The sequence below is a fragment of the Phyllostomus discolor genome, chromosome 5 (assembly GCF_004126475.2).
Source record: "Phyllostomus discolor isolate MPI-MPIP mPhyDis1 chromosome 5, mPhyDis1.pri.v3, whole genome shotgun sequence".
NCBI lineage: Eukaryota > Metazoa > Chordata > Mammalia > Chiroptera > Phyllostomidae > Phyllostomus > Phyllostomus discolor.
In genome coordinates, this window is record NC_040907.2 from 133546321 (window position 1) to 133618409 (window position 72089).

The 72089-nt window shown below is 37.4% G+C and overlaps 1 protein-coding gene across 1 annotated transcript; it reads left to right on the forward strand.

The window, feature by feature from the left end:
• The first annotated feature begins 16150 nt into the window (after window positions 1-16150).
• Window positions 16151-51755, forward strand: TMEM26 (transmembrane protein 26). The gene is given in 7 exon segments (XM_028514141.2): window positions 16151-16626; window positions 29697-29775; window positions 34249-34330; window positions 34333-34361; window positions 36002-36222; window positions 45104-45180; window positions 47879-51755. Coding segments are annotated over 7 exon segments (1104 nt in total). The 5' UTR covers window positions 16151-16435; the 3' UTR covers window positions 48304-51755.
• Window positions 51756-72089: the final 20334 nt, after the last annotated feature.

A 72089-nucleotide genomic window follows, 5' to 3' on the forward strand; every position in this document is an offset into this window, starting at 1 on the left:
GAGCATATAAAGAAGAAGCCACCTGGCTGGTGTGGCTCAGTGGATTGAGTGCCAGCTTGCAAATGAAAGGGTCACCAATTCGATTCCCAGTCAGGGCACATGTCTGGGTTGCAGGCCAGCTCCCCAGCAGGGGGCACGCAAGAAGCAACCACACACTCATGTTTCTCTTTCTGTCTCCCTTTCCCTCTCTCTAACAATAAATAAATAAATAAATAAATCTTTTTTAAAAAAGAAGAAGAAGGCACATTAAGATTGGTTGGAGGAGCAGAAACAGGGAAAGGGCAGGTCCCATACCCAGGTGCGTTAGATAAAAATCAAAAGGGATATCTCATGTGCAGAGGTTCCCCCAGCCCATGGTTCTAGTGCCAGGGAGAGAAATCCCCTTAACTTCTGGATATAAACACTAGCTCAGATTATGACTGAGTGAGAGAGAAGGGTCCTAGAGTCCCAGGCATTGCTCTTAAAGGGCCTGCTCAGAAACTTACTTGGACTCACTCACTCTAAGTTCCAGCCCTGGGATACCAGGGACATCCAGAGAGGAATTGAGTAGTCTGTCATCAGGTTGAGAGCTGGAAGGGCAGCTTTCTCCCAGACAGAGCTGTTGGTAGAGGCCATTTTTCCTTCACTGGGCTTTAACCCCAAAGATCTGGTAGGTGGGTACAATATTTGAGCCTAAATCAGTCTCCATCCACCTGGCTAACACTGTTAACCCCAGCCTGGTTATTACCTAATATCCCACCTCACCAACTTGCAGGCCAAACCTAAGCCTTTACAAATGGCTTTTCCATACAAATGGTCTATATTGGCTCTTGTACTTGAGACTTTCCTAAAATCTCTTAAATAAGCAGCATCTGGCCTCTGCGTACCCCATACTTCTTACTAAGTGGCCCCAGACCCACATTAGCAGCATCTGGCTTTGGTTCTCCTGAGTATCTCCAAACCCAGCACAAGTAGAAACCATCTGCAGATTGCTTTATAGTTCATGCCAGGTGACTCCTAGCAAGGCACAGGGGGCAGCTGATTTTGGCCTGCAACTCCCAGTAGACCCCAAAGCCAGTGTACCTGGTGGACAGCTGTAGACCACATTGAAGTACCACCTGATATCCTCCACAAGGCATGCACTTAAAGGGTATACTCAGTAAGCATAAGAATCCTGCTGAAGTAAGTCCTATTCCATGGGGCCAGCCCCTGCACAGCTAATCCTTGAAGTCTATTGGACTGGGAGTAAATCCTTCCCATTGAGGTGTTAACAGCAATCAAGTATCAACTTCAATAGGACTGCCAACATGAGAGGCATACCTGTAGTGTACACAGCTAGTATAAAGGGTGTACCTGTAGTGGCCAGTTTGGATAATCAGGGAGGCTGTGCTCTGGACCCTATAGGACACCTACTATATAAAGGCACTCTACCAAGCCTGGAACCCATAGCAGCTATACCTAATATATAGAAACAAACACAGGGAAGCTACCAAAATAAGGAGACAAAAAAACACAGCCCAAATGAAAGAATATAATAAACCTCCAGGAAAAGAACTAAACTAAATGGAGATAAGTAATCTACCAGATGCAGAGTTCAAAACAGTTTATAAGGATGCTCAGTGAACTTAGGGGAAGAGTGGATGAACTTAGAACTTCAAAAAGGAGATAGAAAACATAAAAACTGAGATTAAAAAAACAGTCAAAATGAAAAATATACTAAATGAAATGAAGAACACTTCACATGGAATCAACAGTGGAGAAGATGAAGAACAGGATTAAATCAGAGACTGAAAGATAAGGAAATAGAAAACACCTAATCAGAATAGCAAAAAAGAAAAAAGAATTCTAAAAAATTAGGATAGTATAAGGAATCTCTGGGACAACTTCAAGCATATCAACATTTGCATCATGGGGGTACAGAAAGGGGAAGAGAGAGAGTAAGGAATTGAAAACCTATATGAAAAAATAATGATGGAAAATTTTCCTAATTCGGTGAGGGATATAGACACACAAGTCCAGAAAGTGCAGAGAGTCCCAAACAAGATCAACCCAAAGATGCCCACACCAGGACACATCATAATTAAAATGCCAAAGATTAAAGATAGAGAATATCAAAAGTAAAAAGAGAAATGCAGTTAGTTACCTACAAAGGAACTCCCATAAGACTGTCCACTAATTTCTCAACAGAAATGGTAGACCAGAAGGAATTGGCACAAACTCTTCAAGCAAGAACCTGTAACCAACTATCATTTAGAATTGAAGGACAGATAAAGAGCTTCACAGACAAGAAAACAGCTAAAGGAGTTTATCATCACCAAGCCAGTTTTATATGAAATGTGAAAGGGTCTTCTTTAAGAAGAAGAAGAAAAATGGTAAAAATATAAATAATAAAATGTCAATAAATACATATCTAGCAACAATTTCTTTAAACATTATATATGAAAAACCAGAGCTAATGTTGTAGTCAATGGTGAAAGGCTTAAAGCCTTTCCTCTAAAATCAGGAATAAGACAAGGTTGCCCACTAACACCATTTCTATTCAACTGGCTATTGGAAGTCCAATCCACAGCAATCAGACAATAAAAACAAATAAAACATCCAAATCTGAAAGAAAGAAGTAAAAATCTCATTATTTGTTAATGACATGATACTACATAAAGAAAACCATAAAGACTCTATCCCAAAAAAAAAAAAATAAAACCCTACTAGAACTAATAAGTGAATTCAGTAAAGTTGCAGGATACAGAATTAATATACAGGAATCTGTTCCATTTCTATACACCAGTAATGAGTAATTAGAAACAGAAATTAAGAAAACAACCCCACTTACAATTGAATCTAAAAGCATAAAGTACCTAGGACTAAATTACTCAAAGAGGTAAAAGACCTGTACTCTAAAAACTATACAACATCAAAGAAAGACATTTTAAAAGAAATAATTAAATAGAAGGATATACCTTGCTTTATGAATTGGAATGATTAATATTATTAAAATATCCTTGCTATATGCAGATTCAGTGCAATCCCTGTTAAAATACCAATAGCATTATTCTCAGAATTAGAACTAATACTAAAATTTATATGGAGCACAAAAGACCCAAATAGCAAAACAAATTTCGAGAATAAAATGGGAGGTATTTCACTCCATGATATCAAGCTATATTACAAAGCTACAATAATCAGCACACTATGGCACTGGCATAAAAACAGACATATAGATCAATGAAAAAGAATAGAGATCCCAGAAATAAATCCCCCTTGATATGGTCAATTAATCCATGACAAAGGAAGCAAGAACATACAATTGGTATAAAGACAGTATGTTTAATAAATAATGTTATAAAAACTGAGAGATACATGCAAAAAATGAAATTACACAACTTTCTTACATGGTGTACAAAAATAACCTCAAAATGATTTAAAAGGTCAAATGTAAGACCTGTAACCATAAAACTCCTAGAATAAAATAGTAAACTCTTTGACATTACTCTTAACAATATATTTTTGGATATGTCTTCTAGGGCAAAAGAAACTAAGGGAACAAAGTAAATAAGACTACACCAAGCTAAAAAGCCTTTGAAGTACAAAGGAAGCCATCAACAAAGCAAACAGACAACCTACTGAATGGGAGAACATATTTGTAAGTGATAGATCTGATAAGGAGTTAATATCCAAAGTATATAAGGAACTCAAACAACTTAACACCAAAAAAATAAACAATCCAATTCAAAATGGGCAGAGGACCTGAAGAGACATTTCTCCCCAAAAAGACAAACAGATGAGTAACAGAGATATGAAAAGATATTCAACATCATTAGTCATCAGGGAAATGTCAATTAAAAACACATTGAACTATCACCTTACCCCTGTCAGAATGTCTATCATCAATAAATTCACAAATGACAAATACCTACAAGGATCTGAAGAAAAGGGAACCCTCATGTATTGTTGGTGAGATTGCAAAATAGTGCAGCTACATGGAGACTGCTCAAAAAATTAAAAGTAAAGAGTCCCAGCTAAGATGGAGGCTTAGGTAGAAATGTTTCACTTCCTTGCACAACCAAAAGAAGGATAATAACCAATTTAAAAATAAAACAACCTAAACTGTCAGAAAATCAAAGTACATGCAACTCTGACAACCAAGGAGTTAAAGCAACATTTGTCCAACAGTGAAACCATGCTCAACATGCCTGAGCTCATCTTATTGGGAAGAAACATTGATCCAAATAGGTAGGAGGGGTGGAGATGGGCAACTATGTGGAGAGGATGCACCACAAGGCAAAGGACCACATGGGCAAGGTGGGGGCTGGCTGACTGGGAAACTAAAGACTCAAAACCTCTGGCTATAAAATCCTGTGGGGATTGTGAAGATGGAAGAAATTCCCAGTCTCACAGGAGAGTCTGTTAGAGTGGCCCATAGGATCCTAGAAAGTACGCAAATCCACCCACATGGGAATCAACACCTGAAAAGGTACAATCCACTTATGAGAAGCAAGGGAAGTGATGGAAAGTGAGGCGAGAGAGCGGAGCAAGTGGCATTGTTCCCTCTCTGACCCCTTCCCCACTTACAGCTCCACAATGGCATTGAAGAGGGTCACTTGGCCCTAGTGAATACCTAAGGCTCTGCCCCTTACAATGTAACAGGTGCACTGAGAAAAAGAATGATGGCCCAAATGAAAAAACAGGTAAAGCTCTAGAAAAAGAATGAAGCAACAAGGAGATAGACAAGCTATCAGATGTAGAGTTCAAAACACTGGTAAACAGGATGCTCAGAGAATTGATTGAGTTTGGTTGCAAAATGAAGGAAGAAATGAAGGCTATGCAAAGTGTAATAAAGGAAAATATATAGGGAACCAACAGTGAAGGGAAGGAAACCAGGACTCAAATCAACAATTTGGAACAAAAGGAAGAAATAAACATCCAACCAGAACAGAATGAAGAAACAAGAATTCAAAAAAGGAGGGGAGGCTTAGGAACCTCCAGAACAACCTTAAATGTTCCAACATCTGAATCATAGGGGTGCCAGAAGGAGAAGAGGAAGAGCAAGAAATTGAAAACTTATTTGAAAAAATGACAAAGGAGAACTCCCCAATCTGGCAAAGGAAATAGACTTCCAGGAAGTCCAGGAAGCTCAGAGAGTCCCAAAGAAATTGGACCCAAGGAAGCACACACCAAATCACATCATAAATACATTACCCAAGATTAAAGATAAGGAAAGAATCTTAGAAGCACCAAGAGGAAAGCAGAGAGTTACCTACAAATGATTTCCCATAGGACTATTGGCTGATTTCCCAAAAGAAACCTTACAGGCAAGAAGGGGCTGGAGAGATGTATTCAAAGTAATGAAAGGCAAGGACCTACACCCAAGATTACTCTCTCCAGCAAAACTATCCTTTAGAATGGAAGGGCAGATAAAGTGCTTTCCAGATAAGGTAAAGTTAAAGGAGATCATCATCACCAAGCCCTTATTAAATGAAGTGTTAAAAGGACTTATCTAAGAAATAGAAAAAGATAAAAAAAAAAACTATGAACAGTAAAATGACAACAAACTCACAACTATCAACAACTGAACCTAAAAAAAACAAAAACAAAAACTAATCAAAGAACTAGAACAGGCACAGAATCACAGAAATGGAGATCACATGGAGGGTTATAAGTGGAGAGGGAGAGAATGGGTGGAAAGGTACAGGGAATAAGAAGCAAAACTGGTAGGCATAAAATATACAGGGGGAGGTTAAGAATAGTATAGGAAATAGGGAAGCCAAAAAACTTATATGTACAACTCATGGACATGAACTAAGGGGGGAGTGAAATGCTGAAGGGTTATGGGGGGGATGCAGGGAGGAGGGGGATAAAGGGGAGAAAAAAATTGGACAAGTGTAATGGCATAATCAATAAAATATGCTTAAAAAATTAAAGATAGAGTTGCCACACAATCCAGCAATTCCATTTGTGGGTATTTATCTGAAGAAAACAAAAGCACTATTTTGAAATGATATACCCACCTTTTGTTCATTGCAGCATTACTAATAATAGTCAAGATATGGAAGCAATCTACATGACCATCAATCATCATCAATGTGTGTGTGTGTGTGTCTACACACACACACACAGCCTGTCCAGAAAAAAGTTTAACCATTGTTAATATAATGAGAAATGTTTGCATGACATCGATGTAACGTGGCAGCCAAGAAGAGTGGATTGGAATGCCATGTGTGAACAATGACAACTTCACTGTACTAGTCAGTTGGGGCAATAGATGTCATTAAGTGAGCATGTGTCCTAGGTGGCCATCACATTCAAAATGACTGAGTGATTAGAGAAATGAATCTACATCAAATTTTGTGTTAAGCTTGAATATTCTTCTGCAGAAACTATTCAGGTGATTCAGAAGGCCATAGCTATGGGCAACTGGTGATTGGCAGCTTCATCATGACAACATGCCTACTTATGTATCATGTCTTGTGCAGTTTTTTTTTTTGTAAAACATCAAATCGCCCAGGTGACTCAATCCTCCTACAGCCCAGATTTGGTGTCTTGTGACTTTTGGCTTTTCCCAAAACTGAAATCACCTTTGAAACGGAAGAGATTTTAGACTGTCGATTCAGGAAAATATGACAAAGAAGATGATGGCAATTGGGAGAACTGTGTGAGTTCCAAAGTTGCCTATTTTGAAAGGAATTGAGGCATCATTGTACTATGTACAATGTTTCTTGTACCTTGTATCTTCTCTAATAAATGTCTCTGTTTTTCATATTACATGGCTGGATACCTTCTAGATATACTTCATGTATATTGCATGTATACACACACACAATGGAATATTATTCAGTAATATAAAGAATGGAATCTTGCTCTGGTCAATGTGGCTGGTTAGAGCATTGTCCTGATACTGAAAGATTACAGATTTGATCCCCAGTCCAGGCATGTATGAGAGGCAACCAATTGATGTTTCTCTTTCACATCAACATTTTTCTCTCTCCCTTCCTCTCTCTAAAAGCAATAAAAAAATGGCTTCAGCTGAAGATTTTTTAAAAAATGAAATCTTGCCATTTGTAAAAACATGATGGACCTAGAAGTCTATTTGCTAAGTGAAAGAAGACAGAGAAAAATAAATATTTTATGCTTTCATTTATATGATGAATCTAAAAGAACAAATAAATAAACAATACAAAGGAGAAACAATCCCATAGATACAGAGAACAAGCTAATCATTGTCAAAGGGGAGAAATAAAAAAGATTTTAAATAAAGACTATAGAATTGAATGAGTGGCAAAATATTAGTTCATCTGGGATGATCACTAGTTTTGCTTCAGCCATGGGTGAAACAAGAGAGACTTAATGCGACCAACAGGAATAGAAGATTTGGAGTGGGGAGAGAAGGTGAGAGGACCATGAACAACTAGGACCAGGAGGAAGAATTCTGGGAAGATGAGATGTGGTTCCTCACTCTGTGAGCCAATTGGGTTGGGCATGTGGTAGAGAGAAGCAGGGATTATGTGGGAGGAGAAGTTACTACTTCCTAGAAAATTAGGCCACAGGAGACTGAGCAACCACACACATATACACACACACAGAACTGACCCCATCCCCCACAAAAACCTCCAAACCAACAATTGCCAGCCTTAACTGAGCTGAATGTGTTTCCTTAACACTCCATACACAAATTCCACCAGACTAACTAAAGAGACTGTCGTGTGGTTTTACATCTTATTTGTATTAAAGAGAAAGAGTATATGTACAATGCAATACACAATTTATCCTATATATGTGTACATACATATTTATAACACAAGTATACACACATATATTCATATTTTGTCTAGTCCTTTATGTGCAATAAAAAACTATCTTTTGCTTCACATTCTCAGCACTACCAAAAACTAAATAATTTGTGACTTTGGACAAATCACTTGTCCATTCTCAGCCTCAGTCTGCAAAGTGAGAAGATTGGACTGGGTAAACTCTGTGGACCCTTCAGTATTGAGACTATTTTATTGATGACAATAATAATAGACTCCATTTATGGGATACAGCAAAAAGATAATGGATGCTACTATTCTAAAAGTGTTCTCAAAATATCACATAATATTCCTTTATCTGACATTTTTAAGGTAAGTTTTTGAACTTACGAGCTGTTTCCATGTAAGATAAGACAACCAAATAAAATCTTATATTTTTATATCAATTTTATTTTGAAATAATTTTTAAATTTTATAATAGTTTTAGATTGACATACAATTTGTGAAGATAATGCAGAGAGTCCGTGCACACCCCTCATTCGGTCTCCCACTCATTAGCATCTTATGTCACCCTGTTGCATTTGTCACAACTACAGAGCCAATGTTGTTATATTACGACCAACCAAACTTCACCCTTATTTGGATTTCATTAGTTTTTCTATGAATGCCCTTTTTGTGCTTCAGGACTCCATTTAAGGCACAGCATCACACTTAGTCATCGTGTCTCCATAATTTCCTCTGGGCCGTGAGAGTTCTCAGTCTTTGCTTGTCTTCTTGACCAACTGTTTTGAGGAGTGCTGGTAGGGTATTACCCAAAATGTTCCTCAGTTTGGGTTAATCTGTTATGTTTCTCATGGTTAACCTGTGGTTATGGGTCTTGGGGAGGAAGACCACAGAGATAATGTGCCATTCTCCTCACATATATCAAAGTTACATACTGTCAACATGATTAATCACTCAAATGTTAACCTTGATCTCCATGTAATTTCACAGGGCATTTTCATATTTGTTACCTGGTGTGATTCTTTTATGGACCATGATATGCAAGGCTGGCATTGCCAGCTCCATTTTATGAAAGTAGACTCTGAGGCAGGGGCGGGGACCAAGACATTGTGACTGCCACCCCATCAATCTCTTCATAGCACCCTGACCAGCTGTTCTAAATCATAGCTAAAGAAACATTTATGAGAGCAACATCTCACAATGCTTTGCAGTATAATTCATTTTATTGCTATTGTGGTTAAAAATGGCCATGATTAAATGATAAATGGTACCTTCCTCTACAACTGTAATCCTGAGCTTTTTTGAACCAATTTAGCATGCATCAAAATGTCCAATCAAGTAATCAAAGAACAACCAACAAACTATATAAACTAAACAGCATGATTTAAATTCATGTTTGGAATAAACTTTTTTAAAACTGGGTAATTATTTGATATTTCATAGTCATAGTTTGTTTTCTTAAATATACAGGCCTTCTTATCAGACCTCAAAAATCATTTAAAAGAAAGTTTCCTTATCTGTAAAATAGGCTTGTGATTACAAAATGACACAACAGTTTGGGTATGTAATGATATTGCTCACTTTTCAATCAGATAAGGAAGGGGCTTGATACCTATCCACTTGCAGATACTAATAACAACAGCACTGATAATTATTATAATTACAGCAGTAATGACTATGGCTAATGTATTTAGCTCTTACTCTGAGGCAGGCTCTGTGATAATGATAATCTCATTTCATTCTTGGAATCTATGGTTAAGTCCTACTAATATCCTCATTCTGAAAATGAAGAAGTGAGGCTCAGGAAGATAAAGAAACTCACCCAAGTTAACACAGATGATACACTTAAAGCATTTAGTTTGTAGGGTGGCCATAACAAAATACCACAGACTTGGTGGCTTACAAAAACAGACATTTATTTTCCCATAGTCCTAGATCACAGAAAGTCCAAGATCAGGGTGCTTGCCAGTTGGGTTTCTTCTGAGGCCTCTCTCCTTCGCGTGCAGATAGCAGCCTTCTTGCTGTGTTCTTGCCTGGCCTTTCCTCTGTGCACATGCAACCCTAGTGTCTGTCACTGTGTGTGCCCATATTTCCCCTTTCCTCTTTTGGTAGGGAAACCAGTTAAACTGGATTGGGACCCACCCTAACGGCTGCACTTTAATTCAATCACCTCTTTAAAGAATTTGGGTTATGTTCTGAGATACTAGGGGTTATTACTTTAACTTATAAATTGGGAGGAATACAATTCAGCCCGTAATAGGAGCTAGGATTCATACCCATGCCATATGACTTGAAAGTCAAAATATTAATTACTCAGCTATCCCAGGAGTCTCACACTATTCAGGGTAGTAAAACCACCAGCAGTTTCAGACTTGCTTATCATCACAGCCAATCATGCAGTGTTTTCACCGATCTGTGATTTCCCTTCACATGAGAGAATGAGGCATCAAGTTCATACCAAAGACATTTACTAGCTTCATTATTTACCCCATCATTTACAAGCAGCTGGCCTTACAAGAGGACTCAGCTATGGAACAAACTGGGGAATAACACATTTCTGTTTTGGAGTGTAGTTTATTCAACATGCACTCCTATCTTCATTTATTTTTTCAACAAATATTTACTGAGTGCCTGCTATATTCCAGGCATTTTTTTGTTAGCACTTTTGAAATATCAATCAATTTAATTTTTACAACAAACATGAAGGTAATATCATTATCACTTTATAGATGAGAAATCAAGACTCAAAGCGATTAAGTAATTTGCCAGTAGTCATATCACTGAAGAGGTAGAGCCAAGGCTTGAAGGAGCAACTTGAAGAAGGCAGCCTCACTCTAGATCCTTCACCTGCGCTTCAGGGTTCTCTTCCTTGTTAGATGTTGAAGCGTCTGAAGATTGATAATTACTGCTAACATTTACTTTGTTTTCTTAGAAGAGTAATTATACAATTATTGCTAATTTAAAGCTGTTTTCCTCCATTATTATATATGATGTGATATAGTTACTGTTCCTACTTAATCCACATGTTTCAAAGCAGTAAGGAAATCTGAGTTTTTGGCCATGGGAAAGAGGAAGGGTGGGGAGTGGGTGGAGGCAGGCAAAGGGGGAGAAATGGGGACATCTGTAATAATGTCAACGATAAAAATAAAACATTAAAAAAGAAATCTTTGAGTTTTCTGATTGAAATTTGTGAACTGGAAACCAAGTCTTCTACTCTGAAATGATACAAATGGTTTTTAAAACCAAAAAAGCAGCAATAAAAGCAGTGCTAGGAAGCATGGAGGAGTAGAGCAGGATTTTGAGGAATTCCAGGAAGACAGAATACAGATAGGATTGGACCCATGGAGAAACAGGCAGGAGAAGAAAAAAAAAAACCTAAGATAGTAGGAGGTTGCACAGTTCTTTCTGTGAGAGCCCCCAACAAGCTGAAGTCATACCAGCAAATGCCAAAAGCAGTTCTGCTCGAAGTCTTTGTTCAATAATTATTTTCAGGACAGTAGAAGTGCTTGGAGATCATCTCTGCTTCCTTTCTTAGTGTCATCAATGATTTCAAGCTAAAATCTGAAAACTGTTCTTTAAAGAAGAATGGGGTGGTTGAGACTCCTACTAAAGGTATAATAAAGAAAATCAAAGCATTTTGGGGCTTGGATCTGGATCATGAAGCAGACCGTGCTGGGGGATGAGGTAGAGGAGAGAAATCAAAGTGGTTCCACCAAGAACTGAATTAGATGCACTAAGCACCAGCTTTCAAAAGAACCTTCCTTACATTCACAACACTGTCTGCTTCTGGCTGCACTCCACAGGGAGACTGACCCACAGTGTATCTTGCCCAAGCACTAAGACCATAGCCAGCTCTTCCATTTAATAGACAGATGGCCACTCAGAACACTTATACCGGCCATGTCTTTTAGCCAGCCCAGTTCTTTATTTGCAAATATGAAAGAACAAAGGATTGTTAGATCATGTGAGAATTACCAGATTATAAAATCCTGAAATGGAAGGAATTGAATAAACTGAGCAACCAACAAATGGAAACAGATATAATTCAAGACAAATTCATTAAAAAGTTATGAGTAATATTTCTAAATAATTTAAAAACATACTGCATCCATCAAACAAAAACAAGATACTGTAGGGGAAAAACAGGGTTCGATGAATTAGAAAGGCTTGTTGCAAAATAAGTTGATTAAAACAGTCATTGATAGAGTTGAACAACAGAAAAAAATCATCTGCAGGTTACGTTAGACATCTGTAAGCTAACATTTAGAAGCTCTACCAGAACATACATAAAAAAGACAAAGATAGGGAATATAAAACATTTCAGAATGAAAAACAGAAACTATAAAGAAGAAATTATCAAAGAAATAACAGAGGGTTTGACTTGTCTAAATGAAGACATGACTACTGCACCCACTAGAGTATATAAAAAAGCCTGATATCTAGAAACATTGAAATGATAAGCATTCCAAGGATAACAAAAATCTTTAAAAATTGCCAAGATTAAAAAATACTCATCCACAAAGAAAAGACAATGGGATGAACACCAGACTTCTTATCAGTAATACTTCTTATCAGTTCTAGAAAAGAATGATGGTTTTCCAAGTTTAGGGGAAGCATACATTATATCTGAAAAATACATTGAATTGGTTTTCAAGTTTTAGAATTAACCAATTGACAAAACAGTAGATTTAATGACAACTAAAAAACACAATATTGTTACTAATAAAATTTTGGTAGTAGAAATGGAGTGAGGAAGAAAGACGATGGTATTATAGGAGTATTGGACACCCCAACTTTCAAATTGAGAATTCAACATTTTTATAAGTTGGTAAATCAGTTCTTGATGGGCATATAGTTTTTTTTAAAGATATGGGTGTAAGTAAGAAAAAATAAAAGTGGAAGGTATTAATTGTGAACAATTCCTCTAGGGAATAGAATGTACTCTCTTATAGAGTATCATTTTTTCCAATAAATTATATTATATATACATATTGTGTATATGTGTATGTATGAGTGATGTCTGAATAGGATCAAAATGGAGCTAAGGTAGGAATGAACTTTATTAAGAGGCTGAGGCTTTTGAGACCAACCTGAAGCTTCAGTGGCCTCCAGACGCAGCTGTGACTTTGGATTGCATCACCATTGGTAACTATAGGTGGGCCCCTAATAGTATGCACAATGTTTAGGGCAGGGACATCTCTGGCATTATCAGTACAGGATGTGGGCATGTCACCCCAGGGATGAATGGCACTAGATGTGTTAGTCGATGTGTTAGTCAATGTGTCTGCTATGGCTTCCTCCCCCTGCTCAAACTGTGCTACCCAGAACCCCATGTGGAAGAATGAAGAAAGCACTAAATTGGTCTATATATGTGAATGGTCACTGTCAGTGGTCCACAAATTGACCTGGTATCTAGAGTTGAAGAGATTTAATTCAGTACATTTTCCCAGGAATTTGATCTTAGATTATGGAAAGATTTGGCTGAAAACTGACTGTCAGAGAGTCACTCTGAAAGGTCCACAAAATGCTACCACGTGATGCTGGAGCCGCTTAAGTCCACAACTGTCCTCTTGTTCTAGCTGCTCAAGGCCCTGCCCTACTACACCCCCTGTGCGTGGTTCCTCAGGATTCCATCTCCTTTGTTGGGTCACGTGCATCCTTTCAATAACTATTCCTTTTACTTGAGCTATCTTGAGAAAGACTTTTTTTTGGTGCAACCAAAATCACTGTAATTGAAGGGAAGTCTGAAAACTGTGTTCACTTTACCCGCCGATTTCTGTCCTCTCAGACAATGGGATGAGCTCATTCCTCCTCTGTGTTACCCCAGCCCATACCACAGGAGCCTGGTGAGGCTGACATTGCTTTTTTTTTTTTAAGTAAGAATAATTTACTCTTTTTTTTAGGAAAAAAAGAGTAGATTTTTACAAATTGCTAAGTTTCTTTTCTTTTTTTTAAAGATTATTGGGTTATTGGATTGGAGGTTCCAAGATATTTCTCAAAGCCTTCAGTCTTCTAAAATGGGCTTAGGAGAAAATTAAAAATAAATAACCTTAATATTCTCTTTAGTGACATTTTTGTTTTTCGGATCCAGAGACAGCAGAACCTATACTCAAGCTAAACCTTCAAGATAGGGTACCACAAAGATATATGGAAGATGTCAGACTGACCTCCCTCTTTCATTTAACCCTTTTCCTCAAGAGCCCTCCCAGGAGGCTGGGTAAAAGGAAAGCTACCGCTAACAGCAGGCGACTGGTCTGGGACAATCAGCTGGGCCTCGGTACCCTTCTGTTGAACACAAAAAATCCATAGAACAGCAACATCAGGCAAGGCCACTCTGGGTGTGATGGGTCAGCACAAAAAGAGGACCACCCTACAATCGTTTCTAAACACAGGCAAAACATGACTATCATCTAAGCAACAAACACCAACAACCACTCCTCTACCTCATAAGCTTTACTGAGACACTCAGTCATAGAATTAACCCCACTTCCTGATATCATCTAATAAGAGCAAAGCCCCACTTCCTTAAGCCCTCCCAAAACTCACCTAACACCAGCCCAAATCCTTTCTAATAAGTCCTTCCTAAGCTCTCTAACACCTTCCTGTTGAGATGCCCCATGGTTCTCCATGAAGCGTGTTCTTCTTCCTGAAAGAGTAAAAACCCAACTTGTTCAGCAACAGCTGTTCAGTTGGAGGGTTTTGACAGGCCTTAGGGATGCCATGTTTCTCGGCTTCACTCCTATTATTGTCTTTGGTAATCAAAGAGCTGCTTTGATTGGTCCAGGAAATAATCACCAGCATTTACCAAGCACTAACTACCTGCCAGATGCTTTATATGGATTAACTTATTTGATCCCATCAATGACCCTCTGAGTCCATAGGCTTAGCACCCTATTCACAGATGAGGAAACGGAGGCACAAAGTTTACAACACTACAAAGTAGCTAGGCCAGGAATCCAAGGCAGCCAGCTGCCCGGGTGCTATGGCTCCCATGTCCAGGCCATGCTGCTTCTGGCTGACCTGGTGGGCTGCTGTGCTCTCCTGCTGCGCACACCAGTGCATGGTCACAGGTCAGGAGGCCATCAGCCTGCACTGGAGGGCACTATAATAAGCAGCCCCAGGAAATCACTGTTGGGTTTCCTGTAACATGTGAGAGAATGCAGACCCACAGGAAAAAGAAAAATTTCTCCCTACGCACAGTACCAGAAATAAATGCTGCTTCTTCTAAGCAGCTGCATTTTTTTAAATTATCTAAGAGGATATTAGTCATCAAATTCAGAGTTTTCATCCTTATTTTAAGAAAGGTATAGCATGATCTTAAGTTGAATCAACCTAACTAAGAAAGGTTTTCCTTTGGGTTTTTCTTTCAATTTTACTAATGTGGTCAAAAAAGCATTCTGACTTGGTAGTAATGTGAATAGCATTTGTTTATCTCCCCAGAAAGAGGGATACTGAGGCACAGAGCTTTGGGAAGCAATAATATCTAGGGAGATTTCAGTAACTTAGATTCATTTTATTTATTTTTGTAATTACTTTCCATCTGTAGCCTGCTGTACTGATATTTTCCATTTACAAGTGGTATAAAGTCTCTTTTTAAAATTACTTCGGTAGAAATTTGAGTTTGTTTAAAAAAAATGTTGAGTAAATAGTGGTGCCAGTGGCCAAACAGGGAGGCCAGGAGGCCAAACAGGGAAACAAACATCATTAAGGTGTTTTGGGAAACCCTGACTTCACTTTGCTCTTTGCCCTGGATGCTGGGAAGACCAGAGTTTAATTTGCTGGTCATTGACTGTAAAGGTGCAGTTAGTTCCCTGCTCCACGAATTTCTCCTACTGTAACTCCTAGCCCTCTCCCTCAATTTCCCCTCTGCCTTCTTGTCTTGCACCTATATGCTTTCAGAAAAAAAAAATTGGGGGGATGGGGGAGGGGTCAGGGTGGCAGATGCCATAATAAAGACTGTTCCTTTTCTTTATTAACACTGTGTCCAAAGAGCAGAAGAGGCCCGGGTTTCCCCATTTAGGAGGTGCAGAGAGCTCTCAGAAAGTCCAGTGTGTCTGAGTTCTTTTATTCCTTGAAGTTTTAGTTCTTCAAACTGGGCAAGAACCTCGTTTCTAAAACTGCTTGGACAGTAGAAAACTCGGCTCTTCTCCTTCCCAGTTTAGAGCCACCATGAGAGCTTTATCTCGTAGGAAGTGTGAGTAAGTTAAAGTACTTTAGTGGAAAAGCAAGGAAAAGATGACCCAGATGCCTCCTCCTCTCCTTTTTGGCTATGCAGCACCTTGACCTGCAGTCCACTTCCCCCCTCTATCCAATCCCTTGGAGTATGGAAGTTCTTGGGGACTCCAAGGAGGTGGGGGGAGGGTTGGTACTGGTGGTGGGTGGAGGGCAGAGATGGAGACTAGCTCCGGAAACTGGGAAGGGGATGGGCAGCACTGAAGAATAACGCCCAAGAGCGGGGACTGCGCTCCCCCGACTCCTGGGAAAGCCCAGTACTCTAGACAAGCTGGACTTAGAGTCTCCAGCTCTTTGAAGAGTTCTCAGGAAGTTTGGGGGAGGGGCGAGCCGCTCTCTCCTGTTCTAATCGCAGGAGGGTGAGGAGGAACCACAGTGGCAGCAGGTCTCGGAACTGTCACATTCCTGCTCACAGACGGGTCGGGCGCTCTTGGTGGAGTCTGCTGCTCGAGTGAGCAGCCAGGGCAGAGCGCGCTGGCATGGAGGGACTAGTCCTGTTCAACGCGCTGGTCACCCGGCTGCTGTTCTTCCTGCACTCGCTGGTTGGGGTCTGGAGAGTGGCCAAGGTATATGAGGAGCCGATGTACTTGCTGCTCTCGCTGCTCACCCTCTTGCTCTTTCTGGAGACTGCGCTCACCCTCAAGTTCAAGCGAGGCAGAGGCTACAAATGGTGAGCACACCCCTGGAAAGGGAGAGCGCGGAGTCCCCGGGTACTGTCCACTATATTGCTTGCAGGTAGCCCAAGAGACCTTCTCCCCAAAGCCCGCCGACCCTTTTTCCATTCGGATCCCCTTTGTCCTGGCTTGGAGCTTAGAAGGAGCGCGAGATGCTTGGGCACGCCGGAGTGCCTCCGGGTCCCAGGGCAACACTGGGAAGGCTCGAGTCACAGTCACGCGTCACCCAGTCCCAGGTTTGGCAACTTGGAAAATTCAGGGAGAAAAAAGGGGAAGCGTTTGCCTGCTCTGCAGAAAGTGCTCCAAATCGGGGAGTATTGGAGCAAGAGGATGTCAATGTGCCCTGCTTTCTGCATTTGGTGTGTGTGGTAGTGCGCGGTTACTCTACGTGCATGCAGGTGTGCGAATGCCCTTTGCTGGGCATCAGGGACTTTAGCAAGAACTTGTGTGCAAAGAGCAGTGATGAAGGGTGAGAAGACCCAGCCGGCATTTCAGCCGCTTCTCTTCCTTCCCCAACAGGGCACTAGCTTCAAGTGTCTGGGGCTGGATGCTTGGGAACTTGGGACCGTTCAGCCCATCTTGTTTCAGATGGGCTGCCACGCTGGTGGAGGGACGAGCAGCGGGTGGTTCAGACTTAACGTCAAGTGCAAGAATTACAGGCTCAGCACGATGCTTCCTTTCCTCCCTCAAAGGCTTGAATGGCAAGAGAAGAAATGAGAAAAAGATTCTCTTGCCATTTACAAAGAGCCCCCACCTCCATCCCTCCACTTGCAGATTTCATCCCCAAACTTCTCCAAGACAGGTCTCTTCCTGTATTAATTTTTAAAAACAATGAGGCTGTGTTTTCATATATGTCAATACTTTTAAAAAACTACTTAATTCTATAAGAAAAAAAGCACTAGTCAATTCAAGAATTACACACAGTATGGAATTATAGTTAGCCACCATACTAAAAGGAAAAAAGAAACCCTCTCTATAGTTCTACATATCAAACTACAAAAGACTGTATTTCATGATAGTGCAGGGGATGGGGGTGAATGTTGTCTCTTAAAATGATGTAAATCTTGTTTAAATTTTCACTGTTGAAAATTTTCTAAAATATTTCGCTGATGTTAAAAACAATGACTAGATTTTAGGTATTGACCTAGAGGTATGTCTATGCTATGTTGTCAAGAAAATAAGGTTACGGGAGTGATATATGACAGCTCTGGGGTGGGGGTGGGGTGGATTAGAGGGGTGGAGAGACTGAGCAAAGAAGAAAAAAAAGAGGACTCACGGGTTTGGACAACAGTGTAGTGATGTGGTGATTGTGAGGAGGGGGGAAGTGGAAGAGGGCATGGGAGAAAATGGTAAGGAAAAAAATACAAGAAAAAAGGAAAAAGAGTACTTGTCCAAAAACTACCATATGTATCAGTTAAATACACTATTTACAAGTTAAGAAGGAGAAAACTTCCCATACTGAGTATCAGTCAACCAAATACTGCCTGGAAACTGCACCAAACTCTGTACACACATGAGGTACAAGTTTCTTTTCTGGAATATCAGATCCATGCACCTCCTTTAGGTTACCCTGGGCTAATTTGAACATCATTCTTTTTCCTATATTTGGCACCTGGCCCCCCAAAATGAAATCTACAGAAATCATGGAACAATAAACAGAGTTACAGAGGAAAATGTGAACACAGTTTCTTGAAATGTAGCAAACATATTACGCTTGTCCAAGGAATGTTTCTTTAGCTATCCTTTGGAAAAGAAAATGGAACTAGAGCTGCTGAGCTCAGCTGTCCAGGGACAGACAACATTACATCAACACTGAAAACTTGCCAGTTGGAGAAGTTTAACTCATTGGAATTCTATAGGATAGAGAGGATCAGCCAATGACACACCCCTTGTTAAGTGCAATAAATGTGTGCTAGTGGAATTTGTTCCATTTCATCTACTGTTGATTAATTTCACCTGCCAATTTACTTATATTTCTATAAGATAGAAATTAGAGTCATTTTGCTAGATTTTCTGTTAACTGGGCAACCATCCAATGGACATGTGAATTACCATCTAGGTAAAATCAAACAGAAGACAGTTAATATTTCAATTGCTTTTTACACAATAGTGATAAAATATTCCTCAAGACTGTGACATATTTGAACCCTGTTCACTTGAAAGTAGATAATATCTGAGTATAAATAGAAATCTAAGTTGGATTTATTCACAAAAGTACAGACTTTGAAACACTGGGCTTTCTTCATCAAAATTTGAAGAATATGAAGTAAATATAATTGAGTTAATAAAATATTTCACCTACTTGGTTACCTTTCTCCATTATCTTTCTTTCCCTCTTTATTAAGAGCAGTCAGACAACTATTCATTGAGTTGCCTAATTTGTAAGCATGATGCTGCACTAGGCACCGCACGCATGAGCAGGCTGAGGAAACAGAAAACAAGCACACTTGAGATATTAAAATAAAAGGTAGCACTTTGATTAAGTGCTCACATGTGTGGGAATAATTATGACTCTTTAGCATTTATTATTTTGTAGGTGCTTTCAATGTTTTATACAAATTATTCCATCTGATATTGATAAAAGGTACAATTATTTTGTTTCTCTGTTTTAACCCATTTTTTGATGAGAAAGCAGAGGCATGGAGCTGCTTAATCATTTTCCTTAGGATCACTTGGTAATTGGGAGAGGAGGAATATTAAGACTCCAACAATTCAGAGGAGAAAAGATGTGATGAGGAACACTGCAGTGGGGGAGCAGAGCGAGAGGGGGCTTCACAGCATTGATCTGTGGCAGGAAAAGTGGCTAAGAGACAGGAGTGCAAAGGCTGTGTATGTAAAGGACAGCCTGAAGTTGGTGAGTGTGGGGAAATGCGAACAGACTTCTCTGGAGCAAGTACAGAGCCTTGTCATTCTTCATTCGACAAAGATGTAGGAAAGAGCTAATGTGTGTTAGACATTGTTTGAATGCCAAGAATACGCAGGTGAATAACACAGGTAAAACCCTGCCCTGAAAGAACTCACGTTTTAATAAGGGGACTCAGAAAATATAGAAGTAAATAAATACGTCAGCAAATGAGTAACAATAAGCAAGTAAACAAATGAATTATCAGAACTAAGAAGGCCAAAGGGGTATGGCTTATAGGGGGACAGAGTACTAGGGGGAAGTTCCCACTAGGTGGTCAGAGAGGCCTCTCTAGGGAGAAGATATCTGAGTTGAGTCTGTTAAAGAAGAGAAGGAGCTAGACATGAGAAGAGCCAAGGAGATGAAAAATCAAGAGAGGGAAGAGCTAAATGTGCTTTGGGATGTACTCCCTGAAGACAGATAAACACTGACTTTCTTATTACTCTCCCCTATCTCTTCTCCTCCCTGAATATCCTGTATCTAAGTAAAAAATTTCTTCTAAATTTTATATTTTTCACATATCTCATTTGAAACATCATGTGTTAGAAAATGTCTGGGTGTCTACCAACTGAAAATGAAAGATAAATTAGGAATCAGAAGAGATTCTATCCTAAATTGATTTCAAATTTAAACCAATTTTGTAAAAAAAAAAAAAAAAGCTCAGTGAAATCTGTTTTGATTACTCAATTGTATTTAGATGGTTCAACAGCAGAGATGAAAAACCTCGAGTTAGAAAACATATGAAGTCTAATCTTGAACAAGCTTTGAGTAGTGTAGGAGAGCTCTGTAGGATGTATTCCATAGTATTTGAATCTGTGTATCTTCCTCCACCAAAATTATTTATAAAAATGTCAGGAAGCAAATTGGGTAGTGAAAGCACCCTTTTTTCCTGATGATATTTTTGGGTATCAGAGAGGATGAAATGGAGGGATTGGGAAGAAGTCACTGAGATTTCCATTCGGCCGACTTGAGCCCTGGAAATTCTCCCAGCAGATAGACTATTTCTCACCTTGTTCACACTTGCTGTCCATACTTCTTGAAATCTCTCCTTAGCATTTTAGTTATTCCAGTAACACTTTCCATTGAGCATTGGACTGATCCACACCACCTTCACTGTGTATCCAGAGTTCTACAATATTCGTTATCTCCACATTCCTTTGTGTGTGTGTGTTTTATCTTCTGCACCATCTTGAGCTCAACACAAAAGGGTGACTTAAATTTGTGTCCTTTTGGGAAGCACATGTGAATGTTACCAGCAAATGGCTTTATTTTTAGTGATCTGAGTCGTGGTTTTAGAGAGAATGGTCTTATGCTAACTTGAATTGACTACCATGCTCACTTCCAAGGAAAAGTCATTTTTTAGATTTCATAATGGACTTGGGATCCAAACCATAACTATGTCTGTGTAATGGGACTCCCCAGGAAACTGAACCTTTGAACAATGTCTTTGCTTTCTCCATGAGTATGTTCAACTGAGACATTTAGAACTGAAAATTAAGGTTATAATATTTTGTAACTTCTTTCCTTGACTGGGAGAAAAACAAAAAGCAAGTAAGTGTGGGAAGCTCCCACCAGCCAGTATCAATCTATCCCTACTGCTAAACTCCATGCATTTCTCCTCCGCGTGGTGGTGGCATTATTATGCCTACAGTGTCAGGACAAATCTGAGTAGTTAACTTCTTTTCTGACAACGGAAAATTCATCTTTACATCAAGCATTATTCTCCCCCGTGCATGTCCCACACTGTTCTGAAAGTGCAGGTATCAGGAGAGTTAAACCTGGGATGTATAAATCATTTTGTTAAAGAAAACCAGGGCTTTTTAAACAGTTTTGTTATATATACAGGTATCAAAATGAACTTTTTGAAACTCATAGTCAAATAATATTAACAATCTACAGCTTGTTAATATAAAATGCCAAGGTGGAAATTGTGTTTCTTTTCTCTCGATATAAGCCATAGTTGTTTAGGAAAGGAGGGTGGGTTATATTTTATCTTCCATTTGTCTGGCCTCAAAGACATAGCTGGTAGACAGCTGATTTAATGTTATTCACTTATTAGAATAGACATTAATAACACTTAGGAAAAAAGAACAAGTCTTCTCTCCTATCAGTGCTGCTGCCAGCCCCGGTCGTGTTTTGCAGTGTCCCTCTGCTTTTTTATTTCCCTGCTTGAGCCTCCTGTCCCTCACACCTGTTTGATCCACCTGAAATAGCCTCTTAATAAAGTGGTTGGGCCATTTTCTGACAGCCTGTTAATAATAGATATAAGAATATGATGAAGGTGATGGTGATAATGGAGGTGGTCACAGGTATCAATTATTGAGTACGGACAGTGCTCCCAGCCTGCTCTACATTCATTTTCTTATGCAATCCTCACAAGGACGCTATGAGTTAGTTTATACCTTTAGCACTATTTATAATGAAGACCTTATCACACAGCAAGGTTAGATTGTTTATCTGAGGTCTCAACTAGTGATAATAAATCACAAAAACAAGTCCTAGCTTCCAGTGAGCACTCAATTTTTTGAGCCAGGCATTGGCATGACAAACATAAACCCTCACTCATCCCCTACAACAGCTCTGGTGGTACTATTCTTGCTCTTACTGGCAAATGAAAAAGCCACAGCTTAGAGAAAGATTCCCCATTCCAGAACTAAATTAAATTATTAAATGTTCTCCTGCCAATAAACAGTCGGGTTTTCCCTATGCACCACACAACTACATACATTTTTAGTGTCAAGGATTCCTTATGCTAGAGAGTCACAATATTTTTTTCTTTTTCCAAATTAGGTAGGTAGATCCCAGGTGACCTGCTAATGAGCACTGGGATTATTTCACTTAGAACAAGATGTAGGAAAGTTCAGACTGCACAGGGACATGGTCAAAGACACTCTTGGATAAGCAGACATCCTTTTAAGCCAAAACGGAATGTAAAAGAAAACAGAAGGGGGGAAAATTTCTAAATTGTCTATATTTTTGTCCTAAAGTGAAAAACCAACCCTTCTACAGAACAGAATTAAATACCATTGTCTTTTATAGAATGAAATAAAATAAAGCCTTACATAAATAACACCCATAATGCATTTTACCCTCCAGAGACCATTAAAATTCCTGTAGTCACTAATGCTTATGTTCACTTATTCATTAAACAATTATTTATTGTACTAGGTGCTACTATGGTGGTCTTGAAGGCATCTAAAATACATGCAGTTATATGAGAACAACACTCCGAATACCAAAGAAGTTTCCACAATTCAAGTTCAGGAGTGCAAAAAGGCTGCAGAACAAAGATACACTCAGTATGGTAGGCTTGTTGGACAAGGACAATTTCTTTAAGTGATTTATTTACTGCCCTTTGAAGTAGCTGGTGGTTTTACAAGAGTGGAGAGAAGAGACAAGGGCTTTTCCAGTTGAGGGAGTATCATGATGGCAGTACTTAAGGTTTCAGTTGGAACCAATTCATTTACGAAGATGTCAGGATTTGCTTTGCCTCAGAAATTTTATGAGAAAAATTGTACATAGATCCTAAAATTGATGCATATTTTGGTTCCTGGAGCTAGTTTAATCATTCTGGAGTATACTATTGAGATTTGAATGTGGGGGACTTCAATTTTAATAAAGCCTGTTCTTGTTTTAGATATCCTCTTGGAAAATTTTAAGTTAAATGAAGTATGTAGTGCTACTACAACTGGCCTATAGCATAATTTGGGATTGTGGTTTTATTTTTTAAATGGGCAACAACAATGCAAATTATCATTAAGAGCCTTAATACTCACCTTCCAAAGTGGTCTTCCCTTTAACAAAATACAAATGTGGGCATTTTTAAGGGGTTTGGAAGTATAAAGAATGCTTTATACTCATTGCAGTGAGTATTCCCAACCCATTTGAAATTCCTCCTTGTCTTTTCTGTTTGGGCTATTCGACTGCTCCCCTGTAAGATTCCGACAAAGCATTTCTGTCATCTGAAGCTGGTACCTATTACAACATACACACACCATACTTAATTCTCCATTTGGGGGTAGTTCTCATGAACTTATGGCCATTTACTTGAGGCTTCCCTCCCTCCTTAGTGGGCAGACACGGACGGATCTTGGAGGGTGGTGATTGTGAGCAGCCTTCTAATTAAGAAGACAAATGGGTTAGTGGCTGGAGTCAGATTTGTGACTTAGCAAGTGTTCGAGGGTTGAGTGTTCTGCAAGAGCACGAGGTGCATGTTGGGGGACTGAAGAGGCGTGGATAACACGTTGAGGCTGTTGTACTGGCTACTCTTTGCCCCTGTAGTCACAGAAGGCCCTTGCTGAGCAGTCCAGGTAAATTGTGGATGTTAAGGCCCACTTAGAGAAAGCAGTCCCAGTGCATGTAAGGAGGACAGACAATTCTTACATTGTTAGACTGGGTGTAGGGGCCCACAAAAGGGTAAATTGACCTATTTTTTTGATTTCCATGAAAGGAGGCCTATTATTATAAAGTGCTCCATAAATTTTATTGAGGACACTCAAGGCAGCTTAATGTGAGATTTTGAAACCTAGGTCTAGTCTTCTTAAAAGTCCACTCCCCTTTGTAGAGTAGGAAATACTGTGAAATTAAAATTACAATTCACATTGAAATAATTTTTGGAACATTATTTTTGCTTCACTTAAATCTTATCTATTTTCAGTTCTATGCATATAATTATAAGACTAGAATCCTCATTGTAGAAAACAAAGCTAAACAGGCTAGTTGGTAATATCATGGTTAATTTTTCTCCGATTTGCTTCTTTTTATTGTTATATGTTTCTAAGATGAACAAATGTTACTTTTTCAATAATAAAGCAACAGTAAGTGTCATTTTTAGAATGATGAAAATGGAATCCTAATTCTAGACTAATGGTGAGTTGAAGTAAATATAATTTCATAGCAGGGCTAAATTGCTAAGTGTCATGACATAATCATTTTGTGAAAAACATTATAATTTGTTGAAATGACAACTTTTATGATAAATAATATTTTAGTTTTGGATGAAATGAACTGAAAAGAAATACAATGAGCATAGCTCTTTAAGAGCTCAGAGCAGTATCTAGCATGTAGCGAGACCTATAAACATCTTTGATTAGTAAATTCGTCCATAAACAAATAAAGAAAAAGTCCTTTAAGATGGTGCTTCTGCTGGGTATTTTAGAAAGAATTGGTATGTGGCTATGGGCCATGAAATAAAAACAAACAAAAATTTCTGTGAAGAGAAAGAATATCTTTAGGAAGGTTTTAATTTAGAAAAAATATCTGAGCAAAGGCAAAGTAATTTGCCATTAGAGTATTAATGTTGGGCACCTTCTGTTTTCTGATAAGACAGTAATTGGTATTGTAATAAATGAGTTTCTAAGGGCACATAGCTTATTAGTAATAGGGTATTCTCAATTTCATAAATATTTTCCACTTGGATGTGTCTTATTCATTCACTCACACATTTATCAGTTTTTGTTAGTCTATGAATAGTATATCTTATTTTTATAAACTAGTATCCAGAAACCTAATTTAAGTTATTTTTGATTTGGCTAGGCTCATCTGTGATATTAGTCTTCATACAAAGTGGTTGGCCCCCTACTTTTTTTAAAAAAAATATTTATTTATTTTTAAAGAAAGGGGAAGGAAGGGAGAAAGAGAGGGAGAGAAACACTGATGTGTGAGAGAAACAACCATTGTCTGCCTCTTGCATGCCCCACTGGGGACCTGGCCAGCAACCCAGGCATGGGCCCTGGCAGGTATCAAGCAACCTTCCTCTCTGCAGCCAATGCCCAACCAACTGAGCCACAGCCAGTCATGGTGGCACCTACTCACTTCTGATGTCACTAAGACATGAAAATTGAATAAAATGATTTGGTAGCTGCTGAAAGACCATCCGATTTCATTAGTTACATAGAACAAGGTAGGATGGAGCCTAGTTTTCAATTTTTAGAACTCATATTTATCTTTCGTTCCAAAAATGAATCACACTGACAATGCAGTATCAAACTTATGGCAAACCTTCAAAATAATAAGTAATGGCTAAAATGTCACCTTGAAATGTTAAGTCTTTCATAGCAGCAAAATAATATTAAATCCACACAAGAACAGAATAATTAGTTTCCTTTGGTAAACCTTCTGATAAAATCAATCCATGGTTGATTTCCAGTCAAACCAGCAGCAAAGTGGTAAGAAAGTAGGAACAGTAAATAGGAACTGTAAATCAACCATGGCCTCATCAAATCACTAAGTATTTGCAGGGAGCCCACCATGTGCTATGGCATGTGGAAGGGGATGAGGATATGATGATGAGCAGACAGACAGATGCAGCTCCTGTACTTAGAATCACTGGGAGACAGCAGTGCATAGGCATGTGTACATATACATGTACTTATGTGCATACATAATTATAAATTTTGAAAAATATAGGTTTAAAGTAAAGAGTACCAAAGGACAAGCATAACGAGCAGATCTAATTTAGATTGCAAGAGTGAGGAAAGTTTTTCTATAGAGTCCCATATAGTTAACGTGAACTATGAGGAGGAAATAATCAGTTGAAAGGTGAGAGAGAGGTATTGCAAGGGAGAGGAATATATGAGTGTAAGTGAAATCCTGAGTTAGGAAGGCACCTAGCTTTATTTCCAGAACTGAGAGAAAGGCACTGTTAGAGGAGCACAGTGAGGAAGACTGGCCAGCAACAGAGCCCAAGAGGTAGGCAGAGCCTTGATTGTGCAGCATTTTGTAGGTCATGAGGGGCAAATGGCCTGTATGAACCACGGCTATATGACTGACAGTAATTGCTTTAACAGTGAATATTAAGTTAAGGCATAATGATGTCCTCAGAAGTACAAACAACTTCCCTTGATTCAAGGAGTCTTAATAGGTTTAGTTTTGAGAATCATAGTTTAAAAGCAGGATTGATTATAAGGTATTTGTAGACAGTCTTCTAAGCGGGTATCCTCTGGGTCCTCTTTCAGCCATGAGCATATTTGCAGAGCTGAGCCTCTCTAAAGCAGCAACTCATGAACACAACACACACTGTCTCATTTAATCCTCATCATCACCCTATGAGATGGGTATTATTATCCCTATTTTATAGACAAGGGTATGTAGAGTCTCAGGGTAGTTAGTGATTTTCCAAAGACGAATGAATGGAAGAGGCAAGGTTCAAATTTGGGGTGCTGAAGTTTGTGAAATTTCTGCTGCAGTGTAATAATTCCTCAAGGGACACAACCCAAGGAGCACACTTGATACCAGACCCCCTGAAATGTGAATACAGTGTCCTTGCAAATGCCAGTGGTCTCCATCCACTTTATTTGTTTAGTTCTCCCTAATTCATAAATTTAGGGGTTTGAGCAAATAACCATTAACTTAATAAGTATTAATTAAAGATTTAGTATGATATCTGGTACTACTGAGGAGAAGAAAAGATGAAGGAAGGGGAAGAGGGTAGGTACACAAAGATTTAAGATTCAGGATCTGCCTTCAAGGAACTTAGGAAAACTACGTCTCATATACCCGTAACTACAAAACGGTGGAGAATGTGTTGGGCCACAGGAGAAATACAAGTTAAAATTAATTCCCAATATGCCTTTGAAATACCAGTTTGATGTCAGTTGGGTAGAGATGTAAAGAAAGAGCATTCCAAAGCAAGTAATTATAATTTTAAGGGACCTTTGCTATAAAGCCATTTCAGAACCTCTCTTCTCAGACTAACCAAGCTGAAGGTACATAGAGCACTTAGTTCTTGGTGGGTTCCCATGGTCAAACAAAACATATATGGCTGAAATCTATTCTTTATAGCCAAGATAAAATATGTTAATACTTCTCTAAATAATACTTTCATTTTCTCCATAAGCTTTTTTTGAGAATTTGAGTTGTACCACTGCTATATCCTCCTACTAGAGAATTAGAGAGAGAGGAAGGAGAGAAGCAAACTCCTGAAACTGATTTGCTCTTTATCACTATGTGGTACTATGTATTTCATTAGTAACTCTACCTGGAAGCCTTTTGAAATTCCAGGAACTGCTCTAAAGTGTTAGATTAAGAGGGTGGGAAATAGCCATGAGAAAGATTATGGAGTCAGACTCTCAGGAGTTGAATATGATTAATTCTTGGGCCCTCATTGTGATTCCTTCTTTCTACTCCCTTTTACTTATGTCAGAGAACTCTAATGAAGAGGGATTGATGTGAGAGCAATTTTCCAAAACATTTTGTTTTGTTTCGTTCTAAATACACAGCAAGTGGGAACTATATAGCTGGTTTCAAGTAGCTTAGCTTAGTAGGATTTGGTTAATGGATGAGGAAGAACTGGAGGCAAGACTAGATAGTGGGAACTTGGAATATTAGTTTGTAGAATTAGATTTCCTGTAGTAGGCAACACAGAAAACCTTGGATCTTGACCTTTTCTTTTCTTTTTTTTTTTAATTTTTATTAACATAACTAGATTCCTAGTTAGAGGAAATAGGTTGAAACAGGGTTGCATTTTTCCAATTATAGAAATTAATCTCATGCATAAAAAATGTTATAGGGGATTGCCTGTTTTATTTTTAACCTCTTTCAAGAGCTGTTATATTTTCAATCTATGGTTTCCCTCGATTATTACTGCAACGGTATTGTTAGGGTAGATAATCCCAAAATCAGTCCCAAGAGAGTGGGCAGAATTGCAGTGCAGCCAAGATGTGAAGTAGCCAAACAAACATTTACATATTCCAACTGTCCCTCCAACTAGAATTCCTTTCCCAGTCTCACAAAGGAAATATTCTTTCCTGATGTTTCCTTTGATATGTAAGGTCAAAAATTAATTGTGTCTTTTCTCCTCAAGAGTATGTTAAATTGGGGGCTGTTGATACCTCTCTGCAGTACAGCATCCTCCAAGTCAGATTTTAATAATGTGACCCCAAACGTTTTGTTTCAAAATTGGTTTTTGTAAGAAATCAAAAGTGGAGGAGTACCTATATTAAATATTGATTTTTTAAAAGAGCTCTCTTTCTTTTACCCTTTCTCTATTCCTCTTTCCAGAAGTTAAAAGGAGATATTTAGTGAAAGGGTTGAAAGCCTTTAAGAAGTCCATTCTAAATGTTCTCTTCCATTTAGATTTGATCACTTTTCTGTTCTGGATTATAATAGTATGTTTTCAGTAACATTAAATCTCAAATAATTCTACTTGGTGAGCAATTAACATTTCTATTTTTTCAGGTCATTTTAAACCATCACATGTATGTATTACAAGTGTTTTAATGAAATTACATTTACTTACAATTTTGACTTTGAGGTGGTCTATTAGAGTTCAATCTAAAATAAAATGCAATTTCGTGGCTATCTACAAACTAGGAAGAAAACCTTCACCAAATCTTAACCATACTAGGACCCTGATCTTGGCCTTTCAACATCCCAAACTGGGAGAAAGTGAATTTCTGTTGTCCAGCCAACCAGTCTATGGCATTGTGTATGGCAGCCTAAGGTGACTAATACCATGACTGTCCTCATTTTGTGGTCTAGGATGCAAACTGAGAGGTCAGTGGCAAAACTGGCACTAGAACCTGAGTGTGTCTGACTACAAGCCTACTTGTCTTTGGTTAGCCCTTCGAATTTTCAGCCAGAAAATAGTAAATATAGTCTTTTAAGAAAATATAAAACCTTTCCTCTGTTGTTTGTATGTATTTTTATTTTTAATAAGTTTAGCAAATACAAATAAAGCTAGTTGATTAAAACTTATTCATTATCTTATTTTTTTTGTTCTAGCAGGATGTTATTATTGGAGCTCTCAGAATTCCAGGTTAATATTGAAAAACATAATCAGTCTTCCTGATATTGCAATGTTGAAAAATCCAAGATTTACTCTTGCTGTATTTGCTTTTTACAAAATGTATTAAATACAAAATATTCAGTTTTGTGCCTGAAATTAATTGGCAGTGTTTCATTAAACCATATTAAAATTAACCTCTATTAATTGGATTAGAAATTCAGTGAGAATGACAGCTGCTAGCGCCTTTTACAGTTACTTTGTTTCTCTATAATCCATATGGCAGAAATCACATAATGCCTTTTTCCCCATTGAAATAAACACTTGAGATAAAAAGGTTTGACTTACTGTGGTCAGAGTATATGCATTTATTTTTTCTTTCTTTTTAAAGTTTTTATTTTTGGAAAAGCTAAACTATCTTTCCCCTCCCTCTTTCACAGGTTTTCACCAGCCATATTTGTATATCTAATTAACATCGTTCCATCATTGTGGATTCTTGAAGTACACCATGGGACCCAGGTACATCCTTTTGGAAATTAGGAAAGTGGAATATTCAGCAGTAAACTCCTTTCATATTCTAATCTGATTTGTGTCAGAAATGCACTTTTTCTAAGAAACTGGAGTTTATTCAAGAATTGAATAAATACGAGTTTATCAGCAAAAGGAAGTGAATTCATGATCTGTCAAAACCAATAAAAATGTTACATTAATTTAAAACTTAAGATTATATACAATTAATTAATTAACAATTTGTGTTAGAGATTTTGTTCCTAAGACTTCCCCACCCCCCAACATACTAGAGTCCACATGAGGCTGTAAAAATTCTTTTTAACCCTTGCAGCATCAATGAGTTTCTTTTCTATATTGGGCAAAGAATGGGCTTGGTTATCTAACATTCTACAAAGTGACATTTACAAAGTAACATTCTACAAAGTAACAACGAAAACAAAAAGAAAGCTCCATCACCTGTACTCTGCTATATAAATGCAATCAAACTTGGAGAGGATATTTGAAATAGTCTATTTTTTAATACATAAAAACTGTATAATTGGTTATAGTAGCATAATGAATAAGAAGCGCCATCATTTGTTATCTGAATCAAAGGATAGTATTTCAGATCTACAGTTCCACAAATATCCAAATATTTAAGTCCCATTTCATGACTTTATTGGAATGTTGAAGAAAAAAACAAACTATGGTACATTTACACAATGGAATTCTATGCTGTAGAAAGAAAGAAGGAGCTCCTACCCTTTGTGACAGCATGGATGGAACTGGAAAGCATTATGCTAAGTGAAATAAGCCAGGCATTGAAAGAAATAGACCATCTTAAAATACAGGCTTTGCAAATTATAAGAGATTCACCTCATGAACTGTTTTAATGAAACAAGGATTTTACTTTAGAGCCCCGATATAGCGCGAAGGAGAAGAGTCATGAAACCACCACCAGAAAATGTGGGCTATATGTATTAGAAGTACAGTCACCTAGAAAATAAACAATGGCTTTCAATAAGAGATCCTCATCTATATATAGAGAGAGAGGCTCTGATTTTTAAGTGAATTGCTTTTTACTTGGGCAAACCTAGGTAGTGGGCTGTAGGCTGGATTCAGTCATGTCTTCTTTTCTGTGCACCTGTACAACACCAGGAAGGTTGGTTAGTAAAGTCCATCAGGCACCGGCCTGGACTTCACATTTTCAGGGGCCAGGTTATAAGGCTTTGCTTTACAGATAAACCATAGTTATGATATAGTATTATTTTATTACCTTCACTGATACAATAGGTTAGGCAAGATCTGTGAGAATTTGCCCCTACACAGATTTCTTTGTTATAATTGGTCATTTTATAGCAAAGTGGAGCCTCCTATATATGTTTCAGATATTCAAACCTATCCAGGAAATACTTGCCCCATATTTTTAGCACACAGAGGGGAATTTAGCTCTGTGAACTATTTTTGAACAATTCCACAAGCATGTACCAACAAAACAGGCATGAAGAAAACATTTATCTATCTTAAATCTCCCATTTAAAAAATATTAAAGTGATAGGATATCTCTATCTCTGCGGAAAAAGTATTTTTGTAACAGTAGATTGGTTAATTCAAGTTATCATGACTTTTAAAAATTGTACCACAGGGAGTTAGGGGACTGTTTCAATTTCCTTATTGCTTACTACTTTCAGGGTATGGAAATAGGCTCTGGTGATTCAAACCATTTTTTCCCTTCACATCCAATTCTATGACATGGCTATCATCCACAATAACAATTCATTTCCCCAAATGCTTTTATAATATAAACATGTGGCACAGTTAATTGATACATAGGTCAAATCCTGTTACAACAAATAGCCTGCAACCAAAAGCTCTTTTTTAAACTAAAAAAAAAAAAAAAAGATTTTTGAGCCACAGGCAGTGCCTCTCTAATTTTCATACTACAAAAGAAATTGAACCTTTAGTAGTAATGGATTTGACTTGTTTTGACACAAAGAATTAAGATAAGTGCTCAAGATTGAATTGGGCAGGGTGGGCAGAGTGGGAAATAGAACAAAGGTGAGAGCGAAAGAGACAAAAAGGTAAATTTAAAAAAAAATGAGAATTAAGGAATTTTCCATTTTTAGAAGAGGACTCCAAGACTCAAAAAAGGTTAAGTAATTTTCTCAAGGCCGCACAGCTAACCAACAACGTCCTGGGACTTAAAACCTATGTCTTGTCCCCTACTCTGGTTAACCACACTGCCTTTCTCAGTATGTATTCTGTTTTACAGCAGTTAGCATCAAAATCATCTAAATTTTTCCTGATGGGAGAGTAATTTAATTTCCTTTCACTTTTCCATATACCCTAAATCCTAAATGTTCTGACCTATGAATTGTTATTAGGAAAACATGTGACCTATTCCATGCAGACACTTCTAGATGATCAATTATGTACCTTCATTCCTGAATCTGGCAAGGTCTGCACGAATGGAAACAAAAATGGCTATGACAACAATTATGACCTTAACTCTGAGGTTTATTTATGAAGTTGTACAGTTAAAGCAATGGAAACTTGGTCTTGATGGTGTCAGTCTAGTTTGACCCAAAGGAATATTTCTGAAGCTGAAAACTATTTTAAAGACATAGCCCATAAGAAAAGTGGCTTGTTGGCACCCAGGTTATACACATGAACTCACCTACAGGAGGCTGAACGTAAACAGTATTACCATAAAAACAATCAAGTCAGATTAGGTTACAGAGTCAAGCCATTTGCTCTCTGCTGTCCTAAGGCAGCTGCCACTCAAAGGAAAGGTCTCATCAATGTATTATAAATGGAATTATGAGAGCAAAAGGGGACTTGGGTTATAACATCACAATGGGATGACAGCTATTTGCTACCAAGTTACCTTATACTGCAGAGCAGGTTATTTTTCTTCAAAATAAGACACTGTCTTGGATTTTAGTGATAAAGATATAAAAACATATAAAAGGATATAAGGATATAAAATGTCACACTTTTAATATACAAACCTGCTTCAATGCCTACAAGCAAATGGTCAAAGTTTGCTTCCCACTGACCACTGGGTTCTTAGTGAGAGTAACTCTGTGGCTCTCTGCAAGGAGAATTTGTTACTTTGTTCAATATTTTATTTTTTTATTTTTATTATTTTTCCTTGGAGTCTTAGCTATACAAAAAAAAGTGTGCAAACAGCTGTTTTTTTTCCTCTTGGAGATATGGCACATGGCCAGTTTTCTTAATTATTCTTGTCATTTCACCCCTAATACTTAACAGTTTTGATGGAGGGTAGAAAAAAATAGCTTCTTGACAGACTTGCTTTTCTACTTTCTAAAATAGCTCATAGAATGATTGACAAAGCATCCAGAATAAGCAAAATGCATTTCTTACAGCTTTAGCGTTTTTAAAAAAGTAGTTTCTCTCAAAATCCACACATGTGACCATGGATGGGTGGTGGTGGTTCGTGTGACATGTTCAACAGGATGGTAGCCCTGCAGATGTATATAGAAATCTTTGATCTTATATTTTTTTACTTCTTTTTGAAATTATCACTGGTACAGCTACATCTTCAAGTGCCACCCCTTTCCTCTCTTACTTACTTTCCTCTTTCTCTGCCTCAGATCCCCAGCACCTGGCTAGATAAAAATCATGCCCAGTTACTTGCAGAAATTACCTGCAAAGTGAAGGAATGAGAAGGGAAAAGTGTCATTTATTTTAGGTCTATTATCAATTTTTTTAAAGGTTTATTTATTCATTTTTAGGGAGGGAAGTCAGGGGGAGAGAGAGAGAGAGAGAGAGAGAGAGAGAGAGAGAGACATCAATGTGCGGTTGCTGGGGGTTATGGCCTGCAACCCAGGCATGTGCCCTGGCTGGGAATCGAACCTGGGGACACTGTGGTTCCCAGCCCGCGCTCAATCCACTGAGCTACGCCAGCCAGGGCTTATCAAATTTTATATACACCTAAATGGACTTCTAAACTGGCACTAAATATATATTTTTTGTGGGCAAACGTGTTAATTTTTTGGTTGTTATAGTACTTAACAGGCGAGATTGAAAATAATTGGATCATCTACTTAAGAAAAATTGTATTTTTGATAAAGAGGCTTCTGGACAAGAAACAACTCTCAGAGTGAGTGGCTTTGACCAGGATCATACGTATTTCCATGTTGTTATTGGCTGTTGGCTTGTTTTACAATTGTTCCAATGTTCAAAATGGAATCCCATTATATAATTCAAGAGTTCTCTACAGTGATCTAGAGAGTCTACATCTTCAGAGACTTGTGGAAAAATAAGACATGTATAGTAGAGTCTCTTTTCAAACTAGTTGCAAATTGGTTTTCTATCACAAGCATATAATCTGAGTTTGGAGATGTTTATGCATACTGTTGAAATTCCACATATCTGCTCATAATTCTTAGATAATTGAAGCCACTTTAAATTCTACCTATTGTGGGGTTTGGTTTGTTGTTTTTTTTTTTGACAAATTGCCTTTTACAAAATTCTTAGTCTTACAGTAGCCAATCGGAAAGGAACGTCACAGAATACAGCAGCAAAGAAGACTTCAATCAGACGCTGATGTCGAGTGAACACCCAGTGGAGGGGATGGTCTCTTCGAGACAGTGAGTGCTTTCCCCACAGTATGTCAAAGGGTCTAGCAGATCTTGTCACTTCAAAAGGAAAATGTGCTCTACACCTTTCAGCTCATTCTTTGCTAAGGAAATTTGCAGTTGTTTGTCTGACTCAGGAATTTGCAAAATAACTATCTTTATATTTACTAAACATAGTTAACATGTGTAATAGACATGTATATGTAGATATATTTAATTTGCAGCATTGAAGAACCTTTAATACTTCAGACAATGTATGTATAAAGAGAAATACATATATTTGTGAAGGAATAATATAAGATTGGAGTCTGCCATATATATTTTTAGGTGTTCATATTGATAAAATAAGGAAGGTTCCCAGCCAAAATTGAATCACTTTTTTTGTTCTTCACATGCCTGATATTTGGCAAACTAACCACAGCCTATTAGAAAATAATATATGGGAAATACTCAAGGCCAAGGCCCTTACCAATTAACCACATTTTCAACAATAAGATAAGCTATTGATTCTATGAGGTATAATAGAACTAGCATTGAGTTCTAATTTAAGTTCCAATCACAGCTTACCAATATCACTTTGAACAAACCACTTAATGTTTCTGTATTGCCATTTTTTCATTGATAATTGAAAAATTAATGTAGCCCTTGCTAGTATGCTCCCCATAAGAATTAGATAAGATGTATGTGAAGTCTCATAGAATAATATAAAGAAGTATGTAATGAAAGGCTATTGATCTTCATCATGGTTTCAATCAGGTTAGCATCCTGACTTGTCTTTTATCCTCCCTCTACCTTTGCACTTAACATCAGCAAGCAATCTAAAGGGATGAATAGATTTGCACAAACAAAGTTAGATTACTTAATGTAAATCATTTGGAATCACTATGCAATCCACTTGAGAATTTTGTCCTCTAAATCATAACCTATAGGGTCAATGATATACTTCAAAACTTACTCAGAAGTTAAATGGGCAAGAGGTTTTATCCAGGACATATGAATGGGACTCTTAGAGTCCAAGAATAAGGGTAGAATAAAATGTGGTTGCTAGCTTATGGGTGTTTGAATAATATATTAAATATTCAGAATAAAAATAATAACTTTATAGTTATTCTCTTTATTTACATTTAGGTAATGAATAAACATTATGATATATTTTTTAATTTGATAGTGTTTTAAAGCAATAAAAAATAAGAGAGAAAATTTGTACCATGCTAAGTTATTCCCAGACTTGTAAATTCAGACTTAAAATCACTGAAAAAAATATAGGAATTAAAAAAATTTTATGACATGGGATTTAAGAATTTTTATGTGCTATAGTCTGTTCCAGAGAATAACAAAATAAAATAATGACCTTTAAAATGGCTTAACATTGGCTTTTTAAATATCATGGAGAAGAATTCCCACTAGCAAGTATAAGGTTTAACTTACTTCTAGTTAAAGGTTTGTTCGTTTTAAGGACATTAGGTTTTTTTATTTTTTCACATCATTCAGTTGAAAAGAGTTTGACTTTCTTTAGTAAGTGAAGAATCATCTTCTGAAAATAACCGTCTACAAAAGCTAACTCTTGATTGAAAGCCACGGTGAAGAAGGTCTCTCTCTCCAAGTCGGTAACTCATCCTCCATGTTGTCTGTATGATGTCCCTATCAAACAGGCCCGGGTTTTTATACAGAACTTGTCTGAAGTTCCTGAGAAAGACTGGACTTTGGCACTCCACCAGACACTCTTGTTAATGCTCATAATTGGGAGATGGCTTCTGCCTATTGGGGGCACAATCACTCGGAACCAACTCTCTGAACTTCTCCTTATGTTTGTGGGGACAGCTGCTGACATACTGGAATTCACAAGTGAGACTTTGAAAGAAAAAAATGTGAGGTAAGCAATGAAAGGCCCTACAATGAAAAGACCTTCTTTCCAAGGTCAGAGCCACACACCTGTCCCTTTGTTCCATCATTTACATACTGCATGAATAAGGATTTTTAGGATATCATATTCCCAATGGTAGAATCATAGAATTTGTTGTTGTTCAGATACATGTGGGTACTAGCATAGTGCAGATAGATACATAGGTATAGATATAGACATAGATGATAGATAGATATAGAATAGATATAGATATAGATATAAAAATACAGATTTAAATACAAAAAGAAGGTTTCTGCTAGAGAAAAGGGACGGATAATATTTCCTATGAGTGAGAAGAAAAGTCTCTGCATTTCTGCAGGACCCCAGGTTAGTTGTGCCTATGTTATCAAAAACCTTCTGGAGATGGATGACCATCACTGGCTCCTCTTTCACATTCTCCGTGCGCAGGCATGTGGTCACTCATATGAGTCTCTTCTGGAGCACAACCCAGCTACGATTCCAAGTAAGCACCTAGAAGAAACTTGGCAAAATCTCTCCCCTACCCAGTTGGAAAATTTATATTCCCTAGTGTGAATGGATAATGGGGAATATTAGTTTTATTTTACTAAATTTTATTTTAGTAAGTTTTGTTCAAAGTGCCCAAGGCTTTCTGGAGTAGGTGTCTATAAATTAAAACTTATTGAGTTGGTACTTTATTTTGCCACAAGCAATACACTCAGAATCCGTGATCACATTCTGTTCATGGAACTTATTTCTTACCATTAGGGATTTAAATCTCAGTGCCTGAATGTACTTTCAGCTTGGGTTGTTTTGCACTATGCTATAAAAATAAATTGCAATAAGGCTGGCTTTTAATGCTACAGTTTACTTTGTGCTGTGTTTCTCAAACAAAAAAAAAAACATAAAGCCTGAGCAAAATACACTGACTTACTCAGTAAACTTAATATCCCAATTATAGCACAAAGTATATCTATACCAATGGTTACCTTTACATGATCATTCTCTGTCTCACACTTATTTGTCTTACATCTCATTAAGTGGACATAGAATTTTTTAAAAGAATCCAATCTAAGTCCATCCATTATCCGCAAAATTTTGATAATTAGTTGTGTAGTGTTAATACCTCCCATTTTGTCAGTGATTTACATAATATGACAAATTTTCAGATACTTTAGGACACTTACAATGCAAAGCAGTTACAAGGAAAAACATAAATCCTTACCAAGCATATAACAACAATAATAACTAAAGGCACAATGACACAGACATGAGAATATAAAAACAATTAACTACATCTATACAGAACACATACATGCCAAATATCATAGGGGATGGGAGAGGTATTAGGTAAGAAACGAGATGTTCAAGAGGGAAATGAATGCCATGAGACATTCATTTATCAACCCAGTATTGATTGATTACCTAGCGGTGTGCCAGGCAACGTGTTGGTCAGAGACTGGGGAGCAAGCAGTGCACAGGTGATGAGCGAAGGGACATACATACAGTCCCTACCCCGACGCAGGCAATTTCAGTTCAGCAATTTCTTCTGCCACCCTACAATTAATCAGAATATTTCATAAATCTTCTTTTTCTCACTTTAAACTTGCATTAAATCCTGAGAATGGCGATCAAACAAATTATGCCATGGTTTTTATTTTTAAATTTCTTTCTAGGTTCACAGTCTCAGGTTGAAGGCATTTTGCCTTCAATATAACTGCACTGTGTCTGTGACCTTCTGTAGTCTCTACTTCACTCCTGCAGCTTCTATCACTCCTCAAAGACTCCAAAACATGGCCCAGAAAGAACCTAGGGTTTTTTCTCTCTCCTAAAACTTAACCCCCAAAATTTTTGTTTCGCCTCAGGGCCCATCTATATTGCAAGAATTGACACTGCAAATGTCCCTTTCTTCAAAGGAGAGGTTTAACCCCTTCCTACTGTGACATTGCTTTCCCCTTAGGTCTTGAAAAGACAATCATGCAGAATAAATTTAATATACATGGAAGGAATATTTACATGTAATACAAAGGGGGTTACTTCATTACAGCCTACTTAGCATTACTTATATTATTACAAAATGTTATTTTCTGTTTTATTTTATTTCATAATTTGGGCTGATTAGGAAAAAGCCTGTAATGATGTGTACATTCATAATATCTACCTCTTTCCTGCATTCTGGCTGAAACCTCAAGCCCATTTATTTTAACCTAAATCAAATTCCTTCATTATGCCTACATGAAGTTAATCTGCCTTATTCTTATAATTTACATATTGCAATTTTTTCTTAACAACTTGACTTTATACACCATAAAATTTATGTATTGTAATTCTGTGTCCAATGATATTTAGTAAATTTATAGATTTGTATAACTAAAACTAAAATCCAGATTCCTTATGGCTATTTGCAGTCAATTCTCTCTCCCACTACAAACACTTGGCAATCATCAATATGCCTTCTGTCTTTTCTAGAAATTTCATGTAAATGGAATCATGAAATACATAGTCTTTTGTGTCTGGCTTTCTCACAGCCTAATGTTTTGGGGTTCATTCACATTGTTGCATCGGTCAGTAGTTAGTTCCTTTGAAATTCTTGAATAGTATTCCATACATATACCACATTTTACTTCCCAACTTCATAGTTAATATACATGTGTATTGTTATGTTTTTGCTATGAAGAATGATATTACTATGAACATCCACTTACAAGCCTTTGGATGGAACTGCTTTCATTTCTACTGGGTAGATAAGTAGAAGTATAATGACTAGGTTTTCTCTTAAGCACATGATTAACTTTTAAGAAACTGCCAAACTTTTCCAAAGTGGATATACCTTTTTATATTCCCACCAACAATGAGAGTTCCATTTTTCCAACAACCTCACCAACACTTTCCTTTGTCTTTGATGATCTCCATTCTAATGGGTTCATAGTAGTATCATATTGTGGTTTTAATTTGCATTTTCCTGATGACTAGTGCTGTTGAGCACTGTCCCATTACTGATTAGCTATTTATATCTATCTCTTTCTTGGTGAAGTGTCTGTTCAAATTTTTGCCCACTTTTCATTGGATTGATTTTTTATTATTGAGTTGTAAGGGTTCTTTTATATCCTGGATACAAATACAAATCCTTTTACACACACACACACACACACATATATATATATATATATATATATATATGCACGTACACATACACACACACACACACAAATACACATTTTCTCCCAGCATACAGCTTGTTTTTTATTCTTTAATGTCATTTGAAGAACAATTTATAAAAAACTTTTGATATATTCCCATGTATCAATGCTTTCTTTTATTAGTACTTTAGGTGTTGTGGCTAAGAAATATTTTCTGCACCTAAAATTAGAAATACTCTCTGCAGTAATGTTTTGACTTAATTTTTTGTGTGCAGTGTGAGGTAAGAGTCTAATCTCATGTTTTGTCTTGTTTTGTTTTGGGCATTGTTCCAGTACTATTTTTTGTTTCAGCTGGGACCAATTGTCTTGGCACCACTTATTGAAGAGACTATCCATTCCCTATTCAACTGCCTTGTCATCTTTTCAAAAATCAATTGACTACATATGTAAGAGGGTTTTTTTTGGACATTCTACTTGGGTTCCATTGCTCTGTATGTCTATTTTTATGATAACACCACATTATTGTGGTTACTGGAGTTTTATGTTAATTTTTGAAACTGGATGTAAGTCCTCTAACATTGTTCTTTTTAAAAATCATTTTGGCTATTTTTGGTCCTTTGTATTTCCATAAAAGTTGTATAATCAGCTTGTCAAATTCTACAAAATATCTTGTGTGAATCTTGATAAGAATTGTATTAAATCTAAGCATCAATTTGTGAAGAAATGACATCTTAATATTTGTCTTCCAATCTGTGAACATGAACATCTCCTATTTTATTCAAATGTCCCTTAATTTATCTCAGTGATGCTTTGTAATTTTTAATGTGTGGATCTGAGACCACCTTTCCCTCTCTAATGTCCTCTAGTACGTTTCCACTGGCTCACCTGGTGCTTAAAATTCCTCCTGCCTTTTGTTTCAGTAGGGGTGAATTCAGCCTCTCTCCACTATGCAATAGTCCTGAACAAAATCTTCCCCACCTAATTACCTCTGTCTGGTGCAACTTTTCCTCGACATAGCCAAGCTGGAGGGATATGGGAACATCCCATGGGCCAGAGTGCCTCAGAATCCCACTGCTCTTACCAAAGTCTACCAAAGTTTCATGAATAAATGTTACTCAGTTTGTTATTTGCCTTTGGTTGATTTCCAGAGACTTGAAGTGTTTTTGTCTGTTTGATTTTTGTTTTTTTGACAACTTGTCCACTTTTATGTATGTCTGTCAGGGAGAGGACTCGCTGACTTTTTCCTTCTGCTACAGCCATCCTCCGTTATTTTAGCAAGTCTGAATTGCCGTATCATTGCCAGGAAGAGCTAAGTGGCTATTTGCACCTTTGGGGCTCACTCCGTGCAGTCTTTTTTTAGCTCAAATCACTTATTAAAAAGACAAAATCTGTTCCCATAGCATTACTGTTACTTTACTGTATTTGAACACACAAAGGAGAATTTCCTTATGTTTACACTGTTTCTTCTATGTAACCCTTTTTTTCTTGGTGAAACATTTTTCCAAGCTAAATTAGTATTCATTTTTTTCTTTCTTTTTCTTTCTTTCCTTTAATCCCTCCCCATCCCCTCTAAAGAGGTTTGTGTGATTCTTTTTAAAACACTAGATGAATTCTAGTCACTGATTATTTCTTATCCACAGGACTATTTACACTTCCAAAAAAAATAGTTAAGCAAATTAACAATTTATTACTTTATTTTTACTTTTCACTCAGTAGATTTAGTGCACTGACCTACCAAATTCCAATCTTTGATCCTCTCAGTTTTCCAAGTGTAGAAGTGACACTCACACCTGTAATTATACTTCTCCAGATCTCTTGTCTCTTTTTGAATAGAGTTCATTGTCTGCTTACAAGCTTCTCGGTTGACATTTATGGAGACAGATTACACATGAGAATATGGGGCAAAACAATTGCGGGAGACAGTTACACAATGCGGACAACGTTGGACAAATTCACTCCAAAATCCCTTCACGATGTTTTTTGAACGTTTGCCATTTAAATTCTGTGATTTATCTACATTCCAACCTTTAACCTTCCTGAGTAATGTTAACTGTCTGATTTAATAATACAAATTCGTCTGCTTCAAAAATTTTCTGGCCATCATTTCCAAAGTTATTTTTGATAATGTTACTAATAAGTTTCTTAACACACACACTGTCCTGAATTTTGTGTGTGCTCATATAATCCTTGCATACATAAAAGATATTCATTGTTGCAGGGTTAGAATTTGGCTTACTTGGGGTTAAAGTTAGTACATTATTTATCTCTATTTTGTAATGATGAAATTAAAACATAAATAGTTTAAGAAGTATATTCGCATAATAAAAATAGAACAACTACTATGACTAATTTATCACTTGCTGTGTTCTAAACACCATTCTAAAGGTTTTAGTCATGATAAATTTAGTCATTATAAGAATACTTTATGAGGTAAATACTACCATTACCATCATTTTAAAAAGTGAAGAGTGACAGGAAAGAGAAGGTGAGACCATCTCTTTCAAGCTCGAATAGAAATAAAATAACCAACCTGTAGTGATCTACTATACTTAGTCTGTATGGAGTGCTGTACTAAGAGCTTGATATGTTTAATGTATTTAAACAACATACCTAAGAAAATTACCATATAAAATACAGTGGCTAGTATTATCATTATCCTCATATTGTAGATGGGTACACTAAAGCATATAGATGTTAAATCAGTTGTTCATACTGGTGTAGCTAGTTAATGATCATTCTGGGACCGGAGGCTCATATCTCTCTTGGGAGGACTGGAGCTTGTATTCAAACTTGAGCAACTAGTACCAAGGCTTATGCTTTACCACCACTTTCTGCTGCCTTGAAGACAAATTGTACATGAGTTTTTGGTACAATTATTGAAGTTTTGGATTAGATGAACTTCAAAAGTGACCACCTACTGAAAAATCCATTTTATATCTATTGCAGCATCTTCACCAAAATTGTCTCAACAAATTTTTGTCCAGTCTTTCTTTGAAAATTTTCACTAATAGAGAATATACTAACCCCAGGGATAAGTCATTCTATTTTAAGTTTATATTATTAGAGAGTACTTTCCTCTATTGTGATAAAATGTTCATCCTTACAGGTGAAACTAAAATCCTTTGAACCTGAACTGGCTCCTGCAGTCACAAGAAATAAGTTTAATTCCTTTCCCACATGATGGCTCTTTAAATAAGTATAAAACAAAAATGTAAAGGAATCTTCTTTAGTTTTCAGTTTCCTGAACTGTTCCACACATAACATGGCTCTGAGTTCTCCCACCATCCTAGTCTCTTGCCTTCGGACCCAAAACTTTTTAAATGTTCCTCCTAAAACAAAACACAACATGTAATACTTCAGATATATTTTGAACATTGTAGAATGAGCAGAGATAAAACTTTCCATTTTCTCCAGAGAAGCAGTATAGCACAATGGTTAAAAGGGTGGATGCTGAAATCAACTATTTTGTTTTGATTTCTTTTCCTAACACTTTTAACCACATGACCAGTCTTTCTGGCTTTGAACAAGTTTCTTCAATTCTCTATGCCTCAGTTTCTCTATGGGTCAAGTAAGGATGATAAGTGTATGTACTTCGTAGAGTTGGTATGAGGATGAAGTGTGATCATAGAATTAAACACTTAGAAAACAAGCTGAACATAGTTCAGACACTGTAAGCGAAGTTATTTAAAAATTCCCACACTCGTGAAAGATCTACTGTAGGCAGACACTGACACTGCAAAGAGGAAAAAGTTACAGCCTGTGTTCCCTTGGCATTTCCACCTAAAAGTCTAGACCTTAGACTTCTTGTGAAGTGACCTATGATTGTATTTGATTTCGGAAAATCAGAAATCATGTCACACTGCAGACTCATTATTAATGGATAGTAAGGAAAAATCTTTGAGCCTTTTCATGGCCGTTGCTGTGAAATATTTCTTCTATCTTATTCTAGATTATCTGGTTACACCCTGTCAAGATCTTTTGGGATCCTGATTGTATTTTCCAGGATTTTGTTTTCCCATCCAATCTCTCATATGTGCCTATGAGAAGCTTCCATCAATACTGGCAACCAAGTCATTTATGAAACAGAAGTAGAACAGAATCAAAGGCAGAGCCTGTCACAACTCATTAGAGAGCCACCTTTGGGGAGTCACTGATGCAGTTAAGATCCACCTAACTCTACTCACACCCAGAACATACCTTAATCTTGTTAATAAGAGCACCATGAGAGGCTTTTTCATAAGCCTAGTATAAATCCCAATGTCCATTATTAATTTATATATCATGACTTGCCTGGTAATCCTAATTCTATGAGAGAGAGAGAGAGAGGTGGGGGAGAGAGGGAAGGGGGGGAGAGAGGGAGAGAGAGACAGAGAGAGAGAGAGAGAGAGAGAGAGAGAGAGAGAGAGAGGGAGGGAGAGAAATCATAATTGAGTGCAATTGTCCTCAGGGAACCTATGCTGATTCCTAGTCATTACTGTCTTCCCTAAGGGATCTCAGAAACCCTTTAAATAATCACATATAATCTAACTAGGGATTAATACTAAATGTGCCTTATTTAGTTTAAGATATACTTCTGTTTCATTTTGAAAGTTGGGACTTTATTTTTTTGTCGCCAACTGTGTCTCCACTATTAACTGCCAAGACAGATAATGATGGCTTAGAAATCTCATTTACAAACTCTCTCAGAGTTTTGAAATCTAATTTTTGGAGACCTCAATACTTGAAACATTTCAAGGTATTCATTCCAAACACCTCATTTAGTTTGCTTTCAATTACTCTTCCCTGATGCTTTTCTATTCCTCTCCAATCTGAAAATCCCTCTTGACAGGAAAGTTGGCAACAAAATCTGTTATTACACCACTAACCTGAAATTGATAACTTCATTTGTATTTTTGCTAAAAAATAACTTTGATACTTTTGAAATATGTTTTATATTTTTGTAACCTCTATTCTTAATGACTTTAGTCTTCAAGACCATTATTCCAGGTCTAGGACCCTTGTATGTTAGCTAAGTACTGGTCCTTCTTTTGCACATTCAACAATTCCTTCTGCAGATATCTGGAGAGAGTCTACTATTGGCCAGGCACTGTTCTAGGCACTGAGGATGCAGAGGGGAGTAAGAGAGTCATGTTCCTTGACTTACCCCTTAAAGCCTGGTATAAATCTGATAATTGGATTTATCTTCCCACTTGTTTTCCAGCTGAGGATAGCTTTCCTCCATGTGCTGTGCTTTTAATTTTTGGACATCATCTAGCTCTTTGAGATGTATTTTTAAGTTAGAGTCCTGGAATCTTAGAACAATTTTCACTTTTATCCTTGAAATTTCTTGAAATCAGCCCTCTGAATTTCCAAGTCAATGTCTGACATTTTTTTCTAGCATTCCTTCCTTTAATGTTGGTCTAATTTTGCAAAGCTAAAGACAGCAATGAGGGACTAAGGAGCTTTGTCATAATTCGCACAGATGTCGGCACATGTGGTGGTTGAACCCAACCTTTCTGATTTTTTGTTGTTTTGGAGGTGGTTTGTCCCTTTTAAAAAAAAAAAAAAACTATTTGATGATAATTATGCAAAGATTATTTATGGATTTCTTATATCACCAAGATATAACAAAAATGTATCTTTCTTATAAAATAAGGTATATGATATAATAAACCTCAAGAGGTTATTAGGGTTTACACAAATATAAGAAGAAAGATTTTTCTGCACATGACAATATTTTTTGTTGCTCATTTAAAGTTTCATCTCTGTTCTAGGAATAACCCTGGCCTCGTCTACGCCATCCTTTTTATATGGACCTGGGGCCTGCTGCAGTTTCCACTCGACCTTGCAGGTAAATGTCTAGATATTTTCTCAAAGAAACAAAAAATTGCAACTCTTGATTATAATGAAACTAAGGGAGAATTTGAGAGAATTATCATTTTTATCTTTTGCTATGTCAGTGTTAGTTCCAGTTCAGTTTAGACACAAAGTAGATTAAAAGTTAGAAAAGCCATGTGAGATTCACTCTGGTACATGATGAGTCTGAGATAGCTGAGTGCATAAGAGCACAGCTTCACCTTCACCTCACAGAGTGGTTCCATCATCTAAGTTTGTAGAGCCTCCTGCAAATTAGTTAACACATATGTATGTCAGTTCTTCATCCCCAGAATGGGAATGATCATCATAGGAGCTAGGGTTGAGGGTTCTCTTGAGGACTAAATCAGATATAGTTTGTAAAGTGCTTAGCACAGTTGCTAGTATATAAATGTTATCTCGATATTTTTAAAGGGTCATTTTCATGCCTTTGTCAGGCCTATGTATTGGAATATCACAGCAAGTAAAAGAAGCTTCAGGGCCATATGGAAAATTAAAATTTTCCTCAGTAGTGGCTCTAGAAATCCCACTGGTCTTCTTTTAATAAAGACATAAACCCCTAAGACTTGGCAAATAAATTGTTTTCTAGATATTTCATACCAGTGATGATCAAGAGCTGCATTGTCTAATGGTATCCATCAGTCAAACGTGGCTATTGAAAAATTACAATTAATTAAAATTAAATAAAACTAGAAGTACAGTTCCTCAGTCACACCAGCCACATTTCAAGTGCTCAATTGCCACATGTGTCTACAGTAATAGACAGCGCAGATACAGAACGTTTTTACTGTCCCACGTTCTATGGGACAGCACTGATATGGAGTTTTCCTGTAGCTTCCAGGAACACTGAAATCTTGATTTGGGAATTCTTCTGGATCCTACTTTACTTTGAAAATTCTAGGATTCACTGGTTACATTTTCCCTAAGTCTGTCTTATTTGGTATGACATCCTACCCCAGGATTAGAATTAACCTTAGGGCAGGAATATTTAATTTTTTAAAACCTTTTTTTGGCTCACTTTGACGGGCCCAGAGGTTTCAGAGGCCATTTTAGACTTAAACATCTACTTTTCTGAAACAAAATTACCACCAGAATAGATGAAATGAATGGCTGTAGATTTACCTAATTACTAGTAAATAATTACAAACAAATGTATGCCAATAACAGAGAGAGACAGAGAGAGAGAGGGAGAGATTTTTCATAATGTGCCCTAGAAGGTATCCTATAGCCATTGGTCAGCTGGTGTGTTCTGACAGAATATTAGGCACCAACAGTCTGGATGTGAAACGATACTCTCAGGGGGTCCTCTAGAAGTCTTTCCTGACCCTAACTTCTTTGGAAAAGCTATTGATCTTATGTTAGTTTTTCTTTTGTTATTCATTCTGTTGGTCATCACCCTCCCATATCTTGTGGTTTATAGCCTTGCTAAGAAAATTTTTATTTAAGAAAGAAATTGTGTAAACTTTCAGGGGTGATAATGTTATGCAGCTGTTTGAAAAACAAAGACCAAATGTTACTTCTGACTAAATTACTATTGTATTTTCCAGCAAGCAGGGCATGACGTTCATATCAAAGCAGCTTCATAATATTTGCTGGCTTTAGTAGACAAGGCACCCTTTGTTTGAAAACTCCAAATGAAAGGCGTCATTATTATTAAAGAATTATTTTCTGCCCTTGACCCCAAATTAAATTCACATTTTAGAAATTAAAACAAAAAGTTTCATGTGTTGATTGGACCTCCTTTTGTTCAACTGGAAAATCAGTAATTATATCCAGTTTTTCTTATAAACTGTGAACCAAAACCATGAGGAATTAGACAAAATAAAATAACAATGGCATTTGTTCGGGATTTTTTTTACCACCTTCAGAAAAATACATTCAATGTGAATGAAGTTTGAATTTGAATATAAGTGCTAGAATTTTCACAGCATGATGGACACATAGGGTCAAGTAAGTTGACCAGTGAACAGGTAGATCTCAGAGAGGTTCCAGAAGGACCGGGGGCTCGTGTACTCTGCTTCTTCTCCACACTTGGCCATCAGCAAAGTCCTTCATTATCCAGAGGGAAAGATAATGTGAGAAAGAAGAAGGGGGCCAAGGGTGTTATTTCAATGGAAATAAATGAATCAGAGAATAAGCCCCTCTCCTCACAGATATCAGTCTCCCAGTTTTCAGAGAAGGAAACTGAGGCCCAGGCAGATTCAGTAACTTGCCCAGCATCTTCCTGCTAGAAAACAAGGAAGCCAAGGAGAGGCAGGCAGGCTCCCTGACTTGAGACCTGGAGCACCGGCTGGGCTGCCTCCCAGCACCTGTAGACCCCAAGGACAGGCAGGGAGGTTTCCTCTGTTCTTTATCCTCTCTCTCTGGGTTAATTGTGCGTTTCCCAGTGTGAGGACTACAGGGCGATCTGCATGTTTTATGTGGATGTAAAGCAGAGGGCTGGCTTTCTTTGGTGTGTCTGACTGGAAACATAACATGTCAGCTGGGACTATAAAATGACCGAGGGTGTTGAATGGCAGGGTGGTTTCACCGGTTCCGACAGAATGACGCGACAGAGTCACTCCCGGTCGCGAACTAGCATAGCACCCATTGTTGAAAACTTGTTCCCATTTCATTGTGGATTACTTTTTGACATTTCAGAGAGAGACATTAATTGGTCTGTCCTGTGTTTTCAGTACAGCACGACGTGTGCCCCTCGTCTTTTAGAGCGAGGGCGCTCCCCAGCATGTTGTTTTGCCAGCATGGTGCCGACCTGTGGAACATTGGAATCACTGTCTTCATACAAGACGGCCCCTTCCTTACCGTGCGTCTCGTACTGATGACCTATTTCAACGTGATCAACCAGATGCTGGTGTTCTTTGCTGTGAAGAATTTCCTTGTGGTGGTGTTACACCTCTACCGCTTGGTTATCTTGGTCTTGGTTGTCCGTGCCTCCTTGCAAAGCCAGCCACAAGTCCTGCGAGGAGAGACCAGTGGTCCGGCTGAAGCAGCTGACAGAGGGGTCTCACGTGGGGACTGGGAGGGAGACTCCAAGGAGGGCGTGGCCATGCCTTTGCAGGGCTTGTCTGTCACCTCTGAGGATTCTTACCCCACACCATAGTTATTTATTGACAGCAGCATGCAAGTGAATTATTTGACTTGACAGTTTTTCTTACAAACAGAATCTCCTTCTTCCTTTTTTAAAAAACCTTGCCTATAATAATTTTCAAAAGAACAACATAAAAAACAATCTTAAACCGGTCAAAACAATATCAGTGGAGTCACTTTAAAATGGAGCTGGAGGTGACATCCGGGAGGAACTGCCTTGCAAGTCTGATGCCTCACACTTTGGAAGGTTACAACCACAAAACAAAACAACCTTTGGACGGGGCCTAAAGCAACGTTGTATCCCCCCCAAAAAACTATTTGCAAGGATAACAAGAAAGTAGATATTCTGACTATCGGACTTATAGCTACCTGACCAAAAATTGAAAACCTTGTTTAGCATTAGCATCAGTGTGTTATGTTACGCGCACCTATAGAAATGCCTTCCTTCTGTTGGTGTAACTGTTCTCCATCCCTTTCTCATAAATACCCTTAGTCATTGTCTCCTCATCAGAGCACTATTTGGGCTCCCCACCGAATCAGTGCTTTCCAGATAGCGATTTTTATTGATTTCAAATAAATGTTTGTTGCCTTTCACTTTGAAAGGGTTTTTAGCTTTAGGTTATCAAAACAAAGCTGAGAATTTTTTTTTTAACTGAATGGAAAGAACTTTGATTAGTGGCCATGGCTACGACTTCTGTGTGATGGTATCAGATGTTAGAGTTGTTCAATGACTAAGTGATTTGTTTGTCTTGAACAGTTTGAAAAGCTGTGGCCCAGGTTACAATGACATGCCCTCAGGAGATTCAGTGCAAACGAACTGTCCCAGCTGTTACCTGAAAACAGAGAAGCTTTGAACTTTGGCTCCATTGTCAGACTATCTCATCTGATCTTTTCTGCAATGTCCCTCTCTGACATTTAAAAAAAAAAGTACATTCTGTGAACGCAGAACAAATAAAGGATAATGTGTCTTTAAAATTACCTCAGTGTGGGCTAGAAACAGTGAAAATCTCTGCCTCGCTACCATAGCATGGAGAGCCCTCTTCATTGCTGCACAGACCTTCCCAGAAAATCATTTTTCTGGGCTGATGTGGTGTTCTGTCATGGCGCATATGCTCTTACAGAAATTTTATTGCTTTTGGCTTAGGCACTGCAAAATTCACAGCAAGCCATTTCAGTTAGAGATCTACTGGTTGCGAGGCAGAAAGTACTGGTAATGCTAGTAAAGTCACAATTTCCACTCTGAGCGTGATTTGCAGTATTTGTCAGTATTTTTCTTAACTGCACTTCACCGTTTTCTGTATAGCCAAGTCGAATTTTGGGAGTTGGTGCAAGGAAACGCTGAGTCAGTGAATAATGGGGTTTCAGGCCCTTTAAGTGTTACCATAGTTTTTGGTGTGTGCCAGCGTCACGGCAGCCCCTCTGAGCTGCCACAACAGGACACAGCCTTAGGTCTCAGGAAAGGGACTGGTGATGGAGGCTTGCATCAGCCTTACCCATGGCCCATGGCCTTCGATTAGTGATCGGGGTCAGAATACGTATGGTGCAGCGTTATGGAAATCAGGACATTTGCCTCTCTTCTCTGCGTTAAGAGTTCATTTTTCTGATATTGATATAGTCACACTTTTCTTTTATATATTGCAGTATTTTCCAGATGGAGGTGATTCAGAACCTTTTCTTTCTTATTTTTGCTTTTAAACATTTAGTGTGAAAGATACCTGGCTATATCAGATAATTGCATGAGGTAAACAGTTCCAAAACTATTCTTTTGGGGCTCAAATCATGGTTCCTTCTTATTATCCTCAGGAACTCAGAGAGGCTGAGATAACACAGCATATAACCTTAGATTAGGTGTGACTTATTGGCAATTAATTGGGACAATTTTATCTATAAATCTGTGTGACATGATATCTGTTCAAAACATTTGATAAAACATTTCATAAGCAATCTCTGTGTTTATACAGAGAAATCAGTAATTTCCAACTAATGTGTTCTTCAGTGCCTGATACCCTGTTTCTATTTCTTTTCTTCCATGTGTTTCTCATTTTAACAATACAATTGTAAAGTTACACATGAAACTAATGGGGTGCATTTATAATTTTCCATAATAATTTTACGAAAGATCAGGAAATCGTATCTATATAAAGGAAGAAACTTGACAACTTTTAAGGGCATGTTATTTAAAATGCTTCACAACTGAAAGCAAAATAATAGCTGCTATTTATAAAAATGCCTCGGCAGAGTCTGTTTTTATGTTGACTATTTTATGGTGAATGTTTTCCTCCACAACATGTATGTGCTACTTATTACTGCAGATTTGCTCATGGCATACTTTTCATGTTTTAATTTTTTTCCAGCAAAACAAACAGTGGGGCTCTAAAAATAGATCAGTATAAAGTAATACGGGCTGTTGCAAGGATATTTTTAAATGCTTTCGAATCTAAGACTTGGCACAGCTTTGTGAATGAGTTTCTAGTATTTAAGTGAACTATTTTGCAATTAACATTCCTCCAAAGGCCTGGGAAATATGAAGTTTAAAGCCTAGCTTCACTTAGAGTGCCAAGAAGGCAGAGGGCACCCAGGACCATCGCAGCAACTGATGGTGAGAAGAATAGAAACATGCTCTGGCAACATTTTCCAGGAAAATCTAGTAGGGGCGTCATTTGTTAACCTAACTGCCCATGCTCCAACTCTTTTGAAATTATTATTCTTATTGTAGAAAGAAAATCTATATTCATTTAGCTCATTTCAAAATAAAACTTAAGTGCAAGTTGTATTCCTAGCACCCCTCATGAAAAGCCAAAAATTTATTTAGTTACTTAATTATTTTTAGTAGAATGCTAAACATGGTGATATTTGAAAGCATCCAAGTGTTTGCTGTAAAGTGGCTAGAATATGCTGACATCCTGGGACTTGTGTCCCTTTAATTGGTAATAAGAGAGGTGATCCCGATCATCTGTGTGATGTAATGCAGGCCATACCTCTGAACCATTCTATGTAGCTCCCTGCCACCGAAGAAAGTAGCTTATTTGTTATCGCTGTTTTATTTTAATTTCTTGACTAAAGCTCAGTCAAATGTCCTCCCTCAAAACATGGTTCACTTGTAAGGAAACACAATGTACATGTTTTTGTGATGCTGTGTAAAAACTCACCTCATAAACATTTTGTGGGTTTTCTTCACCCTTTCTAGATTGGTTTCAGAGAACATAACTTGACATTGCAAGATTAGTAAACTGTCTCTGTCTTTGATAATGTTGTTAATTCATATTTAAGCTGAAACAGATAACATACAAAAATAAAAATTTGCATTGGCAATAACATTTTTTTTAATCTTCCCAAATGAAGATTGCTACACAAATGTATCATTTGGCTCTGTTGCTGTTTCACCAACATGCAGCAGCACTTCAGGTCTCATATCAGAAAGATAGGCTAAGAAATACCAGGACTCACCATTGTAATATTAATTGTTAATAGCAATTTTTCAAAGCATTGGAAGGCGTGCATGGTAGGTGCACATGGTTTAGGGTTTCCCAGGTTTCAGAGCTCAACACTGACTCTTACCATGTTTGGCATTTAATCTCCATGACTCTTAATCAACTCTCCTGCTAAAAGAAAGAATTGCAAGAGGCCAAGTCTGTGTCCACATTCACTCTACTCTAGTGCCAGGAAAGTGAGATACTGAAATATTACAGAGCCTTGGAGAGGTGAGTGAAAAAGCAAACAATTGAATTACAAGGAGAGATTGTTACTCTTTTTCCAATGTCAGACTTTGTGTTTTCACTTAATGGACATTCTGATCCACTCTCAGAAAGATCTGATTTGGGATTAAACTACAGCTGGAGGATGTTTATAGCTCTGAGACTTCAAATAACGTTCCATATGACAGGAGTAACTCTAAACAACATTTGAATAACAACTGCTATGGCGTTATATATTATGAGTGTCCAGCCTCTATTTTATAAGAATATTTTCTCTGAATTATTCATATTTATAATATTTTGCTATGAATGACCTTTGTATTTTGTTTTGTATATATAAAGTAGGTTTGCCTACAGCTTTATCTCAATGTCTATTTTTTGCTTGAATTTCTTGTCTTTGTTCTCTACTGTAATTCACTTCATTTAGTTTTTAAGCTCTGGTTAAAAAAAACTGATCTATTTAGAGTATGACTAAAGTGGCATTTCAAACTAGTGAGGAAAGACTGACCAATTTTATAAATGATGTTGGGAAATTTTGTGAACCATCTGGAAAAAATAAAGTTAGATTTTTATCTCACGCAATATATAGAAATAAATTCCAGATGGATTAAAGATCTAAATGTAAAACTGAAAACTATAAAATATTAGAAGAAAATATAGAAGAATGTGTCTTTAGCATTTGCAGAACGGGAACAATCTTTCAAAGCAAAACATGAACCTCAGAAGCTTTGAAAGTGGAGATTGACAGCTTTTCCTATCTAGGGGTTTAAAATTTATTAGTCACCAAAGGTATCATGAATACATTATTATTTTTTTCTTTCCTGGTATAGAAATTAGAAAGGAGAAACCAACTTTATTTTTTTTGTAGAAAATTGAGTGTTGAACAAACAAGGAAAGCATATAAAAACCAAAGAAACTATTAAGATAAGCTAAAATCCTGAAAAAAATCAATGATTTTTCTATATATAAACAAGCACCACATAGAGTACATATCTGAACAATAGACTTACATAAAACATGAACTAGAACTTAAAAATTGAAGAACAATAAACCTAGTAAATGTACAAGATCCATGTGAAGGAAAATTTGAAATGATTTTGAGGACCATCAGTGAATAATTTAACAAATGAAAAGATATATTCTGTTGGAGAGTGGTAAGGAGACATTTTAAAATGTATCAATTTATCCTAAATTAATGTATAAATTTAAAACAATCTTTTTAATAATATCAATAAGATTTAATTTTATTTACCACCCAAGCTGATTTTAAATATTTTATGATAAAACAAGCATGAAAGATTACCTGGAAAATACTAATAAGAGAAAAAAGCTGAGAGAGAGAGAGAGAGAGCTCTCTGTATATTTAAATGTATTATAGAACTACAAACCAAGATAATTTGATTTTGTCAGGCAAAAGAATAGAACAGAATAAGGTCAAGAAATAGACTAAATTACATAAGGATTTTGATATATGATAAATCATGAGGGAGTGATAGAGTATTATAAGTGGTTTAAGATTTTTAAAATATCAGACTGGACCCTTACCTCATTCCTCATCTCCAAAACATTTCAGATGGATCAAAGAATTAAATACAAAAATTAAAAAAATAGAAAACTTTGCTTTTATATTTGCAATGTTGAGAATATTTTCTAAGCAAAATACAAAAGAGATCATAGACATAGACAATTCATAAATTTCAAGTTATAAAATTAAACTTATAACATCATAAAAATGCCATAAGTGAATTCACAGATTAAACAAACTGGGTAGATATTTTTGCAACAAATGTAATAACACATTAGTTTTCTTAATGAGAAAATTAGGAAAACCAATTGAAAAAATAAAAATAAAAAATACCCATTGGGATAATGAGCAAAATATGTAAGTATATGATTCACGAAAAAAGGAATAGTTATGGAAATGCAAATCAAGCCACAATGAAATGCCATTTCTCAAATGCAAACTAAGCCACAAGATACCATTTTTGAATCATCAGATTGGCAAAGATACAAAAATATTTTAGAATGCTGTATTAGAGGGGATCAAGGGAAGCAGGCATTCTTATTCATTGCTAGTGAGGATGCAAATTGTTACAACTTCTTTGGAAGACAATTTGGCAATATGAGTCAGAATTAAAAATTCATTTATCATCTGAGCCAGCAACTCAACTTCTAAGAATGTATTCTACAGATAAATGTATGCAAAAATGTGTGTATAAGTCTGTTCAGAGCAGTATAGTATCTACCAATAGTAGTTGCTGTAGTAGCATCGATAGGGTCATTATTAAATTTTGGAACATTCATACTACATATTACCATGTAGCTTTTAAAAAGAATGAAGTAGAGCCATAAGTCCTGATAAGGAACAATCACAGATTTTTGTTTTGTTTTGTTTGGGTTTTTTTTTTTTTAGGTAAGAGTACAAACCATGATGTTACTATGTCATTCTTTTTATAAATGTTATCCATTCCTTTACAGATGGCTATTAAGTGTATGAAATGTTGTCCAAGTTTCCAATGACCATGGACATTCCCATCTTTTCCTTTTTTATTATATGTTTATGCTTTTTATAGGTTAAAAGTTTTTTAAAGATTTTATTTATTTATTTTTAGAGAGAGGGGAAGGGAGGGAGAATGAGAGGGAGAGAAACATCAATGTGTGAGAAACATCAATTAGTTACCTCTTGTACCCTCCCTGACCAGGGACCAAACCCACAACCCAGGTATGTTCCATAACTGGGAATCAAGCCAGGAATCAAGCCGTGATGTTTTGCTTTGCAGGATGGTGCCCAACAAACTGAGCCACACCAATCAGAGCCATAGTTTAAAAGTTTTAAGTGTGTGTTCTTTTTATAATTTTTAAAACAATTATTATTTTTTAAATATTTTATTTATTTATTTTTTAGAGAGGGAAGGGAGGGAGATAGAGAGAGAGAGAGAAACATCAATGTGCGGTTGCTGGGGGTTACGGCCTGCAACCTAGGAATGTACCCTGGCTGGGAATCGAACCTGGGACACTTTGGTTCCCAGCCTGCGCTCAATCCACTGAGCTATGCCAGCCAGGGCTAAAACAATTATTAATAAAAAGAAACCTCACCAACTTACAGAGCCTACTATAGTGTACAGTTACTCTGATATCATTAACAAAAACACTTCAATCACTTTCACCAAAGAAAAACAGTTAGCCATTATAACTAAGGATGATTTTCAGATGCTTTAGATAAATCAAAGGTTTAAACCATGTCAAATACTGCTTGCCCTATGAAACATCAGACCTAGGGAAATAAAATAATGACTAGATTTTTTAAAATTTAATTTTTATTGTATTTTTTCCATTACCATTTAGTCCACTTATACCCCCATCCCCCAGCAATCACCATACTGTTGTCCATGTCCATGAATCTTTTTTTGTTTTTGCTCAGTCCCTCTAGCCCCTAACTTCCCTCCCCCCACTAGCTGTCATCTGCTCTCCATCTATGAGTCTGTCTCTGTTTTGCCTATTAGTTCAATTTGTTCATTAGATTCCACCTATAACTGAAATCATATGGTATTTCTTTTTCTCTGATTGACTTATTTCACTTAGCATAATTTTCTCCAGGTCCATCCATACTGTTGCCAATGGTAAAATTTTCTTCTTTTTAATGGCTGAGTAGAATTCCAACCCTTTTGCCCTGTTGGTGGGAATGCAGACTGGTGCAGCCACTATGGAAAGCAGTGTGGAGACACCTCAAAAAATTAAAAGTGGATCTGCCTTTTGACCCAGTGATTCCACTTCTGGGAATATATATGAAGGAACCAAAAACACTAATTTGAAAGAGCATAAGCACCACCCCTATGTTCATTGCAGCATTATTTACAATTGTCAAGCTATGGAAGCAGCCCAAGTGTCCATCAGTATATGAGTGGATGAAACAACTATGGGACATTTACACAATGACTAGATCTTTAAGACCACAAAAAATCCAACTGACTAAAACACATTGGATGTTGATGAGTACCATGGAGATACTTTGGAATGACCACTCTGATGCTTTCACCCTCTCTGACATTTATGGAGAGACCAAAAAAAAAAAAAAACCATAGAAGAATTTCACATTGAATTATAGTTAAGCTGATTTCCCCTGGAGAGATGAAGAAGGGAAGAAAATCCCGAGAGAGAAAACTTCAGAAAGAAACTGTGTATCTGTTTCCAAGTTCATATTCATAGTGCGTCTAACTCGTGTGTATGTAAGCTTTTTAGATTTTTGTTAAATATTTACTGACTTTACAATTGATTGTGATAAGTGATCAAATGGATCATATGCAAATCTCATCAAATTAATGAGGGAAACAAAAATTCCTAAACCAAACATATGTCAGATATCATATAGTTTTTATATCCAAACTAAAAATTTTGGGCAAGGAAAATTGGATCTACAAGACAAAATATGTTTTCTCTGTGGATGCTGTTGTTCAGCTTCTGCCAAGCACATAGCTGGAGAACTCAGATGGTGGTGGTTCTGGGATCTTGGGGGTTGTTTCTACTTTCTGGCAAAGAATGTTCTTCCCTATTACTCACAGGTTCCCATATGACCTGAGTGACAGCTAACAGCTGGGTTGAAAGCTATAATTGTTTCATCAGTTCTCTTGGTTTCAACAAACTCCTATAACTAACAGTTTTTATCGGTATCTACTTTCAACCTTTCCTGGACTCCATGCCTGAACTTGCATCCCCTTTCCTGGATATTCTGCAAGCATCACACACTCAATATATGTAGAACACATATCTTACCACACTCTGTGCTACATATAATGCTTAGCAGCATCTCCAGCCACACGGGCACCCATGAGAAAACTGACCCTTGGCTTTTCTTTCTTATCCCTCCTACTTAAAGTAGTCTGCAAGAATTTTCAGTTCTGTTGCTTATAATTCCTTTCAGTCTTGAAGCTACTCTCTCTGTTTCAACTGCTACTATCCTAATTTAGGGTCTCATCATTTACTGCCTCAGTGACTGCCATCCTTTCCCAATTGGTCATCCAACCTCCTTGGTAATACTCTGTAATACAAGAGGAGACTCTCCCCCTCAAAAAACAGAATTTATTTATAAAAAGTTGTATATTCATTCTTACATGTTTAAACTTCAGTCACCTTCAAAGTATTCTCCATTTGATACAATACACCTATCAAGACATTTTCTCCACTGCTCAAAACAGTTTGGGAACTTGTCACTTTTGATGTCTTTTAGTGCTTCTGCCATTTTTTGTATTTTTGTTTGTTTCACCTCCTCCGGTTGGACAAAACGTTTCCCTTTGAGAACATTTTTCATCCAGAGAAACAAAATAAAGTCGCGCAGGTAAGATTGAGTGAATTGAGAGGATTGGGCATGGGGGTTGTGCTGTTTTTGGTCGAAAACTGCTGAACACTCAGTGTACTGTGGGCAGGTGTGCTCATAAATCACTCGTCATGAAATGGGCAAACGTGCTGAAAGAGTCTTCAAAGACACTTCACTGAAGCTGAGCACAGCCTCTCACAACAACACCAGCTGGTACACTGATACAGGTGGATTCCTAGAATACTCACGTAGTGTGGGAAACATGTACTACATGGGGCCTGCCCACCAGATGATTCCAGGTTTTGGAGGTTCCACCTTGTATTATTTCAAACCGCATTCAGAGCAGCTCTGAAATGCATAATTGATCATATGTCTCTTTTATTTAAGGCACACTGACAATGCCTCCATGCCAACAAGATCAAGCATAAAAAGTCCCAGGGAAATCATTGAGCACCTTTCCCAAGCTGGCTCTCACCTGACTTTTCAACTTTGTTTCCCATCACAGCACACACACACACAGACACAGCTGCCACCATAACAAACTACTCAGGCTCCCCTAAACTGGCCATTGTGTATTCTTTATATTGCTATATGTTTGTGTACGTTGCTACGTCTTTTTTCAGTGATGTCCTCCATTGCCACCACTCTGTTATTGATTCCTGTTTGGTCATCTCTCACCTCTCGTGGGCAGCCCATTTCGCCATCCAGAGTTGACAGGGGAGGAGGAGATTGTTCTGTACCCCATGGGAGCCACAAGGGAGTGAGCATGTGCATCGTCTGAAAGCAGAGACACTCTCTAGTCCTGGATCCCTGATTTCTAGGGCTTCCTTTGAGGAAGCAAAGCTGATGAGGACACCAGGTAAGACAATGAGAATGAAGAGCTGTGGAATTTATCACTTATCATGGTCTTGGACCAGGGTCTGCAGGATAAGCAACAGGTCAGTGGTCCCCTCTTCTTCTCCAGTCTGGCTGAACTAAGAAGTTCCTCCCATATTTACTAACCTAAGGGCTTCTATTTATATTGCTTTAGTGATGCCTTCCACTGCTCCTTACAAAGATTCTCCCTTCTAGCAATAGTTCCCACTCAGTAGTCACCAACATCAATGAAAACTCCCACAAAAGCTTCAGAAGGCTTAGCTCAAAGACCACACCTGCCTGCTTCCAGAACTGACTCTTCTTTACTGTGTGTTCATAGCATTTTGTACTTTTCTCTGTCTCAGTATTTATCATAATATATGTAACAATTTGTTTACATGCCTGTCTCCACCAAGCCTGTGATCTGTCTGAGGGCACAAGCTGTATCTTATAATAACCACACAGCTCCAGACAGGCTGATATTTTGTCTGTTCCCAGCATTCACCAAGCTTCTCTGAGTCTCCAGACTTTGTTCCTGCAGGTGCTTCTTCCTGGGCCAGCCCCTAGCTCCACCTCCCATTTTCTGACAGCTGGATTCTTCTTCTCGTTGGGATTCCAGTTTAAATGCAAGATCTTTAGAGATGTCGCCACTGTCCCCTCTCCCAGTAATCTCCATCACATTGATTTTTATTGTATTCCTACCATTTATCACTAGTCAACATTATCTTTACTTTATATGTTTATTTATTTACTGTCTATCCAACCTATAATGTAGAGGTCAATGGCATCTGTCTTGTTTATCTCTGTGTCCCCAGTAGCTAGCTTGTTTAGTACATTGTATTTTAGTACATTATATTTTCTGTGCATACATTTATATTTTCTGTTTAGTACATTATATTTTCTGTGCATATTTATACCTATAATTCTTTTACAAAACTAAATTCATACCACGTATATTCTGTTTTATTCATTTATTATCCTTTCTTAAGGTTTTCCTAACGTTAACTGGTCTTGAGAACATAATGCTACCTACTCCTCAGTGTGAAGGTAGGAAAAGACCTGACTGTCAAACACCCGAGGCTCTCCCAGCCATCGCCCCCTTGCCAGTCTGCCTTTGGTGCTGTAAAACCCTTTTCTTTCTGGCCTCCTCTGCTTGGCTGGTGATAGGTTCCTTCTATATCTACGGGTCTGTTTCATTCCTTCACTCCATAATTGTACAGGTTTTATTTTGTCCATTTGGACTAATCTCTCCCTTTGCAATTTCTCTCCCATCAATGGCCCCACACCAGCTTTCCCCCAAACGCCCTTCCCACATTTCCAAGCAGATGCTCCTCTGGCACTTCCAGTCCAACACGTCCACAGTTGGTTTGGAAATAGGTCCTCTCCCAATTTAGTGCCTTTTCTTGAACCCTCAATTTCTGTTCTGTTCATAGAGCCACCATCATTTCAGTCATTTTGGCTCAAGCATTTTGATTGACTCCTCATTCACACATTTGCTGAATCTTATTTCTTGTTTTGCATAATGAATATAATTTGTTGCTTTCTTTGATCTTATGTCACATGTGTTCAGTGTAAGATTTCAAACATACAGGACAGTAAAAGGAAGAGAGTAACAATCACATGAACGTCCATCTTACTACAATGTTCATCATGAATACTTTGGAGGTCATTCTTTGATGAATCTTTTATTTCATATAGAAAAAGAGATAGAGGATAGATAAATAGATAGTAGATAGGTATAGTGCACATAAATGGAATGATGTACTAATTTAATATTTAAGAATAAAAACAGCACAAAAGTTACAAAAATTGTGGCTTACTTTAAATTTGTTTGGTGAGTAATTTCAGCTTCCACACCTGTCAGTGTTGCCCCTGTGAAGGCATGCATAACTTCATGTGGAGAGAGGAAAAGTGTCTACATTTCAGGCCTTATGTGAACTTGAAATTTGTACAAAACGGTGACATGATAAGCTCTGAAATTGGGACCTTGTTTTATTCATTCTTCTGTGTCCCACACAGACTCTCATGGAACACGTGGAACAATTCTGGTCCTATGAATGATCAGTGGCATCAACAAATATCCTTTATCACCCTCTATATACAAGCCAGTGCTAGATGTGTGAGGTATACACAAACGGATAAGACATTGCTCCTGCTTTTGAGGAAATTTATATCCATGGTTTTTCAAAAAAAAAAAAAGCTACTATAACCTCCATATACTTTGGTCCCTACCACCTCTCTTCATGCCAGTGAAGGGCTTGCTTTGGTTCTCTGTGGGTTTTGTGTAGAACCTGATGTACCCAGCCTTGCTCCCAACGTGAACTTTGAAACTTGAGAGGGATGCAAACAAGAAAGGAGATCTGAGAGGGCTGATTTGAAAGGAATGAAAGTTGTTTATTTTTTGAAATACGTTTTGTAGGTTGATGGCTCTTGATCACTGTGGACTGGCCACTGTAAGATCCCTTGAACGCTACAAGAGCTCATCTTGCACTTGTAATGATTTTGGCTGTATACTCTGCTATCTTCTGTTCAAAGGATGCAGCTATTCTGGAGAGGCTTCTGCCTGAACCCAGCCATTCTTCTATGCTTAACATGGTGGGACACCATTCATGTGAAAGCACCATGGATGGTTTAAAAGCATCGAAAGGACCTTCAGAATAACATAACGTGTATTCCTAGCAGATGTCCAGGGTAGACGAGGCTGGGTTGTCACATGTGAGAGAGCATTGAGCTTTATTTTTACAGACTCACTGGGCTGAAGGGAAGAATACTGGGGATCATCACATTCTAGAAATCTCAGTTATAGCAAAACCATCTTAGAAGAAAGACATACTTTGTCTATACTTGAAGATTACAATCTCTTTCATTAAGTCTCTGCAAGTACTTTCCAAAAAGTTTAAAATTTTACTTAAGCCATACATGGCATAAAAGCCTTAGAGAAAATGCTAGTTTGGGGAACATGCCAGTCATGTTTTGAGAGCAGATGTCCACCATGTCTCTCTTTGGGGAGGCAGCCCATTAAGCTGCATGCTGCTGAATCAGTCGTGACAAAAAATTCATCTAGCCCAGTTTATTCTGGCTTGAGAGTCAGCAGCATGAGTGGCAATGGCTGGTATTTCTGGATCTGGCGTTGCTTCTACTTTAGAGACTGTTGAGTCAGACCTGACTGCACTCACAGACATCTCTGCTTCTGCTGCACATACATGCTTCTTCGCAGACTAAGCACTGGTGATCTATAGCATCCTGGTAATTTGTGTTTTAAAATTAAATTGCACACCTACCTGCACAGATGTAAAATCAGCACCAAGCAAAATAAGCTTACCCTCAAATCTTTGTGTTCTATGTTCCTCCGCAGAAGACTAAACATCCAGGCACTGATCCATTTATTATACAGAATGTGGCATCTCTGGGGATGACAGCCACATTCATCAAAGCTCCAGTCCCTCGAAAGGGATAATGTTCAGGAAATATTTGAGCAGCTATCACAGAATTCATCCTTGCCTTGTGGCTTTTCTAAAACTTAATAAAAGTCCTCTTTTCAGTCAAAATATTTCAAAGAATATAGACCTCATTTCTTCAACTTCTTGGAGAAGCCAAAGCAAACAATTATAATTTCTATTTTTTAACTTTGTGTGCCTCAAAAATGCTCTTTCACTTAGTATCATGCTGTTGACTTCCTTTCAAATGTTGCCCACACGGGGTTTTACTCAAGATAAATTCTGCTCTTTATTTGTACTTTGAGTCACATACCTTTGGTGCATCTAAGCTTGAAGGGATGTTAGATCTTACCTCTCTGAAAGCCGAGGAATAAAGGCTGGGAGAAGAGAAGGGACAGGTTGTCCTAGTTGTACTCCAGTGAGTGGCAAATTCAAGGCCAAATGGCCTGCTATAAGGACAAAATACAAACAAAACATAAAATAAAACACAAGAAAACGTGTAATTTTCTGCTAATGACATATAATATCTATAATATAAAATAATTTGATCTACCCAACATTTTAGAGTTTCTATGATTTCACATCAGTTGTTTGTTTCCATCCTCAAAACCACTCTGAAGGCAAGGTTTATTTCTTCTTAGTCCAATGAGAAAATCAATACTCAGAGGGGCCAAAAGATTGTCAAAGGCCATGTCTTTGGGCCTGAGCAGGTCCAAAGGATAAGATTCCTGAGCAGGAATGAATTACAAAATGACACCATTCCATCAGTGGGCAGCAGTGACCACAAACCAACTTAAAAATCTGAATAGGTCTGCCTTGTCCGTTGGTCTGAAATTTTCCAAACTTACCTTTGACTGGCAAAATGGTTCTGCTGTCCCTGAAAGGGGGTCCAAAGCCACTTTCCTAAAATGACAACAATGTCACCAACATAATCAAGATGGAATTAAATTACCACTCCATTTTGTTGGGCCTGAACTGCTTTGCTCGCAGCAGCTTCCATCTTTAGGAATGTAAGAGTCAGCTGCATGCCTCTTCCCAGCGAGAGAGACGTGCATCGTGCACATTTGTTCAAAGAAAACTGTTGCTGTTGCTTCTGTGGTACTGAGATTCCTTATGTCAGAGTGTTTTTCTTTTGATTTCTCTTCTTTTCTATATTTAATGGAGCTGGGAAAAATAAAACTCATTTTTCGTCCTTCCCACATTGAAGCCCATACCACATTTTCTAAGACAATTAAGATAATAAAAGAAAGTCACGGTGACAGGGAGTACGTGGGGCCTCTTACAGAAGACATTTGAGTTCCCCTGACACAGACATTGCCCCACCCTCCCCTCCCCAGCTCTTCCTCTTTCATAGAAGCCCTTGAGGTGACCTGGGATGAGAGTCAGCAGCAAGTAAAAGAGAAACTGAAACAGTAAGTCTTCCTTTCTCTTCTTTCTCTGACTTCTTCATTTGCATAAATTAAAATCTATTGTAAACTGGCTTCTTTATTTGGCATGAAAATAAGTTCTTCAAGTGCTCATTAAACGCCCAGTCACCTCATCCTGTCTTCTGCTTCCTTAACTTTTTGTCCCTCAACTTCCCATGGATAGCTCTTGTCAGACTGATAGAATTTTTTTCTATAAAACCTGAATTGGTAACCTTGGAAAGTCTGAATCACATCCAAAAGGAATTCATTACTGAGTGGGGTGACTTTGACTTTCATGAAAATGAATGCTCTGAAACCATCAGCTTTGGAAAATAATTCATTACACTTTTTTTTTTTTGGTGGTGGTGGGGTGGATAAAGTGCCTTTTATAAAAGCACCTCTTATATGAGTATCCTGCATGACCTATCTCTTATGAAAGAAAATGTTAGGACAGTCAGCTATTTGGAAACATTGTACGTGCAAGCTTTCATGCTGACTTTCAGTAAGAACAAGATGAATCATGAATACTTAAAATTTTTTTCCCCATGGTTCTGCTTAAATCCTAGCTTAATTGTTTCAAGAGTATACACCTGGGAGACAGTGTATGCAATGTGAGTTTGAGAGTTGGAGCTTCCAAGAATTGTCCAGTTCGGTGGCTGGCAGGAATATAGCTCCATAGAATTTTCAGTTCAGGGTCTCCTCTCATTGTTTGGGCAAATACTTTCATGTCTCTCTTTCTCTCAAAGCAAAACATATTCACCATTACCCCCAGTATTTTGAAGGTTAATGGAAGTTATAAAATTTTCCTCAATTTTGAAAAATTACACAGAAAAAGAAAAAATATAAGACTCGGGTATCTAATACCCAGATCAAAAAATTATAATATTTTATCCCATTTGCTTTGGGTAATTTTATATTAAATACATGAATAAAACAGAGATTAAATGAGAATCTTCCTTGTATGCCTACTCAATTGTATTCCTCTTTTTTCCTTCCCAAAGGCACACACTTTCATAAATTTGTGATATATTCTTCCAGTTTTTATATATTACTACTTATCTTTAAACATTATGTCATAGTTGAGGCAAAAAAATTCCAATTGTCCACCTAATTGTTGTTATTCCCTTTTTGCATTCTATCTGAACTCTGGTCTTAATCCAGGCAGCAGTGGCCCTGGAAGTCCATTCATTCCCCCTCTCAGGTTCCTTTGCAGCTAAAGAGTGCAGGGGTAGGTAGAAAGCTTGTGATCTAGTTTTAGTCAGGGAGGTATAAACAGAATTGTAAAAGACGGGGCTGCTAGGAAAACTATTGTTTTCTTGGTAAGAGGGGTTATATTCAGATTCATCTTTTATGGTCCCTGTCTTTGGATCTGAAGCATGGATAGGCACAGATGCAATGTGTGATGCCAAAGCTATTGTCTTGCACTCCTGAGGACTGAAGAGGAGATAGAATGAGCCATAAGCCTTGAGGAAGGGTCCCTGGTTTGCAGGTTTGAGTCCGCCTGAAAGTAATTTTTCAGGTCTCCTAGCAAATGTAGACAAATCAACATATTTACATATGTTATATATCCGTTCCCGTTCCCCTTCTGGACATAGTCATTTGTATGAATGTCCACCCCTCCCCTTTGTGGGACCTGAGAGATGGCATCTTGGAGATGCCTTCACTTGGATCACCTTCTGTTGAATTTAAGGCAAAAAGCCCTATTTGGTTAAACCACTGTTGTTACATTTCTTTAAATGCAACCAAACACAATCCTATCTGGCAATATATTATTTTGCTTTTAAGATTTTTATAGAAATGGTGTTACCTTAACAAGTTGTTCTATAATTTGCTTTTTTCGCTCAATATTATGTTTGACTTCAGTCCACTTTGATACATATCTAGCTCACTTGTTTTAAAATTTAGTTTTACAACCATTTCTCATTTTTAATTTTAATTTTATTTTAAATTATAGTTAACATTCACTATTATATTAGTTTTAGATATACAACATAGTGATTAGTCACTTCCACACCTTAGAAAGTGATCATCTCTAAGTCTAGTACCCACCTGACACCATTCATAGTTATCACAGTATTGCTGACTATATTCCTTATGCTGTATTTTACATCCCCATGACTATCCATTTCTTTTTAATGGTTATTTAGATTGTGTGTTACATTTCACCATTGTCAGAAGGTATTGTTCTGCATAGCCCATCAGACTCACCAACCCAAGTATTTATCTGGAATAGATGTATGTATGACCTTTGCTGGATCTTTCTGAGACTCTTAACTTGGGCATAAGTGGCTTTTTTTAGTGAATTTTTTAATAAATTTAAAGGCAGGTGGTTAAGGCAGTTGATGCTCCCTTATTTTCTTTCCATATTTGTTAGGCTTCTTACCAAAATGGAAACTATGATCTGAAAAAAAAGCCAAAAACATCAATAATTGAGCAAGAAAGGTTTTGATTTCCACCAGCTCCATGACAGTCCCCTCTGCTATTCTCCTTTTGGCATAAAACTCAACACCAGGTTTTTCACCTGTGGCACTATAGACATCAGAGGCTCAGTCGTTTTTGTTGTGGGGACTGTCCTATGGAACAGCCTCTCTGGCCATTACCCACTGGCCTCTACCCAGGTACCATTAACACTCCTCCCAGGTTTGACAGCCAAAAATGACTCTAGACATTGCCAAAGGTGCCTGGGTTAGGGGTGGTGGGGAAAAAAATCACCCCTGGTTGAGAACTATTGCTCTACAGTAGCTAACCTTGGAGTATTTAGGACCAACATAAATAAAGAAGCCAATGAATGTAATGGTGGGCCATATAATCTTCTTTAAAATGGCCATTTTGAGAAGGTTACTGTGGTACTTGGTTAGAGTAAACCTACATTTCAAACTCTTAAGTTGAAAAAATTAATTTAGACTATTTCTAACATCTTTGTAAAATAAAAATATAAGAAATAATAATAATCACTTTTATTCTGTGTTAGAAATTTTCCTAAATATGATACATATGCCTACTTGTTTAATCTTCCTAACCTATTTGTGATATAGTTACTATTCTATACCCATTTTATAGGTAAGAAAACTGAGACACAAGAAGGTTAAGACTTGCTCTTCATATAGATTCTCTTTAATTTTCACAACAAGCCTCAAGGTATATGCAATTACCATCATTTTATAAATGAATAAATTGAAACTGATATTAAGAAACCTAGCAAAAATCCTGTACTATTAAATTGTGAGGTAATTTTAATGTGGATTAATGTGGTTATACCCACAAACATGACACATATTAGAACTGATATATACTATCAAAGCTACTTAGCATTAAAGATATGGGGTTTTCAAGGGGGATATAGTAATTTTTTATAAATACAGGAAATTAAATTTTATAATTAGTCATAGAATATTATATTCAGGTCTCAGTTAAAAATTTTCAACGTTCTTTCTTTTTTTCTGTCTTCCTTAACCCCCATGTTCTTCCCAGTAAGGATTTAGGTAAGGCCACTAACTAGATGTTCAAAGCTAACTAGACATAATTAAATGTGGTATAAGAACATGATGTGGATCCAGAAATGATGACGAAAAAGCAGTAGAAGGACTTATACATGATAATGGAAAGGCTACAAGTGAGAATTTTTCTGTCTCATAATCAGTATGAAAAGGGAAACCTGGTCAGTTACACAGTTCCCAGGGCCCACTGGAAAAAAGAAAAAGAAAAAGAAAGAAAACTTCATTACTCAGAAGTGCTACTGTTCTTGATACTAGGATCAGAGAGGAATTTCTTGCATTGTGCCTAACAAAGTTATGTTGTAACATAGTGTATTGAACAGTGTCCTCAACAGATTTCAAACAATAAATCTAGTGATGACAAGATGGGGTGAATTATATGTCCAATACAGGGAAAGCATGATTATCAATTGCAAATCATCTTTTTTATGCTATTTGTAATTTTATTCTCTCACGAATATTCTAAAGTCATAAAATATCAAATTAAACAAGAATTTCACACATTTCTCTGAACTTATGGGAATTATTTGTGATTCTTTGCAATCTCTATCAATCTCCATTTGGTACTCCCTTTATAAGCTTTTAGACAAATTTACTTACTTTTTGATATACGTTCTTTTTGAGGGTTTTGAAAATTCCTGATTGTGTCTGTTCTCCTGAAACTACTGCATTGAGTCATTGTAGGGTGACTGTGGCTTGTGCTACTAAATAGAGATTTACGTAACTTTATTTCCCCAGCCTGCTCAATTGCTTATGTTCTGTAAGGCTCAGGACACTTTATAAATTAATAATTTTTAAAAAGCCTATAATAATAGTTGTAAAACCAGCCAAACCCACAGTGGGCAGATTTCACTTTCTGTTCCAAATTGCTAGCATAGGTCTATTAGCAACCAGAACAATGGTAAAGATTATAATGGCTTTTCTTGTATTACATCTTTAAAAGAAGATTCAGAAGGGTAGGTCGAGGTGCAAATAGCTGAGACTTCTAGTTCTTATTATAATTCAGAAAATACTGATATTTATTATTATTATTATTAACACTATTGTTATCATTACAAATAGTGAAAGCAGGGATGCATTAATAAAGTCTGCCCCAGGGGCAGCCTGAAGCTATATTCCAGCAAGTTACTGTGCTTCAGTATTATGAGAATTTTTATCCATCATCAATAAAATATGAGCAGAGCAGTTATTATGGCAGTTGCCACAGTCAAGACTGTTTCTGCTATTACATCTCTTAGTAAAAGGGTGATACACTCTCCATTATACGATGTCAACTCATCCACCTTTCTGACATTAAAATATAATGTACAATCTTTACATGGATTCTTCCCCAGTGAAGTCACATTTCCATGAACTTAGGGCAAGGACACAATGGGGCTTAATTAACTGTGGGCAAAAAGTAAAGTAAATTACATTTTTTTATAAACCAATAGCAGCACTGAGCTGCCTCCATTTCTTTTTCACAGAGAAATGAAGTTGAAGTAAATTTGATAAAATAAATATTTTACAGAGCAGGCTTATGCTCACCAGTGGTGGACTTATACCAGACCAATGTCCTTGATGCTGCACTGGGCACACTCTCTAGGACCACAAAAGAAGCACATACTTCTCTTTCCCAGGTTCCCTAGTACTGCAGCTCTGAACAAGCAGGCTGAGCAAAGTGGCTGCCATTGCCATCCTCCTGGAAACCCAGTAATTGGAATTGGGTTCTCAGAATATCCAAGTCTTCATCCTTATCCATGCTGATTTTTTCTTTCTCTAAATGTTTTTTTTCTTTAAAAAGTTCAAAATTTAAAAAAAAAGTAATTACTTTTGTTTGTAGTCATTAAAGGAATATAGAAGCTTCATGGATAACTCACTAAAGAGTATGTGTGGGGAAGTTCAAAAAGCCCAAGATTTGGAAAGGAAGACCTCAGTTCAAGTCCAGCCTCTGCCCCTACTTAGATGTATTACTTTATGAAAATGTCGTTCTTACTTTTTAATAGATAGTTTTAAGGGTTTTGGATCAGTTCAAAATGATTCCCACGTCTTTGGGAACCATGCCTGTCTTATCTGCATACTTCTTACTCATAGCAAATTGGATCTTACCCATCAGATTTTCTCTCCCAGCAGGGTTGATAAAAGGCAAACTGTGGAAAGCTTCATTCTGCCACATGGGCAAAGGAGCAGAAAAGACTAATCTGCAGGGATAAAATAATGTGGCAGAGAGGAAGAGAAGAGCAAGTACAGGAAAGGGAGACTTAATGTTAGTGCATTCTTGAGCCATCCTAGGGAAGGAGTGAGAGTCACCTTGCAGTGTTCCCATCCTACCAGGGATCTGAGATCCTGCCTGAGATGTGACTGCACATCCACATTCTGGTTTGTAAGACACACTATGCGATGATGCCAGAGTTCTTTCTATTGTTTTTCTAGGTTCTGTGAGTCTTTGTTACCTGCAATCACAAGAGCCCTAAGACACTCTGATGTCTTCGTTTTTTGTTTTGTATCACAGAACTCAGAATTCCTGACCCATTGTTGTCATGGTCTCATTGTGAGGGAAAACTGAGTTGACAGACCATGGCATTCTTTGTTGTTAATCATTGACAAGCTCGTTCATTTAGTCAAGAAATCTTTAAAAAGCATCTTTTCTATGCCTGATGCTGCCCTAGATGTAAGCACAGGGCACTGAGGAAAAATAAAAGTTCTGGGGAGTGAAATGGATTTAAAAATGTAGAAAGCAAGTAAATATATTGTATGGCTTATCAAAAGGAAGTAAAAATGCAATGACAATGGGGGTGATGGAAGTGAAGGGGGTGTTATTTTAGGTAGATTGGTTAGAGAAAGCCTCAGTAATGCAATAGCAGCTAAGACATGAAGGAAATTAGGGAATGAGATAGGTAACACCTGGAAAACAGCATTCCAGCAGGGAGAAAGGAAATGCAGAGGTTCCAAGGAAGAAGTGGACATGTTATTTTTGAGGAACCATAAAGAAAACCAGAGTGACACAGGAGAAAATGAGATTCTGTTATGCTGTTACACTCTGGTAAGGATTTTTAATTCTACTCTGGATGGGATGGGAAGCTGTGGGAGGCTTTTGAGCAGAGACATGACATGACTTGACTTCCATTGTAAAAAAAAATCATTGGGATGCTGGGTTAAGATTAGACATTAGAGAGGAAAGGTGAAGCAAGCAAACCTATTCCCAAGCCACATGAGAGATACTAGCGGTTGGATAAGAATGGTGGCTATAGAGGGATAGGGAAGCACCAGATTCTCATTTCATTTGAAGGCAGAAGCCATAGAGTTCCTGATGGCTTAGAGATAAATTTGAGAGAAGACAGTAGTAAAGAAAGAGTAAAGATTTTTGACCAAATAGAAAGATGGAGTTGTCATTTATCAGATGGGGGAAGATTACAGGGTCACAAGTTATTTAAATGGGGAAAGTAAAGAGTTTCATTTTGAATATGGTAAATTTCAAACAACTATTAGACATCCATGTAGAAACATATAGAATTGCGATAAGTGAGTTTGGAGGATGGGAGAGAGCTCTAGACTGGAGATCTGGTTTGTATTCCTGCCTCTTTCCCCACAACCCCCTTTCACCACCGAAGGAGCACCCCACATGGGCCTGCTAGAAGATTAATAGTTTCAGTCAGTGGGATTAAGAATTAAGGAGATTACAGATGGCACTATAATTTAAGATCAAAGTGTTTAGAAGGGAAGCAAGAGAATTATTTAAAGTCCCAATTGACTTTTTAGGCTTTCTGTAAATAATTTGGTTCAACATATCTTTTATCTTTGAACAAAATACTATCAGCAGCAAAACATCATATACATAAATATATTTATTGGGAACACTTGGGACTTCTGAGTCAGAAACCAAATATAGAGATCATATCTGATAATAATTAACAAATTATTCTTGAAGCATGAATTACTGGATGAGCATAACAGTCATTGAACATTTATCAAGCACAGATTTTGCACTGCTGAGTACAGCCTAACAGGGCTAAGACTAAACAAACTCAATCCCTGCCTTCAAGGGGCTTACAGCACAGAGACTGAAATTTGGCATATTCCTAAGGTCAACTCACAGTATATTGTAAATTTGCAAAACCTTTGTTCCTATTACACCATCATATTCAGAATTTAAGTTATAGCATATCCACTGTCAAAACCAATCAGTAAAACAGAGAGCTTATGTAACTGGGCATACCCTGAACATATATGAAAACAAAAGCAACCTATATTTGAGATACGGAATATAGTTGAGAACCATAAGGCAATGTAGTTTGGTATAAAGATCACCAAAACAGAGCCAACTTCTGATCTTATTTAGCATGTCATTTATCAACTATGTCATAAATGACAAATATTATCATTTATATGGAAACCCTTCAATGCCTCATTGATGTAAGATGGCAATTATCCTGCACCAAAAAATTTAGAAATTTGTATCTCCAATTCTTAAAACCTTCTTTATTGCTATACATAGCTTAGCTTCTTTAATCTTTATTTTAGTGGAGTTTTCCTACCCAACTTGAAAATATCTTAATGTTATCACACATGATACTATCACGCATCACACTCATGACCACAGTAAATATTAATTGGACACCTACTGTGCTCCACAATGGTGACAGAAAGAATAAGATGCAGCCCTTTTGTTTCAAGCAGGGAGGAGAAACCACATAAGTATAAAACATTACAGAAGTTGCAAATATGGGTATTGGCATGAAATACTTTGAGAGTCCAGAAAAGGCGCTTTTCAACCCAAGGGAGTTGGTGAAGTCTCATTTAGGGAGTCTAAGAGGACAAGTGGGAGTTCACCAATCCACGGGACTAGAAAGCCTTGGTAGGAAGAAAGAGCATTCCTATTAGATGGAGCAACTGCCTGAGATTAAGTGCTGTTAGAATATAAATTTCAAGACAGGGGGTCCTGAGAGTTGGAACTGGAAGGATAAATTATAGTCATATCATAGCAGGGGGTCTGAGGTCTAAACTTAATTCTTCCTTAAGCCAACTCAAATCCTCCTTTATTGGGGAGGGAGGGGAGCTGAGGGAGTGAGTGAGCATATTAAAGAACTAAGAACTAAATAAATGACTTTATACAACTATAGAAGCTTCTTCTTTTATGGTTTTCTGATGCCTGGGGAGAAATTGTGCAAAAAGTAGGAAAAGGAATATTATGAAAGCTAATCACTTTGGATATTGCTTGTTGTATTTAAAAGTCATCAGAAATAGTGACACACTACAAGTATCTTTTAAATAATTGTTATAGGTTACAATAAAAAAGGATAAAATATTAAGTCACTGACCTCTGGGTCTTTTATAACAGTTGTAAAACTTCAGAGTTATGACCCTGCTTTTTGTCTGTTGTCCGTGGAGTTACCAGAGGGGAAGTATCTCTAAAGAAGGAATTAAGAACTCAGTCTCAGCTTGTGTTGCAACATCTCTCTGTTCTTAGAGATCATTTCAGAGCAAATAATAATGCTATTACCAAATGTTTCTCAGAAATGATTTTAGATTTCAAGAAAGTACATTATAGTAACTCACAAGATTAGCCAAATAGAAGCTTATCAGGAGGACACAAATGATGTAAAAATATTATATATTATAAAT